Source organism: Hibiscus syriacus, unplaced genomic scaffold, assembly GCF_006381635.1.
Source record: "Hibiscus syriacus cultivar Baekdansim isolate YM2019G1 unplaced genomic scaffold, ASM638163v2 tig00110020_pilon, whole genome shotgun sequence".
NCBI classification, from domain to species: Eukaryota; Viridiplantae; Streptophyta; class Magnoliopsida; order Malvales; family Malvaceae; genus Hibiscus; species Hibiscus syriacus.
This window is the reverse complement of record NW_024062568.1, coordinates 963,487-1,035,575: the sequence shown is the minus strand read 5'-3', so window position 1 is coordinate 1,035,575 and position 72,089 is coordinate 963,487. Positions and strand designations below refer to the sequence as shown.

General features: G+C 34.0%; 4 protein-coding genes, 2 long non-coding RNA genes and 1 pseudogene across 7 annotated transcripts; 3 read left to right on the top strand and 4 right to left on the bottom strand.

Moving 5' to 3' along the window:
* Positions 1 to 5,314: 5,314 nt before the first annotated feature.
* Positions 5,315 to 7,991, top strand: LOC120213132 (E3 ubiquitin-protein ligase SINAT2-like). 2 transcript variants are annotated; one of them, XM_039211286.1, is made up of 5 exons: positions 5,315 to 5,529; positions 5,950 to 6,175; positions 6,849 to 7,235; positions 7,425 to 7,768; positions 7,807 to 7,991. In XM_039211286.1, exons 2-4 carry the CDS (start codon positions 5,954 to 5,956, stop codon positions 7,743 to 7,745), a joined length of 930 nt encoding a protein of 309 aa, XP_039067217.1. In that variant the 5' UTR covers positions 5,315 to 5,529; positions 5,950 to 5,953; the 3' UTR covers positions 7,746 to 7,768; positions 7,807 to 7,991. The 2 variants fall into 2 exon arrangements, with proteins under 2 accessions (XP_039067217.1, XP_039067216.1); XM_039211285.1 differs by having other exon boundaries at positions 5,316 to 5,529; positions 5,857 to 6,175.
* Positions 7,992 to 13,879: 5,888 nt separating this feature from the next.
* On the top strand, positions 13,880 to 14,529 carry LOC120213052. The gene is made up of 3 exons (XR_005524755.1): positions 13,880 to 14,023; positions 14,110 to 14,202; positions 14,309 to 14,529. It is a non-coding gene; the product is annotated as an uncharacterized LOC120213052 (long non-coding RNA).
* Positions 14,530 to 16,234: 1,705 nt separating this feature from the next.
* Positions 16,235 to 16,683, bottom strand: LOC120213057. Its single transcript, XR_005524756.1, has 3 exons — positions 16,552 to 16,683; positions 16,379 to 16,471; positions 16,235 to 16,293 (listed from the first exon to the last, which is right to left on the bottom strand). It is a non-coding gene; the product is annotated as an uncharacterized LOC120213057 (long non-coding RNA).
* A 6,060-nt stretch (positions 16,684 to 22,743) lies between these two features.
* LOC120213043 lies at positions 22,744 to 24,325 on the bottom strand (annotated as a pseudogene).
* A 460-nt stretch (positions 24,326 to 24,785) lies between these two features.
* On the bottom strand, positions 24,786 to 26,164 carry LOC120213041 (peroxidase 4-like). Its single transcript, XM_039211188.1, has 4 exons — positions 25,875 to 26,164; positions 25,596 to 25,787; positions 25,349 to 25,514; positions 24,786 to 25,209 (listed from the first exon to the last, which is right to left on the bottom strand). The coding sequence occupies exons 1-4, from the start codon at positions 25,920 to 25,922 to the stop codon at positions 24,824 to 24,826; spliced, it is 792 nt and encodes a 263-aa protein (XP_039067119.1). The 5' UTR covers positions 25,923 to 26,164; the 3' UTR covers positions 24,786 to 24,823.
* A 23,818-nt stretch (positions 26,165 to 49,982) lies between these two features.
* On the top strand, positions 49,983 to 53,419 carry LOC120213129 (protein NRT1/ PTR FAMILY 5.1-like). The gene is made up of 3 exons (XM_039211282.1): positions 49,983 to 50,213; positions 50,362 to 50,579; positions 51,879 to 53,419. The coding sequence occupies exons 1-3, from the start codon at positions 50,111 to 50,113 to the stop codon at positions 53,307 to 53,309; spliced, it is 1,752 nt and encodes a 583-aa protein (XP_039067213.1). The 5' UTR covers positions 49,983 to 50,110; the 3' UTR covers positions 53,310 to 53,419.
* LOC120213130 lies at positions 51,978 to 59,581 on the bottom strand. Its single transcript, XM_039211283.1, has 7 exons — positions 58,012 to 59,581; positions 56,818 to 56,878; positions 56,610 to 56,725; positions 55,592 to 55,682; positions 54,952 to 54,999; positions 53,787 to 53,836; positions 51,978 to 53,218 (listed from the first exon to the last, which is right to left on the bottom strand). The coding sequence occupies exons 1-7, from the start codon at positions 59,073 to 59,075 to the stop codon at positions 53,179 to 53,181; spliced, it is 1,470 nt and encodes a 489-aa protein (XP_039067214.1). The 5' UTR covers positions 59,076 to 59,581; the 3' UTR covers positions 51,978 to 53,178.
* Between the last annotated feature and the right edge of the window lie 12,508 nt (positions 59,582 to 72,089).

The following is a 72,089-nucleotide window of genomic DNA, read 5'->3' as shown; positions in this document are numbered from 1 at the left end:
GATGATTGCCTTTTGCTTGACACCATATGAGCTTTGGATTTTGATGAGGATCCATATTTTGGTAGAGGAAAAGATGATTTTGATGGCACTGGTGATCCACATGTCAACCTTGTATGACCACTTTCCTTGCACCGACTACATGTCGATCTCTTCTTCTCTTCACCCTTAGACGGTATACGATCGTGACTTTTTGGTCGGCCAGGTAGCCTTCTGTCCATGGCTGGTGGCAAAACTGTTTGTAAGTCATCTGGTATGTCCCACTCAGAAGGATGTGGAATAGGGTAGACAATCTCGGCATAAGTCTGTCGATAAACTTCTGTAGTGTAGCAATCCATAGCGTATGCGCTTGAATCATCTTGGTTTAAATGAAGAGCAACTTTTATAACATGGCCACACGGATAACCAGATGTTTTCCATTTCATACAACTACACGTCTTTGCATTTAGATCGACTAGCCCATTTAAGTTATTATCCAGTACTTGAAACAAAGTGTTTGAACATGGTTCAACTCTCCATGACGTTGACTTCACAACACGTTTCGTTATCTTTTTTCAGTCCATGGTGTAACACGATGTTCCAATGTTCCTGTAAATTTAAATAAACAATACTTAGTAAATATATAAATATGATAAGTTACGAATTCAAAGAAATAATACCTGCATGGTTTCTTTTCTTGTAGTACCACTGTTGAATAGAGGCTCGAAAAACTCCATTAACATAGTAATGGGTAATTTCCGGGAATGACGACTTAGAGCGTTGATTGATTCTGCACTATTAGACGTCGTGAAACCATATCTTGCTCCAAGTTGATGTACTCTTGACCATCTTTCAAACCCGACATCTTCTACTGTTTGAGCACACTGAGGCAAAACACGTCTTAAACAATTTATATGCTTATTGAAATCCACTTCCCGATAAGCTTTTACAGCCTTCCAGTATGTCCATTTGTGCTTTTTTATACCAGCAGACCTTGATTTTAGATTTCTATACAAATGAACACCACAAAGTCCATGAAAAGCATCTGGGAAACACCCTCAACAATTCCAAGGCATAACATTTGGCTCTCCAAGCTTGAGAATATGATATACTAATCTTGAACCGAGCATTCATGTCAGTCATAATTTCATGTCCCCGATATACCCTGCCATTCAAAAACATTAACTCAGCCAGAAACCACCCAACACCTTTTGTTTGCCTGTCTATGGTGAGGAAAACTTGGGTTCTTGAACATGTATGTTTATCAATAAAAGTCCTAACTTGAAACATTTTGCAATCTTTTATTCTCTTTGCAATCATACGCCACGTACAGTTTTTGTCAATCATACACCTTGTTTCAAAACGATCTTTGCTTGATTTGTTAACTTTTAGTTGATAGCCATCTTCCACACATTTCGTATACAAAGCTATCTTCAAGTCTTCCTTTGTATCAAAACAATCATCTTTCTTGATACGAATAACTTTTGTGTAACAATCAACTGCTTTCTTTATCAACTCTTCTTCCGGTATCTGAAGTAATTCTGGCATATTCCAGTTATACGCCCGTGGCATTTTCTTTTCTTCGGGGACTTTTTCTTCTTCTTTTTCTTCTTCAGGATTATATGAATTACAGAATGGATGTTCAACATGTTCATTCACAGTCGTAACTTCCTCCTCATTATCATCAACAATACATTCTTCGGCAACGGCTGTTTCATCATCAAAATTCGGGTATTGACCAATATCAAAATCATTACACGCAGGGTCTGTTTCTTCTTCTGAAACATCATCAAAATCCGTGTATTGACCAATATCAAAGTCCGGATATTGACCAAGACCAAATTTCGAATACTGACTAGTACTCACAATTTTTTGTTGGCTCATCATCGTCTAACTGGTCAATACGAAAACCGGAATTTGGTGCTGAAAGTTGATTGGGATTTGGATTAGAGAAAGGTTGTGGGTTTTGAGAAAAACTTAGTTGATTACTACCGCTACTGACCCAACAATACTACTTCTAGGTTCAACAACATACAATGTAACATCATCTTGTGAAACACTAATGTAAGCAATGAATCGTTCAACATCTTCATTGTCGGTTAACAAATAAACTTTACCATTTCTCTGATAAGATAGCCTAAATCCACTTAGGGGCTCTAAATTCAATTTATTTGAAACACGTAGCATTAGAGTTTCATAAGTTAACTTTTGTAAAGACAATTTTAGTTGAAGATTCATGGGTAAAGGCATATATTGTAAAACACCATGAACATTATCCCATGACCCTCCAAAACACAAATCTATCCAAACATGATCAACATTAGATGATTTCATGGTTGTAAATTAATTTACTAAACAGACGAGCTGCGAAACTAAAACCTGTTGCCGGATTGGGAAGGATGTCGTTGGATATAGGAACGGATGTCGCCGGAGAGAGTGATAGATGGAGATGGAATGAGTTGCGATTTAGGGATTTAGTTTATGATTTCAGTGTTATATACCCAAAATTTCAGTGTTGTGATTTACAGATTCTCGTTGCGATTTACGGATTATCGTTGCGATTTACAGATTCTCGTTGTGATTTACGGATTCTCGTTGCGATTTACGGATACGCGTTGCGATATACGGATACGCATTGCGATTTACCCATACGCGTTGCGATTTACGGATACACGTTGCGATTTACGGATACGCGTTGCGATTTATGTGTTCGCGTTGCGATTTTCATATTCGCGTTGCGATTTTGGAAAATCGCAATGCGAATTTGTACTATCGCATTGCGATTTTTAAGAATCGCGTTGCGATTTTGGAAACTGATTTGCGATTCTGGGGATCGCGTTGCGATTTTTATTTCGCGTTGCGATTTTGTTGGTCATTTTGGCAAATCCAAAAAAAGTTGGTTAAAATCGTATATTATAAGGCATTTTTGGTCACTGAGGCGATTTTCTCTTTTCAATATCAAAGAATCAAAATATAGTTTGACATAAACTACAACTAACTGAAATATTTGATCTTATTTCTTACCACAACTCTACAATTCAGTAGGTTCTATATCCTTCAGGCAATTCTTCAATTGTTGATCTTAAGCTCCTCGAAGACGGTGACGGTAGCTTGAAACCTTGGGGCAACTCCGAGATGGAATCCAGAATCCTGAGAAAGCTTAACGAACGAGCAGATTTGAAGCTCGACGAAGATCTCATCTTGTTTTCGGAGAAAACGTGGGATGAGTTAGACAAGATGAGATAAACCAGTGCTTGAACGATGAAGAACATCAACATCTTCATTAAAGAATCTGTTAGGGAAACCTCAGTTATTTGCATGATTATCTGCAAGAAAATTAACTGGATTGTGATTTGAAAGATAGAATTCAGTTGGACAGTTTATTTTTCTCTCTAATCAATTGGTCAGCTATATATCAGAGGTACACAACCTGTTAAATGACTGATAAGAAGTTGTTGCCTACTCATACACTTTATTTAAAAATCTGTTATTCAACTTTAAAATAATTATATATATATATATATATACACACACGTGATAGTATATTCAAAATATTATATATATATATTTCAAAAATCAAAATATCCACCGTTGATAATAATAATTAATTTTTCATCTATGATAATAATAAAATAAAATATTATATTTATGTATATAATGCATCTGATATAAATATTTATAAAATAAAATAAAAACCTGAAAACTATAAAACTTGATAAACATTTAAAGGATTTTCTCTATGATTTAAATACAAAAGAACATACAGGCGTTGGACCAACCTAGAATTAAATGGTCTTGGTCGATGCTTCTTAGGTATAACTACCCTAAAAATTAATATTGCAAAAAGATATACTACTTTCTATCAGTTTATTATTATTATTATTATCTCTTTTATTAAACATAATTTAATCCATTTTTAAGATATATTAATTTGTATATCAGTACAACCTACTATTTCGATTACAATATAAAATTGCATATAATATTTAAATATTGTCGGTAATAATTATTCGTTCAAATATTAAAAAAAATTAGATGACTCTATTCCCATATATAATGGAGTAAGGAAGAGGTAGGGTAGTAGGCTGCCCTCAACGCCAGGTTGAGAGTAGCTTCCGTGAAAAACCTCCTTTATGAATTGCCCTCAATGGAACTCGATGTCACGACCACAAGATTAAGAGCCTTGCGCTCTACCAACTGAGTTAAACGGACAAGTCTCGTTCAAATATTTAAATATTATATAATATATAAGATAAGGCTTGCTTGCCTTTCTAGGCACAGTTAGTTGGCTCCATGCATGACGTCTCAATTTCAAAACTTTAAATAATATTAGAAAATATTCAAATAAAATATTTAATTTTAAAAATATTTGAATATCTCAAGTTCTGGATATAAAAATTTGTTTTGATCAAGTATTACTAATAGATGCACGAATCCAGTGACCGATCCATCATAGCAATGTCAGAGATAATACGTTTAATATCAAATGATTGATAATTATTTTTTAAAAATAATATTTTGTTACTTTAGTTTGACTCGCATTAAATTTTAGGTTTGATTCTAAATAAATCCCTCTCTTCTTCTTATATAACAAATATGATATGTTTTTATTTATCAAAATTCTTTATAGATTTTGAAAATTTTAAAATTCTTAATAAAATTAAAATTATTAGATTCCCTTATTTAAACAGTCTTAAAATTAAAATATTTTTAAAATATGTATCGTTGATCTAATAACGAGTAAGAATTTAAATTATGTTATTTTTAATATTTTGACGTGATTACACAATTGTATCTATTCAAAAAATTTCTTAGTGTCTATTGGTAGTGAACACATATCCTACATATACATACAATTGTTTAAACTTAAGTCTTTTAAGGATAATATTATTATTTTTTATCATCGAGATCACTCAATAAATTTGAATTCACATTATGATTTAATCGAAAGCTTATGGTATAAGAATAATATTTCAAACAAAGATTACTCTTCAAATTAGATTAAAAATATTTTTAAAATTTAAAGTTAATATTTTTTTCCGAAATTTAATATTTTTTATTAAAATGAAAATAAAAAAACAATTAAAAATTTGAAAACTGATTCAATTAAAAATAATAAAAATGTGAGACACTAATTGATCTCAAAATTGCTCAAATCCTCAATTAACACATTTTCTTGTCTTATTACAGAACAAGTGGACAATCTCTTCATCTCATATCTCATCAGAAGAAGAAAAAAAAGGGAGAGGATAATGTCATTATTATCAGCCAACTCATAATTGGGACAACTTATTACAATATTGTCCAATTTCAAGGTGTATATACTTTGATGTAGAATCCAAATCTCTCAAAATTTGACTCTTTTGTTATGAAGCTTTTCAGGCCTTTCTCCTCGCGTTTACCCCATCACTCCCTTTCCCTTTATCCCTTGTCTGCAATCTGATTCAATTATTGCAGTGGGGGACTTCCAAAAAAAGTTGGATTTAATCCAATATTCCAAATTTCATATGTAATTGCAATCTGGGTTTTGGCCTGATAAAATCTTCCATCTTGGTAAGGATTTATTGATGGATTTGTGCTATTGAGCTTCGATTTTCCTTTGGGTGTTGTTCTTCTTGATTGGGTTTTTCTTTAATTATCGATTGATCTTCAGTTTTTGATTTTTGGTTGCATATTTGATCTGCGTTTTGTTTCATTTGGTGGTTTTTCTTGGGGTTTGATTCAATTTTCATTTATTGGTAGCTTAGAATAGGAAATTGCCTGGAAGAAAATGAAAGGGGGAAATTCTTCCATGTATATCGAATGTTTGATCTGCTAGTAAATTTTCCATTTTTGGGTTATTTCAGTTTTTTTTTGTTTCTTTCCATTTTTGGTTGCTAGTTTTAAGTTATTCGTCCCCTGTGCGTGGTTGCTGCTATACGAGATCTAAAAACGAGTGTTTTGCTCTTTGCTGGCATTAACGTTCAATGCTAGAATTATGGCTCCTGGTGGTGGTGGAATCTGCAAAGAGATGATCGAGTCCCGTCTCACGTTTGCCGATTACGATATGGTGACTTCGAGTGCGGATTTAAGAGGTTCCCCTTTAAGAAAAGCTGCAACTGGTTTATGTGGAAAACTGGGATCGTCATCGATCAACGATGTCCATGAACTACTCGAGTGTCCCGTTTGCGTAAATTTTATGTATCCTCCAATTTACCAGGTAGATTCACGTTACATGCCAAGAATAAAGTATTTGGAAATGCAATATTGAAATTTATAATTGTTTCATGGTCAAATTGGTATGCATTCGTATTCGGTATCATGTTTAATGCAAAGTGAAACAATCTATATTTGTGTTGATCAATCAAGATTGAAGAGATTAACATCGCATCTATGCACAAGGCTGGAGACTTTTTCTCCGAAAATCTTTTATGCAGAAGACACTGGGATTTTAATCTCACTTCATGGAAGTATTTGAGAAGGTGCTAATATTTTTACTTCTATTTGGTTGTGGATATGTTGTGATTATGCTACTTCTTAACCGAACTATCTGGATGCCTAAAACTCTGTTCTGAATTTTCATTTTCCTTAAAAGTAACCATGTTTAACACTCGTGTTTGACGAATATTCGGACATGTGTGTGGGGATATAAACCTTCCAAGGACTGTTCAAATATATGGATAAACTTCAATAAAGTTGGATACATAGCTGCATCCGACGTTCACACTCGACTATTAAAGTCCAAGTAGCATGTAAACTGGGCAGCAAGATTAAAAGTGTGTTTAGAAGTTATACATTTGCATCTCCTTGATCACATCAATGCATCACAATCATTACATCAACTTTATACTTAAACAATATTCTATTGACAGTTTTGGTATCTTCTATGTTAGTGTCCCAATGGTCACACCGTTTGCTCGAAATGCAAGACTAGAGTTCACAACTGTTGCCCAACTTGCCGAAATGAGCTGGGAAATATAAGGTGTTTGGCTCTGGAGAAAGTAGCCGAGTCACTGGAACTTCCCTGCGGATACCAGATTCTGGGTTGTCATGATATTTTCCCATACTACAGCAAGCTCAAGCACGAAAAAAACTGCAGGTATCGTCCGTATAATTGCCCGTATGCTGGAGCTGAATGCTCTATCACTGGTGATATTCCTTTCATAGTCATACATCTCAATAATGATCACAAGGTCGACATGCATGACGGATGTACTTTCAACCACCGATACGTCAAATCCAACCCCCACGAAGTAGAAAATGCCACGTGGATGTTAACTGTGAGATCTCTTGTCCTATCTGTGACATTACACAAACTTGCAACATTCCTTATTACATCTTCTGCTGATTAATTGAATGAATTCTTTGATGTAATGTGGCCAGAGTCCATATATGTTTTCAAAGTGAGTGGTATAGTATGTATCAATGCAGTTTATTTGGTTTGATCCTTTTATGTGGATCTGGTGCAGGTTTTCAATTGTTTTGGACGACAATTTTGTTTGCACTTTGAGGCTTTCCACATAGGAATGGCACCGGTTTACATGGCATTCCTGCGGTTCATGGGCGATGAAGACGAGGCAAGACAATTTAGTTATAGTCTGGAAGTTGGCGGGAGTGGCAGAAAGCTTATGTGGCAAGGGGTGCCTAGAAGCATTCGTGATAGTCACCGGAAAGTTCGTGATAGTCAAGACGGACTTATCATTAAACGGAAACTGGCACTCTTCTTCTCAGGTGGTGACAGACAGGAACTGAAGCTGAAAGTGGCTGGCCGTATTTGGAAAGAACAATGAGACAAGTCCAGAATTGAAAGCCGATATATATATATATATATATATATATATATATATATATATATATATATATGTTTGTGGTATATTTTTCTGTAAATTTTGTAGATAAAGATATCACATTGTGAGGGAAACTATGGGGTTTATTTATGATATTTAAGCGGAATACGAATTTGCAGAAACTGAGAGATACAATGGAACATAATTATAGAAGAAAAAATTCTATAAAAATATTGAACTTAAAAATCATCTTTAGAATAATATTTGTTTTTCAAATGATTTTTTCTTGATTGAATTTATACCTGGTTAACTTTAACATCAAGTAATAAGTTCTCATAAGAATTTTATAAACAGTATTTATACAAATAATTTATAGATTTACTTATATTACTGTCAAATTATATTAATTTTACATAATTTTATAATTTTATGTTTATACAAAGTGTTTAAAAATAATCAACCCCCATATATAAGAATATTATTTTCTTGTTGTGCACTTGTAATTTTGAATCAATATGATATTTTTGTGTCCATTGGAAATTGGTTTAATCTTTTGGTATAATTATCAATATTCAATCTATTGACCGGTTAATTTTAATTGGGTATTGTAAATTGTGGAATGATCCCCAATCAATTTTCTCCATTCACAATATTAAGATTCAAATCTTTTATTTTATTTAAACAATTTAATGTTGTTGATGAGAAAAAAGGTTTTGTGATAATTGTAGACTATTTACTCCTTTTAATTTAGGTAAGGAATCGTAATCAGTAGTTAGATGACGATTGGCCAATGTTATGATCCTCAGTCTCCATGTGGGAGAGGAGGATGAAGTGATTAGTGTGGTTCCAAATCTCACTTTTAGTTTTAACTAAAAGTATTTATAGTGATCTTAGGGGCATTTGGTTCAGGGTATCTAACATTACCGGGAGAATGAAATATCATTCTCTCGTTTGGTTAGCAAACATTCTCAGCCCCCCGGTAATAAGTTATTCCCAACAGTGATATTTTGGGGGTATATTATCGGAAATGTGATTATCCCCTTCCTAAGGTATTATTACATTCCCGACGTTTTAGACTAAAATGCCCTTAATTTTTTTCTTCAAAAATATCATTCTTCTGTCGTTGAATAAAAAAAATTCTACGAAGGTTAAATTACAAATTTATCTTTAAACTATTTTAGATTTTTAAAAAAATTCATAATTAAAATTTTATATGAAGTTCATGGGTTAAAATAAAATTTTACCATTTCATTAAACCTATTTATCTTTTCAATTTTGTAAAAAAATTATATAAAATTTATGAATTTAAATTTTTAAAGAAAATATATAAATTAATTATAGTAGAATTCAATTTGTTAAAAAAACAAATATATAATAAGGACAATTTGGTAAAAATATACATTCCAATAATCTTCTATTCATTTAACCAAACAATGTAATCTTACATTCATGCTAAACGAACTAAACACAAAATACAACATTCCCAGTAATCTTATTCCCGCCGGTATTCCTAATCTCGTCGATAATCTTACATTCTGTAAACCAAAACCCTTAGTGTTAATGTTAGATGAAAGATCATAATAATTATTCATAAATTGATAGAACTAATAAATATGATTAATTATCAATTAATTCGGTTCTAACCGATCATATGAACATGTGAGAGAACTTATTAAGAAGTCGTGGTTTTGTAAGAGGTAAAAGGCGTTTGAGATTCTATTCTTGGAGGTGTTCTCCCGGGATTCCCAGTTATGTTAACTGCTTAGCAATTAAATCTGTTCGACTAATTGTTAGACTGTCCGGTTAGTTGTGGGCTATTCTACCATTAGTCCATCAATGGCCTACATTGCTTGCTTTATTTCAGCTCAAACCCCTCTTTGTGGGCTCCAGGCTGGTTTTCATTTTTAAGGAATAATATCAAAAAGCCCCTACATTTAATTAAATAATTACTTTGGTCTCTATTCTTTTCTTTGAACAATTTAACTCTAACTTTTCATGCTGGGGAAAAAAGGTTCCTGTAATGGAAAATTTCAGTTAACAAACGAGTAATACTCTAACATAGGATTTTTTATCTTAAAATGAAATGTTGATGGTCAAAATATTAAAAAAAAAATATAAAAGTCAAAGTGACTTCGATCAAAGATAGAGGCCTTTTACCCATAAATAAAATATTAGGGGCCATAATTTCTAAAAAAATAATGGTCAAAATGATCATTTTAATAAACGTTGGGGTTAATTTTGATATTATGCCTTGTATTTTACGTCTACTTATTTTTTTGTGTTTCTGTGGGCAATCAGCTACAAGCTGTGTCAATTCTAGAATCGGGATTCGATTAAGAGCTCTCCAACGAATAACTCGACCTTTGGAGGGGCAAGGTTGACCAGACCAAATTCCAAAATTTGTCCTTGGCAGCCTCTTCACCCACAACCAGAGAACGGAACTCTCTAAGATCCCAGCCAACACAAGCTATCCGCATCAAGACTAACTGCACAGCTTTATTTAGAAATTGATATGAAATCCTCCCACATGCTAAGTTCTCAATCAAAAAACTCTCCTGGCTTCTATGTTCCAAGACCAACCCCGTTTAACTTAAAAGCGAAATCCAAGACTTTCCCGCCTTTTTAATTGCCATCCCAAAAATCCTGGAGAAAGCCACTCTCAAACAAGGAAAGTCGGTCCGGTAATCTTCCCAAAGTCGATAGACTTGCCATCCCCAACAGCAATTGTAATGTTATTCTTAAACGGATCATCATCACGAGACAAAGGCTTCAAGATACTCTTCCACGCCCAAGACCTTTTGTGGGAGTTGTGGTTTAAACATCAAAGAGTGATTGTCTAAACCGTACTTAGCAACAATAATTTTCTTTCCACAACTGTCACGTTCCCGACCAAACGCCGTAACCACTTACTTAGGAGAGCTCGATTACGCACTCGAAGATCAACTATCCCTAGGCTTCTTGAATTTTGGTTTACACTCTCTCCTAGCTCAACCAATGGATGCCTGCCACTACGAGAACTCCACAGAAAGTTAGCAATGATGCTATTAAGTTTAGCAGTTGCTCCAATCGGCATTTGAAAAAGCGAAAGAAAGTACACAGCCAAATGAAGAGAACAGATTTCACAAGCGTAACCCGACCTCCAAGCGATAAGAGTTTTCCATTCCAACCATCAAGGCGAGACTTGAATTCTCAACGACAGACTTCCACAGATCGACTGAATTCCTCGGATGGCCAAGCAGGAGCCCGAGATACTTCGAAGGGAGTTTATCCAACCACACTTGATCACTGAAGCCCAAGACGTTATACGACTGTCATCCACATTAACCCCTAACAATTGAGTCTACTAAGGTTCAGACTAGACCTGAAGCAACCTCGAACACTCTAAGGAACTTTTAATGTTTTTTAACGACTCCAAGTCAACCTTGGAAAAGACGATCAAATCATCCGCGAATTGGATGTGAGACAAAGTGAGATCAATCGCACCAACTTGAACTCCTTTTTACCAAGCCAATCTCCACTGCTTTCCTTATCAGCCCACTTAACGCTTCGCTACTATGTTAAAGAGAAAGGAAGATAGCGGACAACCTGCCGAAGACCCTTACTATCATGAACTTATTCGTAGGGGAACCATTCACTATGACAGAAATAGAGGCAGTCGAAATACACAAATTCATCCACTTCCTCCATCTTTTGCCAAATCCCATGTATTTTAGAATCAAGTCCAAAAAACCCAATCGACGGAATCATATGCTTTGCGAAAATCTGCTTTAAGGATCACCGCTTCCCTATTCGAACGACGCAAATCATCAATAAGCTCATTCGCAATAAGCGCACAGTCCATGATCTGCCTTCCGGCAATGAAAGCAAATTGGGTATCGCCCACTACTTCATGAATACACCCAGCTAATCTATTCGAGAGGATTCTTGCCAACACTTTATAGGCTGCCACCAGCGATATAGGCCTGAAATCTTCCACCGAATCTGGAGAACTCTTTTTGGGAATCAACGCAATGAATGAATAGTTGAATGAGAGATCCGATATCTTCCCGTGAAAGAAAGCACCAAGAAGTCCATCACTTCCTCCTTAATGTCCACCCAAAACTTCTTGAAGAAATCTAAATTGAATCCATCGGACCTGGCTCTCTAGTTCCGCCAGCCGTTATAACTTATAATATTGCCAAACTTCCTCTTCCGAAAAATACATAGAATATTATTCTAGTTTATAATTAAAATAGAAGGGAAGATTATAAAAGTGCCCCCTTAATGGGTCATTAATTTTAGTTGATAATTAAAGGAAGATTATAAAATATGAGTATATTTTGTTGTGTTTATTAATACATTAGTTTATATAAAAATATTGTGATTAATTCGATTGATTCATAGATTATTGTTATTATAACATTTAAGAGAACACAATTCGAGTATATTTATATATGTTTGTCTACTATTAAATATACCGACATTATACTTAACCACTTGATATTTCATATGTCAAACACCATATGCACTTAAGTGTTCATCCCCTAAATAATGTCTACGGATATGGATTTGATCTGTTATGACTCAATCTAAATTTACTCTAAATATACATACGATATTTAACTTGATTCGACCAACTGTAAATTTAAATTAATTCCATTAAAATTGAATTTTATTTAAACTTAAATTGATCTAACCTAAACGATCCGATTATCACATCTACGACTGTTAAAGTGATTATATCTTTATTAAAAACATATTAAGTTTTGTAAATAGTATTTGTCCTAGGTTAATAGTTTCGCAAGTATGGTAATCTATAGAAGTTCATATTATTATTCTTCAACATTAAGACATGGACTCTGTGGCCCAATGGATAAGGTGCTGGTCTACGGAACTAGAGATTCTGGATTCGTTCCCAGTAGAGTCTACTGTTGTATTAGCTTATTAAATTATATGATTAAAATAAAGGCCCAACTTAAAAGTATACAAAGTTATATTAGATGACTGGGTATCTGTCATTAAATTTAACTATTAAGTAATATGTATCAGACTTATTTATTTTAAAATGAAAATTTAAAATTATAATTTACTTTTTTTTAAATCCAACTTTTTTTAAAAAATAAAAAAATCAAAAACTTCTAAAATCCTTAATTTCAAATCTATTTTAAGCTATCGTCAATCACCTATGATCACCATTTTTGTGACATTTATTAAAAAAATAAATAATAAAATATTTATATGAACTAAACACAACGTTTAAAAAAATCTCAAAATTTTTAACTTAATTCTTTATTCTCATTAAAATAATAATAAAATTTTGGAATTTTTTATTGTTGTGGTTAGTAAATTTTAACATAATCATTTAATCAAAAAATAAGACTAACAGTTTTATTAGTCAGAACGATCAATGAACTTCGAGGATTAGGATGATGTTCCTAAATGATTTTAAAAGCTAAATTGATACATAAAAAATAAATGAAATTATTTATTTACTATAATATATTTTTTTTTTAAATTGAATCAAATTTAAACGCACTAAAAAAAAACTAAGCTCATTGGACCGATCAAAAATGGGCACAAAAGCAAAGAAAATAGTAATCCCCAAATGCCAACACCATGATTGCTGATCAAAGTTGGACGCTTTAGCTGCTAGTTTTGAGTGCAGGTTGAAATGCAGAGAGCCCACAAGATCTTTTAGCAACATGTGGAGATTTGGAAATTCTCCGACATTTTTAATATACAATTAAAAATAATATTATCGATTTTATTATTATTTAAATAATAAAATTAATAAAAAATTATTTCTATCTAAAATATTAATTTTTTAATTTTCTGATAAGTATCCAACAATAATAAAATTAATAAAAAAATAATAAAAACGATAGCATTTTATCGATTTTATTAACAAAACATGTAAAATATCTAATAATAACAAACTGATAAAAATAATAATATTTCTAATAAATTTTTTATCAATTTTATTATTTAAATAATAATAAAATCAATAATATCTTTTAATCGTATATTAAAATTGCAGCATACTATCATTTCCCGGAATCCCAACACAACCAGCAACAGGTTTAACCTTATCCAATGTTTCATTATAAAGTGAAAACTCTCAAAATCCAGGGGCTACATGCACACATTTCAACCTCATTTCATTTTTCCTATAAATTGTCTGTCCTCCCTTTCCTCTCAATCTCATTCTATTCACTTCACCAACCACATAGCAAAAGAGACAGTAAGGAGAAAGATGGAGGCATTTCAGTCTTGGGTTTCAGAACACAAGCTCACTGCCATTGGTAAATTTACATAAAATTCCCTTTGTTTAACAATTTTTGGCTTTTCTTCAGTTCTCTTGACATGCTGCAAAATTTGGGTCTTGCAGCAGCCGTTTGGGCATCAGCAATTGGGGCTTCACTAGCTTATAATAGTCGTGGAGGAAGCTCTCTTAAGCCAAGTCTGAGGCTTATCATGCAAGGTTCTCACCATTCTCTTTCTGAAAACCACGGTCAAATTGCTTTGTTTTTAATCAGTATTTATGTGTTGGAGATTGATGATTAGAAGGTGTTTGATTTGAGATGTAGGATGCACTCGCAAGCCTTAACTCTAGCGGTGCTGTCTGCAGCAGCTTACCATTACTATGAAAAGAATGCCAGCAGTCAAGACAAGGTCAGCACCAATGCCTAGAACAGATTCATAGTTCATAATATGTAACATTGGAATCTTTCTTTTATTAATGGTTGATGACGATGAAAATGTTGGAATTAATGATATATCAGTTATAATCCCTGTTTAGTTTCTTTCATGTTCACCTGGTCCCGTTTTAACAAAGGATGGATGCAAGCTGAGAAAAATAATGCAAATGATTGCAGTTTGATCCCAGTAAATTGTAAAAGTGGGAGAAAGTGAGTGCTTTGAAATTGACAGAAACTCTCTTTAAACCAGTTATGGTTTATGACTTAATTGCAAAGTAATGGATGAAAAAAAAGTAGTAAAGAGGATCTTAACTCCTAAAAGAGGGGTAAAAGGTTTTTGCTCAAAATGTCAAACTGCCAAAACAGTTCCTTGAACAAGTGTTAAGCTGCTGCCATCTAAAAATCATCAAATATAAACCCAAAATGCTCCAGTGCAACAAGCTTTAACGTCGTATAACTATTCTGCTTTCAGTGACGTCTTTTCATGTCAATCATGTTTCACAGCTTACACTCGGGTATAAATTCAATTACTCTTCCATGAGATTTTTAGTTTCCTTACCTACAGATCACCAAGCTGAATGGAGGTATGAGCTAACTTGAACCACTCCTTTTGTTCCCTCTTTTGAACCTTCGGATTCAGTAAAGAACAGCCCATGATATGAAATAATACGGAAAGAAGGTAATCCATCTTCTGGCAACGAACGCAGCTCGTTGCAATCAGAAGGCTGCCGATGCGTAAACATTTAAGTCTGTAGGCAGCATGCCATCCTCCGGGAATGACGACAGTTCTTGGCATTCACCTTCGATCTCGAAATGGTCAAGAAAAGGAAGTTTACATAATTCCCATGACGTCTGAGGAGTGATTTGTCACAAAGTGAGATACAAAGTATATTTAAGCTGGAAGGAAGCTGCAGCCATAGTGGAAGTGACTCCACTATGCTACAGTTGATTATAAGCAGTGATTGAAGAGATGTGAGGTCTTGCATCCATGGGCAGTGACTTGAGACTGTTGCAGTTGGACAAAACAAGTGATGTCAGTTACGAGTTACGACGCTTGCAGTGCCTCTGTAGGGAAAGTTTGTAAAACTGACAGTCCCTAATTTCCAAAACCTCAAGTGACTTCACATCCTTTGCATTCACAAACATTAGAGGTTTTGCAGTCCCAAAGGGGGGGGAGTCTTAAGGCCGGGAAAGACATGAGAGAACCACAACAGCTTCCATGCATAAATGTTTCAGTGAATAAAGCATTGGTTTCTCATTTCATTATGTAGGGAGAGCTCAAAGTTTCTGCAACAGCTTCAAAGTTTTTTTTTCTTTCTTTCAATGAACTGGGTTGATCAGGTTGAGGAAAGGACTGAGTGAATCACAGTGGACATATAAATGCTGAATGAAGAAGGGATCTTTTCAGTAGGTAGGGACTCCAAGTCCAAGGTGTTGCATTTCTGGGTTCTGCTTTGGCTTATATTATGATCATAATAATCTTTTACGAGTTAAGTTCCTCTTCCATATTTTTTCACCATAAATGTTTATAGAGATAGAGAGTTTCTGTCAAAGTGTCAATCTCAAAGCACTCATTTTCTCCCACTTCTACTGGAATTAAACTGCATTTACATTATTTTTCTCACCTTGCATCCATTGTTAAAGATTGGGACCAGGGGAACATGAAAGCAACTAAACAGGGATTATAACTGATATATCATTAATTCCAACATTTCATCATCAAACCATTAAAAAAATTTTAAAAAAAAAAGATTTCAATTACGAGCTATGAATTCTAGGCATTGGTGATCTTGTCTTGACTGCTGGCATTATTTCAGTAATGGTACGCAGCTGCACCAGACAGCACCGCCAGAGTTAAGGCCTGCGAGTGCATCCTACATCAAATCACACAATTGCTGATTAAAAACAAAGCAATTTGAGCTGAATTAATTTTGTTTGAGAAAGAGATGGTGAGAGAACCTTGCAGAATAAGCCTCAGACTTGGCTTAAGAGAGCTTCTTCCACCACTATTATAAGCCAGTGATGCCCCAATTGCTGATGCCCAAACTGCTCCTGCAACACCCAAATTTTGCAGCATGTCAAGAGAATGAAGAAAAAAACATTAAACAAAAAGGAATTAGATGTGAAGTTACCAATGGCAGTGAGCTTGTGTTCTGAAACCCAAGACTGAAATGACTCCATCTTTCTTCTTACTATCACTTTTTGCTATGTAGTAGGTGTGAATAGACTGAGATTGAGAGGAATGGAGGGAAGGTAATTTATAGGGAAAATGAAATGAGGTTGAAATGTGTGCATGTGTTTGCGATGCATGTGGTGGCCCCTGGATTTTAGAGTTTTCACTTTAATCTCCGAAGGTTGGATAAGGTTAAACCTGTTGGCTGGTTTGTGTTGGGATCTGCACATGTTGCCAGAAGATCCATGATCATTTGCATTTGAACCAACACTCAAAACTAGGAGCTAAAGTGTCCTACTTTTGATCAGCATCACCAGGTGGCATTGGGAATTACTATTTTTCTTTGGCTTTTGGTGCCTTTCTTGATTGGTCCAATGGGGTTAGCTTAGCCAGCCACCACAAAGGAATTCAGGTGCTATTGTATTTGGAAGAATAAATTAATTGATCTAAAATCAGATCATTTATCTTTAACCTTATTTAGATATGAGCTAAGAAAACTGTAAGCCCAACAAATATTACAATACAAACTGAAGCATATTTGGCCTCTTCCATGGCGAAAGAATGATAATAGATGAGCATTGCTCCACACGTTTTCATTCTCTCTCTCTTGATTTTTCCTCTTCCACGTGAAGATGATTGTTCTTTTGAATTGAGAAAAAAAATTCGAGTTTACGAGTATTTTATTATTCAAATTTTATTAAAATTATTTGAGTTAAATTTATGAAATTTCAATTAAATTAAGTCTAATATATCTTTAAGTTACTTTTAAAATCTAAATGTAATTTTATAACATGATGCTAATTGGTTTCAATTTCTACGACTCTCTAAACCATATATATATATATATATATATATATTTCACATTTTCACGTGTGACTAGAATTCAACTGTTATAAAACAAATGAAATATCATATAAAATCATATATATTATTTACAATTCTTTAATAGTGATTTTGAGATAAAATGTTGATAAGGATATAAAGGAATCAAAGAATTGAAAGAAGAAAGAATTGTAAAGAGTTGCAGTCAGAGGATCAAATCGATAAAACTAAAAATTGATAGACTAAATTTAAAAAAAAGAAATTTGTTGTAAAAAATTGAAGTTACACGTGTATTTTGAATCGGTTGAGGAAGTTTCATTAAAATTAGATTAATTGGACTTAAAATGAAGGAGAAATTAAAAAGTAAGGAATATAGAAACAAGATTTTAAAACAATCAAATTACTTAGTTAAATCAAAGTGGCCTCATTCTATTGTTTTTTATTAAACGAATCTTATACATTTAAACTCGATTTGAATTTTAAATCTAAATCGACAATTGACTCGAATAACTAGAAATATGTTAGATGGTCACTCTATTCGCATCTAAAAAGACTATAAAAACATTCACCAAAGAAGGTTGGACAAAAGAATATGTTATATTTTTCATGAAAGAAAACAGTGTGCGTAGCACTTGGCTTAGTATCAAACGAGTGTTAGCAATTTTAGAGGAACCTCCAGCTTGACTTCTCTTATACTGAACTTGGATATTAAAGGTGTAGGCTATTGAGGTTATAGTTCTTTTTAGCTCCTTTCCGTTATTATAATACAATAACTTAAAAAAAAGCAACTCTTGGAATAGAATCAAATCATGATCACCTTTACTTCCATGCCAAAATAATAAATTATAGTTTTTGATTTATTTAAATAATTTTTTTTAATTTTTAATATATGATCATACCAATAAAATAGTTAAATGTTGAGTATTCTCAATTCAGATAAAACTTATTTTGTTTAATTAATTTAATTTAAATATAATATTAAATATTAATATATAACAAGTCATCTAATTACTTTATTAGATATATAAATATTTAATTTATTTTTATAGATATAATGTGTTTTCAGGCGCACATTGGGCCTTCCCCATGCCAACAACATTCGATTCAAATATCGGCTTGGGCTGCTTCAGAGTATTTTAATGGTTCTTCCACAATCCCATCTTTCTCAGAATCCCCATTTTCATGGCAGTACAAAAGAGTATCATTTTCCCGCCAACTCAAAATCAGCTGCATCAATGCATTCTACAAGAACCCAAGCTCAGATTCTCTGAGATAAGGTAAAGACGAACTGAATCCCCATCAACAAAAACAAGAAGTAAAACCAGCAAAATGAAACCTTTCATTATCTCACTGCTACAAACAATCCTCCACTTCTTTAATCAAAATCCCAACCCGATCTTTAATACTCTTTCCTTGTTCAATACACTCTCAATTACCCCATTAATCGTCTTACTTCTAATCCCAAGTTCACTGAAAAAAGTCAGAGTAGGAGTAAAAAGACAATTCTGGGTTGTTTAAGTCTCAATTTGGGTTTTAGGAGATAACGTTAATTCTGTTGCTTTAATGGTGATGAATCGATTAAAATTTTGCAACATTTTAGCTTTGCGGATTTTAAACTTATGGTGGATTTAGTTATTTAATTTTGTCACTTCAATGATTCTTTTTCTTCAATTTCAATGCAAGCTACATCGATTGTTTGACTTTAGTTATTTGGATTCTAGACGGTAATTGTGCGAATTGATTAATGATTCTGATATATAGAACTACTCATTCTCTAGAAATTGTAGTTGAAATACACTCTATGGTGTGGAAATCATGTGAAGTTGGATGTCTATGCCTTTTCTGAGCCAGGTTTTCCTCTATTTTATGGGTTTTGCATGTAAATTGTACTGCTGAAAGGAGGAAGAGTAAGAAGGCAATTGCCGAGCCTTTGAGTTGCTCATCCTAAAAAAGATTTTCTTTTGACCTGTTTGTGCAGTTCTTGTTGGTTTGATGCTTTGTAGTCTTTGATCACTCTTGAAGGCAAAGGATACTTAAAAATTGTTAGGAAAATTGAAAGTGTAATCGAATAATTATCAATTCATGGTATGTTAGTCATGATGCAATTAAATGGTACTTCAATGTTGTTTGCAAGTAGCCATTTACAATTAAATAGAAGATGGATTTTCAGCATTCATCTCCATGTGATTAGGTTGTCGGCAATGAAAATTGAGAACTTCCAAAGTGAGATCAATTAAAAGTCCGAAATGTTGATCTTTTGATGCTTTGTGCTTGACCAAATGATTGTTAAACTGCTTATGATGGTCCTTTTGTATCAAATTTCAAATACAGATACTAAAACTACTTATGACTTCCTCCATGTGAAAAATGCTATATCTTTATGCTCAAAATTGTCTGGTATAGACTTATATTACCTAATTGATTGTCTGCTAAGGTTTCATATTTTCTGTTTCCTATTATAATGAGTCTTGAAGGAAATGGCAGGTGATGAGAGTGAAATAGTATTGTTCCCTTTTAAACGGTTTTTCTTTAGAAGCCCAAGTATTCCGTGTGTTATATTTCTAAGCCAAGTTTCTTTCAGTTTAGCATTCAGAAATAGCTTGAAAGCAATGTTTGCAACATAAAAGTTTAAGGTCTTTGTGCCATTGTATCTTGTGATAGTATTGTTATATCAAAGCATTGAAAATTATGGTCTTGTGTATTCTGATATTTGATATTTGATCTTTGCTCTTATTCATATTCTTGTTCTTGATTCATTAATTTGGAAAGATCTCCATTGCTTAATGATTGCTTAGATGTATCTTTTGAATATTTTCCCTTGTTTACATTAGTGTTGTTTTGCCTTCCCTTTAATATAGTAAAAAGATGGATGGAGATATATCATATCTCCAAATCATGCACAACCCTACTTTGAAAGGTTTGCTTAAGATTCTCCTACTTTCTTAATTTGTATTGAATATATTATGCTATTGATCTTCACGAGTTTTTGGCCTTCGTTAAGACAGTTTATTTAAAAGCTCTTTATCAGTTGTATTGGCACATATATGGACACAAGTGTGGTGGTATGGCCCTTCAAGGATTCTCCAAATATATGAAAAAAACGTAGAAAAATTCATCATACTATGTCGGATACATATATATATTGATGCTCACATCCGAGTTGAGTAAATGATGCGTATATGTACAATGTTTTCCCTTGTCATAATTGCTTCCCTTGGTGTGCAACTAAGAATTTTCAGATACGATTCATGGCAGGTGACAGTAAATTATTGTTCTTTTCGTTATAAGTTTCTAGCATTTTACTCCACTAGGGGTGGAAAAGAAGAAAGAATAGGGATAAAATGCTGCATCGATGGAGTATTCCCCTTTTCACTTCATGGAATCATTTTAACCCCAAAGTTATACATTCCTGTAGTTGGATCATTAACATTTTTTTGCATTTGTTACATTTTTAGTATTTTTTTATAGTACATTGATATTTGCTTAAAGTATTCAACATAAAAACCGGATGAATATATGTGGGAAGCAAAAGAGCAGTAACATGCCACTTTGTTATCTGCAATTGCTTTTTTGCTTTCTTTACGTTATTAGTATTAGTTTGCTACCTGCTACATGTTGATGTTTGCTTTTGCATCAAGTCATATTGTGCTTTTGTCTCTTTGAAGCTTGTTTTCTTCCAAACATGAACCCTGGAAGATATCTGGTTAAATATCTTTAAGCCGGGATTTAATACTTTGGTTATGTCACCCACAGAAACAATGCCAAAAGAAGATTGAGGTATATGCTTCCAAGCATGACTTGCCCAAGATTTCATTGACAAGCAAAGCTACGTAACTCGAACTCGATTCCGAGTTTCGGAAATGTGTGTTGGGCACGGATATGTTCAATTTTTTAACAAAGATTTTCATGCATTTGGAGTCCTTATAGGATCATATTTCTATACCCATGTTCAATATTTAGAGACGGAGTAAAATAAAAGCAAAGAGCTTATTTTGCAAAGGTTGGTCCATTTGAAGTATAAGAGGTGGCATCAGCTGATGAGTTGGATTGATTGAAGATTATGTTGCTTACTGCATGATTTAGGATAATGCAATTAAGATTCTCTGACCCTGCAATATTATCTAATATACTTATTTAACTTAGAGTGTGAGTATCAAATACGAATATGTATCTAACATGAGTATGTTTAATATTTTCTAAATGTTTCCAACCGAGGTTGCTTTTATATTCTGTAATTGTAATCTAATTGTGATTATTATTGCGAATAAAAAGAAAACAATCGCTCATCGCTCCCGAGGACGTGGACATGTTGCCGAACCTCGTTAAATTTTGTGTTCTTTATTTGTTTTTACTGCATGTTTATTTCCGGTATTACTTAGCTGATTTCTCAACAATACCCCACCATACACATGTTCAGATATTTATCAGATACGAATGTCTTCCCCATTGTAAATATATAATCACCGACAGATTTCGGTGCAGTATCAGATGCTTGAAAGTCTTCCCCATCGTAGTCAGCACTGTGTCCATCCAGTTATAGCTAGTGACAATAATAGTTTAGTTTACACTTTGTGGATGTTGTTAATCGTAGTTGACTGATAGGTTTTCTTTGTTTAGCAACATTGAAGTTCCTGCAAATCATACTCTGCCGACACTGGCATCAACACGTGCTTTGGTTCCTATGCAATTGTGAATTATTGCTTTCATGTAATGGAGGAACCTTTTTGTCATGTCTGTGTGTCCATCCAAGTTTTTTCTGTGTATACCAATAATGCAGGCTAGGCTTACGTTACTTGGATCAAGTCCGAAGCAACAAGGGGTATGCAGCAGTCCGTTTGTGTGAATCATCCACGTTTGAATCGTCGTCGTCGTTGTGTTGTCGTAGTCACGTGATTTACTTTGAATATGACTGGTGGATGGAGGCTAGTGAAAGAAACTATTTACCCTGTAAGGCTAAATGAGCCTCTAGATGATTAATTTCCCTTTTCCAATATAATAATAAAGTAGCAGGCATGTGATTGGAGCTCATATTAAGCAATCATTAATTTTTGTCTGCTTTATCTGCTAAATGAGCTCATGTGATTTATCTGCTTTCTTTTCAACTTCCAATAAAAAAAAATTAGTGTCTTTTGCTAATCTAATCTTCTTTTTCAACAGTCTATGGTTAAAGTTGATAATTTTTTTGGGACAGAAATTCTAGCAGTCAGGTATGTTAATGAAAAATATACTTTTACAATATCCAGGTTTGATACTTGTATTTGATAACTTTGTATTAGAATACTCGAATTTGTTGAGTTTGATAGCTTGAGATGTTATAGCTCGAACTCGACGATGACTAAGATGGATTCTCTAACTTTGATTGGAGTCGATTTTGAGAAACTTGAAGAGCACAGACGTCTCATTTACTAAACATACAAACATTCACACAATTGTAAAACATGGACAGTTTAAATCGTACAAACAGTTCAGTCATCTCAAACTGGTGTTCATACTTTCTTGCAGGAATGAAAACATGTTCTTCAATTTGCTTTCCGACAATTGATTCTGATTTCCCCAGCATTTCCTGTAAGAGGTTTAATGTTTCCCATCTTGATCATAGACTTGGCAATTTCTTGAAAAATAATTTAGTGTTGGCAGCGTATCTTTTAACCAAATCACCAGTTGATGAATTCCCATTGAAGAGTTCTTGATCTGAATGGAGCAAGCCTTTGTTGTCCAACAAATTTCCGTAATACAGACTATCGAAACGAGTCGGTGTTTGACGATCGAGAGGGGCGAGCACGTTGTCGTTTCCGCTTCTCGGGCAAATCTGTCGCAACGAGTTGGCGAAGGAGGGATCTATGTCTGAGTCATTGTAAATGTGTGACCGGAATGATGTACATCGAGCAAGGCCGATGGTGTGAGAACCTGTGAATCCAAAATCGAACCATGGTAAGTCGATGTTAAAGCGTACTTGTTTGGAGGATAATCAGGGATTTAAATAGTGACCGCAATGAAATATCGGATTTCTTCGAAATGTTCGGATTACCGGAAAGTATTACAAGGTCTTTTATGAGAGACCCTTAGCTGAGAAGCTTGAAAAAAGAGCACTTAGATTGAAGGTTGGTTGTGGAATTCTGGCGTTTGCCGCACTTCGGCTGGCGGTGGTCGAATCTCTTCTTCCCAATCTTACCTTCCATGACGGACCCCCTAACTGCAAACTCGACAAAAATTATCAGTCAACAACATTGTTAATGCAAAGATCGTCGTCCAGAATTTGTGACGAGATATCGTCTTGTTTCGGAATTAAAAACCTCATGCGAGATCGATTTCACCAGAGCATCAACAGAACTTAGTTTATTAACCTGAACAACCGAATCACGAGCTGCAATGGCTAGAATATCAGCGCAGGATACAACTCTAGGACATGCTTTCTCCAGTCGAGCTTTGATTTTGTCGATGACATTGAACCCTCTCGCCGAGTTATTGTTCGGAACCGCAGTTTTCTCACCTATGAACGTCGAGTTATCGTCCAAAAGCACCGATCCATCACATCCCTATTCACCACGAGGATTCACATAAATGAACGAAAACATTGAACACTATGTTACTCAGACTTGTGTCTGAGAACGCATTCGACACGGCCGTTCAAGACAGTATTTCAAGAAAAACGAAGAGCACTCACATTAACGAAACAGTCGTGAAAATGTAATCTCAGCAACGAAGCTCCGACGCGCGTTTCGTTCTTTATAGCAGCTGCGACTTCTGCCTCAACAATAATAGCTTGCGGGCAGGTGGATGAGTAATAACAAGGGAGAGTTGGCCTTTGGCTTGAAATGAACAAACAACAGCAACCAAGATAAGAAACAGTGAAAGAAAACAAGCCATGAAAACACTTTGTCGAACCGAATGATTCGAATAAAGAATGTAATTTGTTGCCTATCATATTGGAAACAAAGTGATACCCCTTTTATATTGTGTAAAAGCGTTAATTTGATTGATTACCACAAAGGAAATGGTAAACGTGTAAGGTTTAAACAAAGATAATGTGGGTTGCCAAGTAACTTTTATCGGTTGCCTTTAGTTTGTTGCCATGTTTATTGCAGGATCTTCTTATGAACGCTTGAGATTCCTTCAGCCTTCAATGCTACCTTTGAGTAAACAAAATCTAATTCAGACCTGAGATTTCGTTTAACGAATGCTATCGTAATCGATTACTGCGATGTATATTCGGCAGAAATTTATCGAAATTTAGTGTTAATCATAATCATAGTCATATAATTGCAGGCATATCTTTAATCAATCAAGCTGTTTCTGATAAGAGTTGCATTCTCTATTAGTTTACCGATGTCCTACACCCTATAATCCTCTTACAAGAACCATAATTTGCAGTTTTTTTTATTACATTTTGTTGTCTCAGTAGGTATTTTTCAATTGACTTTCCTGCAATTGATCCTAATTTCCCCAGAATTTCCAGTGAGAGGCTTGATGCTCCCCATCTTGATCATGGATTTGGAGAACTGTTTGAAAAACCTTGAAGAATCTGCAGCATAGTTTTTGACCAAGGAATTGGTTGAAGCGTCATTGACAAGCTCTTGATCAGAATGGAGGAGACCTTTGTTCTTCAACAAGTTCTGGAAGTAGTAATTGTCGAATGAAGTTGGTGTCTGTAAGTCGAGGGATCGATGAACGTTATCTTTCCCGGTTCTCAGGCATCTACGTTGCAGGGACTTGGCAAACAAGGGATCGATGTTGGAGTCATTGTAGATGCGTGCCCGAAACGATGTGCACCTTGCCAGGCCAATAGTATGTGCACCTGCATACAAAATTCTTAAAAGTACTATTGTATTTGACATGGGTACTGAGACATATGACCCTAAACGTACATGAAAAAGAAGTACCGGAGTCCGAGTACCATAGCTCGAAATGATCGAATTTGACGAGTTCAAGTTTACCTGAAAGTGCCACCAAGTCTTTCAGTGAGAGTCCTTGAGCACGGAAGCTGAATATGAGAGCACTTAAGTTGAGATTGGGTGCAGGAATGAGCTTTCTTGCAGCATTTTTGCTAGCAGTGGTAGAGTCCCTTCTCCCTAGCTTAACTTTCCATGATGGACCACCCAACTTCAAATTGTGGTCATAGACATTTTTTCAGTCACATTGCGCTCAATTACGGCTATAACATCTACTCAAATGTGGACTTACCACGACAGTCGAGTCACGAGCAGCAATGGCAAGAATATCGGAACAGGAAACGACTCCGGGGCAAGCTTTCTCGAGTTTAGCTTTAATGTCATCGACCACATCGAATCCTCTAGCCGAGTTATTGTTTGGAGCTGCAGTTTTCTCGCCAGTGAACGTCGAATTATCGTCCAACAATATCGATCCATCGCACCCCTGCAAGATTTTCCAAAGATCAAACAGCTTGAAGACTGAATCCAATACATTAAAAAGAACACAACATTATGAAACAATGATGCTCACATTAACAAAGCAGTCATGGAAATGCAAGCGGAGCAAAGATGCCCCCATGCGTGGTTCCTGCTTTACAGCGGCTTCGACTCGAGCTCCGACGATGGAAAGTACTTTGGGACAAGTTGATTTGTAGTGATTCGGAGAGAGTTTGCTTCCATGGCCGCCAACAACAGATGCACCTGAGACAAGAAAGACAAGTAAAGTAACACGGAACAAGCTTTAGCCATGGGAGTTCTTACGAAATCTTGAAGAAAAAACCAATGATTTTGGGGTTCCGAAAACTGCGCAAAGTGGAATATAGTACCCTTCTGAGCCTAATATTAGCTCAATTTGTTCATGTATTTAGAAATTCTGCCATTGATGTTTAACGAAAAGGTGAGAAATTATACGTTGTTTCATACACAAATAGACTTAGAGTTAACCCTTACAGTAATGACAATTTGTTTCTTATAATCTATGTTTAGCAAGCTCATCAAAATGACAAATTTTCTTTTTATATTGTTCTTAAACATCATTTCCATCTTATAAACTGATTATATGATAATCTTTGATACATAAGGGAAAGCGTTACCCAATGATTTTTTGACACGTAACTTACTTTAATAAAAACAATTAAAGATCTAAATAAAAAAAGAGATATAGTTTAAACATTTATTTATTAATCGAGTTACTTCGATCTGAGTCATTCAGTATAAAACATAAATAAATTATAATATAATAATATATATATATATATATATATATGAATAAAAGTAAGGGTAAATTATATGTTTAGTATCTTAACTATTACTTTTGTTCCATTTTGGTCACCAAACTATTTTTTCAAAATCATACCTAACGTTTGGTTTTGGTTTCATTTTGTCACCCGACATTAAAAAATTAATGGTGACGCTAACGTGTTACCATAAGGTAATGTCACATCATCATCGAAAAATAAAAATGCCACATAAGCATTTTTGTTAATTTTCTAATGGTGGGTGACGAAAATAAACCAAAACGTAACGTTAGGTATAATTTTTAAAAGATATAATCGGATGACTGAACGGAACAAAAATGGCAATTGAGGTATTAAACGTGTAGTTTACCCTAACATTAACTATTAATAGGCAAGTGATAACTCGCTATTCTCTTGATGGGCTATGTTAATGTGATTGAGCACTTATGCTTGTTTTTCCTCCCAAAATGATGGGTTTCTCATTACCCATCTTTGACAATCAAGCCTCATTGTGTTTTGCTAATTAAACGTCCTGAAAACCATGCACTTCGGGCAACCTTAACAAACGGGCAACCTTAACAAAGGGAATGATTGTTAAATATTCGTTTGAAATTGTGGAGTACGTGGCAAAGCCTTTCACATCAGTGTCCTAATAAATTAGGGCATTTGGCACTGCGTTTCAACCTCTAAAACTCCCAAAACCATCAACCTACCCTACTGTGGAAAATGAGCCATCCCACCCCACCCATTCTTCAACATATTATAATTAATTTTTGTCACCGAGGAAAAACAGGGTTGGATCTGTTCTCTTCTGTTTTGGATAAACTGAAATATTGATTTATTTCCACCCCAAAAGTGGTTTGCAGGAATATGGATGCATGTAGCCTGCTATTATTACTGTTTCTGTTTCAAGAAATTAGTTGTAAACTAGGGTAAACGATATTAATAACTATGATAACACAAAGCTTGTAAATACAATCTGACACTCATTCAATAATTTTCGCTTTGGAATTATCTACTGGCCTCAGAGTAATTGAAAGTATTGTTTTTTTTATCTCGAATCGAATAGTTATATTTATAGGGCGTATGTGCATCGTCAATAAATTTAAAAAAAATATTAACATATACTACTTATAATTACATTAAATTATTCAATATATATTCACTTTTTTAACTTTATTTTCCTTAAATAAGTAGAATTAAATAATTAAGCATAATCAATCGATCATAGTGGTTAAAGAATGATTGTTATCCTTTAAGACCTTGGGTTCAAACATGACTTCGGTAAAAATATTTAGTATCAAATGGTTGAGAGTTTATTAATTGTACCCCAATTAATTAAAAAAAAGGTTTATCAAAGGTGAAATTTAACAAATTCAACTCCAAATAGTCTTCCTTGTATGGAATTTAAAATGGTGACATTGAATGGAACTATTCAAACCTCATGTTATTCGTAAAGTTTAAAATTTGTCCAAATTAACAGAGTTCTCATAAAAGTATTAGGCTTGAAATTTTGTAGACTTATATATGGATCAAGTGGCCCACTCAGGAATTAAATCACGATAAATTCGATATCTCAGTCAAAGTTCATCAACACTTGAATCAAATTGAATCGGCGAATTCTTAACGTCAAAGCGAACTACTTATACTCGACTCGAAAAGCTCGCGAGCAACTCGAAAAATAATATATTTAAAAATGTAATTAGATTATTATTAATATTAACATTTATATGTTATTTTTTCAAAAAAAATATAATCTTTCATGTGTTTAAGGTTTGGGGTCGAGATTGAGTCGAGCTTAATTTTTTTATTTCGAGTGGAGTTTGAAAATTTTAAGCTTATGAGCTTTCAAGTCGAGTCGACTTTAATTTTTTTTTTCGAGATCAATAGAGCTTGATATTTTAAGCTTGCATGTTTTCAAGTTAATCAAGTTTTAATTTTAATGTTTTTGATTTGGGTCGAGCTCAACACAACTCGTTTACGGCTCTAGGCCCACACTAATATGAATAAAGTTTTTTAACCCCATGGGCTAATTTATTAATGTATTGACAATAAAAAAAGAGATGGATAATTTGAATAGGCCTGGGCCTGAATTTTCTAGCACTAGATTTAGTCCATTGGCATTCTTTATTTAATGTTTGTGTTCGAGATTGAGTCGAACTTAATTTTTTTTTTTATTTCGAGTGGAGCTTCAAAATTTTAAGCTTATAAGCTTTCAAGTCGATTCGAGCTTTAATTTTTTATTTCGAGATCGAGTAGAGCTTGACAATTTTAAACTTGCAGTTTTCGAGTTAATCAATTAATTTTAATGTTTTTGATTTAAGTCAAGCTCAACACGACTCGTTTACGGCTCTAGGCCCACACTAAATATGAATAAAGTTTTTTAACCCATGGGCTATTTATTAATGTATTGACGATAAAAAAAAGAGATGGATAATTTGAATAGGCCTGGCCTGAATTTTCTAAAAAATTTGAGCACTAGATTGACCTAGTCCATGGCATTCTTTTTTGAAATATATATAATATGTCTTTACGTATTTAATGTTTGTGTTCGAGATTGAGTCGAACTTAATTTTTTTTTATTTCGAGTGGAGCTTCAAAATTTTAAGCTTATAAGCTTTCAAGTCGATTCGAGCTTTAATTTTTTATTTCGAGATCGAGTAGAGCTTGACAATTTTAAACTTGCAAGTTTTCGAGTTGAATCAAAATTAATTTTAAAGTTTTTGATTTAAGTCAAGCTCGACACGACTCATTTACGGCTCTAGGCCCACTCTAAATATGAATAAAGTTTTTTAACCCATGGGCTAATTTATTCATGTATTGACGATAAAAAAAAGAGCTGGATAATTTGAATAGGCCTGGGCCTGGAATTTTTTAAAAATTTGAGCACTAGATTGACCTAGTCCGTGGGCATTCTTTTTAAGAGACATGATTATATATATATAGGGATAAAATCATGTTACACAATGTAAAATTCTTTTAATTTTACATATATTTAGGATCGTTGAATGAGTGAAAATAGATGGTTGAGATTAACAACATGAAATGAGAAGATATTTACTAGAAAAAAACAAAGAGTTAGTCTCAGCCATATATTTTCATTCATCCGACAGTCATAAATTTATATAAAACTAAAAGAGTTTCACATCGTGTAACAAAATCTTATCCCATATAAAAGAGTTTTACATTGTATAACATGATCCTAATATATATATGCACACACATAGGGAGAGAGAGGCTCATTTAGAACACAATTTATGACCAAACTTGAATTTCAATATGTACAGTGTAAACATAAACTTTATAATAATAAATAATAATATTATATAAAAATTTAATATATGTACGTTTAAAAGAGTAAAAAATTAAAAAATTAATATATAAAAATATTAAATATTAACTTAAGTAAATGAATTGGAATGTGGCATTAGATTTTAGGCGTTGTAAATAGAAAAAATTAGATTGGAGAATTGTCCCCATAACGGGACTATACAATTCCCGATCTAAATTAATCAATTAATATAATAGAAATAAATGATTAAATAAAAATGAATATAGCTAATTTTAGAACTCAGATTTCAAAACGGTTAGGTGAAAAACAGAGCGATAGAAAAATGAAATGAAAAAAATAAAAATAAAACAAATTTTGAGTGTGTTTGGTACGAAAGAAAAATATGAGAACTATACTTTTGTGTATAAATAATATATTGATTTAATAGTTTAGGGCTATAAGGTAATATATGTTTAGAATTTTAAGAGAATAATATTCCCTTTTATTATTGAGGTTAATTGATGAGTTTTATTAAATATATACCTTAAATATAGTTATTATATTGTTTGATTGATAATATATGAACTTTTTTTTATTCATTGGACGACGTGTGAATTTATTTACTAATATGTTTAATAATAATCTTGAATTCCATGGCTCCTACCAGAGCATGCCAAACAGTCAAAATAGACGTCAGAATTTTCACTTTCTTGATGTAATAAAGACATGATGATCTGAATTTTTCAATTTATATTGGTCCTTAAGATTTCATCCAGATGCTACGTCTTTCTCATGAACAATGATATATTGGCATGTTTGTTGCCACTTGCAATGTCTACAAGTGTAGAGACAGTTCAGAATGTGATAGTTCAATAGTATCTAGGCCAAAGGTAGTGAAGCATTATTTCTTTCGACTCCCAAAGGAATCTTTTTCCTCTAATTTTTTAAAGTTATATATATATTTGAAACTATAATATATTAAAAAATCAGGTAAATTATAATGTAAGTTTGTTTTGGATATATATATCATTGATGATGTGATATAATAATGTAAAAAATGATGATGTGATATATATCATGTGTTAAGAGTGATGATTTGATAGTCTTACATCAACAATTAACATTAATAATTAATCAAATAATGATTTCTATTCAACCAAGAGATATTTTATCCAAAAATAAAATGTTGGAGGTTAGAATGCTAAAAAATTAAGAGTTAAAATAAATATTTAGTCAAACGCTAATGGTGAATTTTGACATGGCATAATGAAAAAAGTAGTACCTGAAGGTTGGTAAAATAGTCATTTTGACTCATGTTATTTTTTTTTGAAGCAATTTGGCCCCCCAACGTTTCATTTTGGGGTCAGCTTGTTTAGAAAAAAGAATATGCGTTAAAATGACTATCATGTTAAACATTAAGTACTAATTTTGTCATTATGCCTTTTGACATTATACATATGTCTTTTGACCACTAAATAAATCTTTTCCCTGCATGTCTTCATTATTCGGATTCAGGTGTGATAAATGAATATGTTAAATATGAATATAATTTATTTCCTTAAGTTATATATATAATGTTATGACTCGTACATTTGGGTCCGAGACGATGACACAAGTGTCCGTTAAAGAGGTTCTATGTGAAGTATCAAGTTTGTCAAGATCATCAGACTTGGCCCATCACTTGGAGAATATTGTGGAGCTTATTCACATTGACCTTGCAGATAAGGAAAGTGACATCATATCAGATAATATCTTGGAGGATTGTTTCCATATCCAGTATGAACATTTATCCAAGAAAAGATTCATACCAATTGATGTGATTAGATAAGACTAGGTTTGATTGAGTGGAAGCTCAACTATAAACAGAGAATCTTCTCATCTTATTTGGGTGGATCTCATCTAATCTCATTCCATTCATTCTCACTTTGAGAGAGTAATAATAATATGAGGCATTGTTTCCATATCTAGTGTGAACACGTATCCAAGAAAAGATTCCCACTAATTGATGTGATTAGACATGACTAGGTTTGATTTCCTTAGATTAAGGGATCTTGTAAGAATTGGGCAGATCTTAGTCGTTAATGTAAATCGATCTAGGCCATTGATTGAGTGGAAGCTCAACTATTTTCATCTTATTTGGGTGGATCTCATCTCATTCCATTCATTCTCACTTTGAGAGTATAATAATACTATGAGACATTTACTCTATTTCTCTTTGTCCCTTCGTTCCTGTTCGCGTGTTGTGAGTACTATAAAATATACGCAAATAATGTGCAAGTATACACAATCGCTCAAGTAATATAATGATGAGTGAGTATCGTCTCCACAGGGATTGGGTGAAATTACGAAATTCTAACCAAAGCAACGCACTAAATTATCTAAGTATAGTTAGTCTTGATATATACAAATGTCACGGCAATGGATATGTGTATGCTGGTGGATGCGGATTGATGGTGTGATGGTGTAGCAAATGGAAATGCAGTGGCAATGATGGATGTTTAATATTGAGTATGGTGAAATGTCAAGGCAATGAAAAATGGTAAAGACAGTAAATAAAAAGATAAATAAAATAAGAAGAAAATAATCCTCACGTGACAAGCTTCCAAAGAAATGAATGGTAATGATTGGTCTAAGGTTGCTAAACTTATTTCTCAAGTATATTTAAGCTTTCTTGTCTTTGCTTACTCGACAGGGCTTTCCTAAGGTGTTCAAAAGAACCTAACAGAATAGGATGCCAAGGCATCTGCTCTCACTCAACGATGTTGGACAGCCTACCCTATTGATAAAGACACCCTTTTTAGTCGTTGAAATCCTAACCTAGTCTCTTCCGAGATCTAAGGGATTAAGTTATAATATTCCTAGGCCGGTTCAAAGCCCCTTGAAAATACCATAACCCATTGCTTATGAGGATCTTATCTTGCGTTTCTTCCGAATACTTACAAGTATTTTTAGTTTAGGATTCTTCCGAATACCTAACCTTCATCTAAGAGATTGACATTTCCATGCCTCTTACAAGCCTAGATGGTGAAGCATTCATAAGCAAAACAAATAAAGAACCAAAATAAACTTAAATATACCATTAAAAATAAAGTTTAAACAACCATTAAATCAACCACCACCAAATAAGTTAGTTCATGGTGGGGTTCGAAATATCCAAACACAAAGTCATGAAAATATTCGTTCCAACAACCCACAAAATAATATAAAAATAGCAGCAAAAAGGAAAGTGAGAAGAAGCCTTCGACGCGCCAACGGAGGTCTCCTCTCGGCCACCACAAACCACCTAGCTCGCTAGCTCCTTTCGGCGCCTAGCTTGCCACTCCTTGGAGCTTTATCAATGGAGGAATATCCCAAGGAAGAAGAAAGGAAAAGAGAAAATAAAAATGTGATTTTTCTGCTCTATGCGTGTGCTCTCTGCCCGTGTCTATCTCTCTCCCATGAGGTGTCATATATAAAAAAAATATAGGGGTAATGATGAGTTTGTTGGGTGCAAAATACCCCTCATACCCCTAGAATCACATGTTGTGCATGAACCTTATCCTTCAAGTGGAAGTGGTCCTTTGGCAGCTCTGGCAGGTGGTTACAGCAGTCCTTCACGTGCAGAGACAGCTGTCCAGTGCCAGCTGTCCTTATGCAGAAATATCTTTTTGTCTTTTTCTGCGCCAGAAATGCCGAGGCATTTCAATCTGCTTTAGCAACGTGTGATGCCGCGGCATTACTTCCCAAAGAATCCTTTTTCTTGCTATTCCCTGCACACCATAGACAAACTGCACATTTCCCTCAAACAGCACCATTAAGAAATAAAATAGCACAACCACCACAAATGCAACTATATGCAACTACATGATCCTAAAATGACTAAAATGAGCTTTTAAACAAACAATAACTTAAGTGAAAAAGGCTTTAAAAGTAGCCTTTTTAGGAATAATAACACACCCCCAAACTTAAGCTATTGATTGTCCTCAAGCAATGGATAGCAGTTACATAAGCATAATGTCATGGCAAAGTTCGATAGTAAGACAGTAGGACAAAATTGAATTTCAACCCTCAGAACGATAGGCTTCAACATGCTAGACTTTATCAAGAATTCAAGTACTTTTCCCTAGGTCAAAATCCTTTGTGGTAGTGTGTGTGCATGATTGTATCCAATCTATACTTAGCGAATTTAGACAATTTCTAATCAAGTCCCCTAGTTTTTGTCAAGGCATTTACTTATCATTAAGCACATTTTTTTTAAACTGTTACGGAGTGAGTCAGCTCATCACACCTACTCTCCCACACTCTAGATGAAAGGGAGCATACCTTCCATCCCTGAGCTAGTTAAGTAGAGTCATCCCGTGACTTCTTTCATTCACTCATATGCACAAGGCTTCCATTTATTAAAGAAAGTTCCAGGAAATGCCACGCCCAAAGAGGAGTGTCCCTCTACAGCTATGCTTAAGCATTTATTCACAGTTTCATTTCTAAGGGAGTTTGTTTTTTATTTTTCTTTTAAACACCATACTATATTTCAATGCCAAGACTAACTAAAGTTCCTTCATAAAAATTTCCTAAATTTTCTAAGTATAGAAAACATACAAATCGTGTAAATATTTTTCACAAAGCATCAAGCCCTAGAGTGAGTTCTATCATTCTCAACAGTCATTTACATTCAGATTCTAGCCTAACAAAATTATCATCATCGGGTATCCTCAAAACATTTCATCTAACTGTCATACCATTTACTGATGCCATGGCATAATACTATGCTAATGCTATCATGCGTATGACCTACCAAGAACAATACCTCCCCCAAACTTAAGGGAAGCATTGTCCTCAATGCTTTAAAGAGAACTAAACTAACTATAAATTATATGTTATGCAATGAAATGCAACTAAATGAAAATGGATGCAAGAGAGGTACCTCAATGTTTACGTGGTGGTGGTTCTTTGGAGGTGCTAGTAGCTCCTCATCGGGTGCGCTTTTGGATAGGTGCTGGGTTGGACTCGGAAGAATTGGAGTAATAGTGCGCAATGCGTCCAGCCGTGGTCTTGGTGCGGCGACCACTACGTTGTGCATGAGAAGGATTGGGTGCTGGGAGGGGGCTGGGTGTTTCTTCGACAGGGACAGTGGATGGATATTCAGGAGTTTCGGAACGGTGTGTATCAGGAGTAGGGTCATCAGCAGGAGGATCATGTGCATCGTGCTCAGGCTCTGGAGATGCCTCGGCATTGAATGCCGGCAGAATTTCATCTGGGAATCCAGGAAAATTCCGTTGTCCGTGGGGAATGATTTCTTGAAAGAATGATTCCACCACAGCATCTCTATGCTTCACATATCCAAAGAAGTTACGGATGTCACTGTGTAAAGCATGCATTTGAGCTTGAGCCTGCGTCACAGCTTCCTCGAGAGCAAGTAACCTTGCCTCGGCATTCGATTCTGTAGCACCTGCAGATTTCTCATGAACAAGGTCGTTAAACTTGGGATTTTCAATTCCCAACAACAGTGGAAGTCTAGCCCTAGTGATGCCGATAATCCAGGTAAAATTTCATCAAAAGCATTTTCCTCAACCTTTTTCTTACGACATAAAGCGGTAATTAAATTAGGAAACACCAAAGCACTTGTCTTTTTACCCAAACAATCGTGAACTTGCTGAACAATGATACGACCCACATCAATCGGACGGGATACCATTATAGAATGTAAAAGCAATAAGCGTGAAAGTGATACCGTAGTGTTGTGGGAGGTGGGCATGAGTTTATTCTTGAGGAAGTGATTCCATAATTTGGCACGCGACTGAAGACATTCCCGGTTGACCGAGTATCGGCTCGTCTGGCGACCATTCCACTCAGTGTTTTCGAAACAAAGGTCCTCCAAGACCCATCGTATGTGTTGCTATCGGCTTCCTCTTCGAACGTGGCATGGTTATCCACAACATCCTGCAAATGAAAATAACGATTAATAGCAGTGGATGTAAAACGGATTTGCTTACCTCGAACGAAGATGGAGTGTTGATTGGGCTTGGAAATGTTCGCATAGAACTCCTTAACTAATGAGGCATTCACCGAACCAGGATGACGGGCAAACTTCTGCCACTTAAGCGGCGTCACGATGTCCATAACATCGGGTCCAAAACCACCATCGGTTTCCTCGGTAAAAATAAATCCTAACTCAAAAAAGAGTTTTCGGTTCTTGAAGTTTTGGAACCGAGCCTTGGCCTCATCGTTCTCAAACTGTTGCCAAGCGGTCGTGTCGGTTGGAGCCGGTCTTGAGCGCACCATTTTCAGTGTTTTTGAAGTAAGAAAAATGAAAAAGGAAGAAGCTTTTGAAATCTTTAAAAACTTGGATGTATTTCGGCTATGGAGAAATAACAAAGAAAGAAGATGAATGAAAGAAAGAGAAAATGTAAAAGTTAAAATGAAAGAGAAAAATGAATAATGAAAGATAAAAGAAAAAGTTAAAAAAAATTAAGAAGGAAAAAGGGGTGATAGGACGGTTAAGAGAGAAGTTAGTGGGTGGGTGTTGTGCGTGTATGGGGAAGGAAAAACTGCCAAAAAGCAATGATGATGATGGGACAAAAACTGTGGAAAGAGAAAAGTAAATGTCATAAATTAAATTAAATAAAAAGAAACAAATCAAAAGAATATCTCTCCAATTAATGCTTTGTCCTTTCCTCCTTTTGGTAACCGCTCCTTGTACGGTTTGCAGCAATGTGGTCCCTATAAATCAGATCAAAAATTAATTACAAAATAAAATAAAATAAAACTAAAGAAAAAAACTTGAATGTTAAATTTTATTTATGCACAGACACAAATTCAATGCCGAGGCATCGAATTTTGGTTCTCCTCTGGGCACGCTTCAGTATCGTGCAGCCATAACACATCCTTGTTGTACGGTGGTGGAATTCTATTGTAGGCTTTCAGACGCTGGCCATTGACCTTGAAGATCTTCCCATTGTCTATTCTCTTGATGTCAACAGCTCCATGGGGATAGACATAATGCACCTCAAATGGCCCTGACCATCGAGATTTTAGCTTCCCAGGAAAGAGTTTAAGTCTGGAGTTGTAAAGCAAGACTTGTTGCCCCACATGAAAATGCCGTGGCATCAGTTTTTGGTCATGCCACTTCTTGGTTTTCTCCTTGTATATCCGAGCATTCTCATATGCTTGTGCTCTAAACTCTTCCATTTCATTAAGTTCTAATAATCTCTGCTCCCCAGCTAGTTGAGCATCGAAATTCAATCGCTTGATAGCCCAATAAGCTTTATGTTCAAGCTCAACCGGGAGATGACAAGCTTTACCATACACTAACTTGAAGGGTGACATCCCCAAAGGAGTTTTGAATACTGTTCTGTACGCCCAAAGTGCTTCATCCAACTTTGACGACCAATCCTTTCGCTTTGTGTTCACCACTTTCTCTAAAATCTGCTTGATCTCTCGATTAGATATCTCAGCTTGGCCATTTGTCTGTGGATGATATGCCGTGGTAATCTTGTGTCGAACTCCATATCTCAGCAATGCCTTGGCAATCAACTTGTTATCAAAATGGGGTCCTTCATCACTGATGATAGCACGAGGTACTCCAAACCGAGTGAAAATATACTTGTGCAAAAACTTGAGTACGGTCTTGGAGTCATTCCTTGATGTTGATATTGCTTCCACCCACTTTGACACATAATCCACAGCAAGTAATATATATAATTTTCCTTTAGAAGATGGGAATGGTCCCATGAAGTCGATGCCCCACACATCAAACAGCTCTATCTCCAAAATATTTTGCAGTGGCATCTCATGTCGTCTGGAGATGTTTCCAGTCTGTTGGCATCGATCACATCCTTTGTAAAATGCTTGGGCATCTCTAAACAAAGTTGGCCAGTAAAAGCCTGATTGCAAGATCTTAGCAGCAGTCCTTGCTCCACCAAAATGGCCTCCACTTGGGGCCGAATGACAATGGTACAAAATATCACTTTGCTCCTCTTCAGGTACACATCGTCTAATGAGCTGATCGGCACAATGTTTGAACAGATATGGCTCATCCCAAAAATAGTGCCTTGCATCGTGCTTGAACTTCTTTTTAGCCTGACTATTCAAATCAAAAGGCACAATTCCACTAACAAGAAAATTAACAAGGTCAGCGTACCACGGGATTGCCGCGGCATATAAAATTTTCTCATCAGGAAATTCCTCTTGGATATCTACATTGTCATGGCATTCAGAATTGTTCTCTAGCCTAGATAAGTGATCAGCAACTTGATTTTCAATTCCTTTTCTATCTACCACCTCTAAGTCAAATTCTTGCAAAAGTAAGATCCACATAATAAATCTAGGCTTGGCATCCTTTTTGTTCACTAAGTATTTTATAGCCGAATGATCAGTGTGAACAATAACTTTAGTGCCTATTAGGTAAGGTCTAAATTTATCAAAAGCAAATACTACGGCAAGTAATTCTTTTTCAGTGGTGGTGTAGTTCAATTGTGCTTCATTTAAAGTGCGGCTAGAGTAATAAATAACATGAAATATTTTACCTCGCCGTTGCCCTAAAACAGCTCCTACGACATAATCGCTTGCATCACACATCAGCTCAAATGGTGATGTCCAGTCGGGAGGGACTACAATGGGTGCCGAGATCAGTTGTCGTTTCAGCTCAGTAAATGCGCCGAGGCATAATTCGTCAAACACAAAGGGTTGGTTTTGTTGAAGCAATGTGCACAAGGGCTTAGAAATCTTGGAGAAGTCTTTAATAAATCTTCTATAAAATCCAGCATGTCCAAGAAAACTTCTTATTCCCTTGACCGAAGTTGGTGGTGTCAATTTTTCAATCACTTCAATTTTCGCCTTGTCTACCTCAATACCCTTGTGTGAAATTTTGTGGCCTAATACAATGCCTTCAGTCACCATGAAGTGACAATTTTCCCAATTTAAGACCAACTCAGCCTCTTCTCATCTCTTGAGAACTTTTGCTAAATTGCCGAGGCATCGTTCAAAATCGTCCCCACAAACAGAAAAGTCGTCCATGAAGATATCCAGAAAATCGTCAACCATATCTAAAAATATAGCTTGCATACATCGCTGAAACGTTGTCGGGGCATTACAGAGTCCAAAAGGCATCATCCTAAAGGCAAAAGTGCCATAGGGACAAGTAAATATAATCTTCTCCTGGTACTCTGGTGCGATGACAATTTGATTGTACCTCGAGTACCCATCCAAAAAGCAATAGAATGCTTTGTCGGCCAATCGATCCAACATTTGGTCGATGAAAGGTAGAGGAAAGTGGTCATTCTTCGTAGCTTTGTTGAGTTTTCTATAGTCCATACATATCCTCCATCCGGTCACAGTGCGAGTGGGTAATAGCTCATTATCCTCATTTGTAACCACCGTCGTGCCTCCTTTCTTCGGAACACATTGGACAGGGCTCACCCATGAGCTATTGGAGATAGGGTAGATCACTCCAGCATCAATCCATTTCAGAATTTCTTTCATCACCACTTGCTTCATAATAGGGTTTAGTCTTCTTTGTGGTTCAATTGAATTGTCGTGGCAATCTTCTAGCAGAATCTTGTGCATGTAGATCGTGAGACTAATGCCTTTCAAATCAGCCATAGTCCAACCAATTGCTTTCTTATGCTGCATCAAAACACTTAACAAACTTTGCTCTTGGTTAGCAGTAAGATTAGCAGAAATAATCACCGGTAAAGTCTCATCGCTACCTAAGTAAACATATTTAAGATGCCCTGGCAAAGTCTTAAGCTCTAGATTGGGTGCATGCAATAATGAAGGCTTAGGAGAAATGAATTCATCAAAATTCAGAGGTTCAAAATTCATACTTGATCTAACTTGTACTAAGCTAGATTGCTCCTCCAAAATTGGCAAGTCGTCGGACTCCACTAAGCTTTCATCATCCACCCAATATTCATTTTCTGCTAGCTGAATGAAGTTGTTCTGGCAAAGATGTTCAGTCTCTTCTTCAATCACTGAGTTCAATTCAGAAATGCCTTGGCATTCTTCAGTGTCATCAACATATTTAAGCGTTCTAAAAACATTGGCAGTCACACACTGATCAGCCACTCTCATGGTGAGTTCACCTTTTTCACAGTCTATCAAGATACGTCCAGTGGCTAGGAAAGGTCTTCCCAGAATGATTGGTGCCTTGGCATCAACTTCACAGTCCAGAATTAAGAAGTCGATTGGAAACACAAACTTGTCCACCCTTACTATGACATCTTCGACTCTCCCTTTAGGTTTAACATGGGATTTGTCGGCAAGTTGTAAAATAACTGAGGTGGGTCTTACATCTCCTATGCCAAGCTTCAAGAATATCGATTTCGGCATTAAGTTGACACTTGAACAAAGATCACATAAAACCTTTCCAACGAAATTAGCTCCAATTAAACAAGGAATAATGAAGCTGCCCGGATCATTTCTCTTTGGCGGTAACTTACTCAATGAAGAAAAAAATTCTGTTGCCGTGGCAACAGTCTCTACTTTCCTCTTTTTGGTACAGATGTCCTTCAGAAATTTGGCATACATCGGCATCTGTTCAACAGCTTCCAAGAGAGGTATATTGATATGGAGCTGATCAAGAATGTCTATGAACTTCTTGAACTGAACTTCATCATTGTGCTTCTTCAATCTTTGCGGGAAGGGTGGGGGAGGTCTAGCTTCCTTAGCTGTAGGAATAGAATTTTCTTTTGCCTTGGCATCAGAATCTGGTACCTTGGCAGAATCCTCCTCCTTGTCCTTCTCAGAAACTCTATCATCTTGTAATTCAGCTTCAGTAGTGGGATTAGAATCATCATGCTGTGGCCCACTATCCTTGACTTGTCGATTGATTTGTGTTCCACTCCTAAGAGTTAACACATTGCAGTGCTCTTTTCCAGGCCCTTTAGTGACTTCAGTATCACTTGGAAAACGTCCTTGCTGACGCTCTTGCAATGCCGTAGCAATCTGACCAACTTGACTTTCCAAAGCTCTCATAGACGAGCTATGGCTTTGAAGTAAGGCGCCTTGACTATGAAGTAAAGCTCATTGATTCTTAATTGAAGTAGAATGGTCTTGCAGCATTGTCTTCGTAGTAGATATGAATTCTTGAATTGTAGCTTCTAAGGAACTTATGCTCGCTGAAGATGAAGCTCCTTTGTTAGCATTATGCCATGGCATAACATTTTGGTAACTTTGAGGCTCATTGTGATTCTGCTGCCTAATAGGTTGATTAGCATTGTGGGCTCCTTGATTTCCCCATGAGAAATTGGGATGCTGACGCCATCCAGCATTATAAGTGTTTGAGTAAGGATTGTTGCTGCCTCGATTGTAATTACCAACAAAGTTGATGGACTCATGGTTGGTTGGGCATTCGCTCTCGTGATGATTGCCTTGGCATAACATACATGCCAGATTAATTGTTTTCACTTCCTTCACATCAGTGGAACATTGTAAGTTCTTCAACATATTAGTAATAGCGGAGAGTTGAGCGGACACCGAATCTTTGACTTCTAACTCGAATGCTCCAGGTGCTCTCCTCCCACTCCCAAGTCTTGAGGAAGGAAATTGATAACAATGATTATAGAACTCGAATACTGGATGCCTCCGTAGGTGATTCGTCCAGCAATGTCCCATTTGCTGAGGCATCCAGTAACATCCTCGTGGGTGCATTGACTCCATTATAGAACATGACTACTTGAGTCCAATCATGAAAACCATGATTTGAACACTTTCAAAGCAAACTCTTGTAACGATCCCAACACTCATACATGGATTCGTCGTTGCCCTGGAGAAAAGATGTTATTTCATTTCTTAGCTGCGTATTCATATTCGGTGGGTTGTACCTCAATAAGAAGCTCTTGCAAAGATCGGCCCATGATTCCATCGAACCGGCTGGTACACCACTCAACCAAGCCCTTGCTCGGTCATGCAATGAATACGGAAAAAGCTTTAATTTCAGAAAATCCTCATGCACTCTTTCTTGGCGGAAAGAATCACAAACTTCCAGAAAATTACGAATGTGCTGCCTGGCATCTTCAGTTGGCATACCCCCAAACTGCCCAATGGAATTCAACATGTTGAACATGACTGGTTTCAGCTCGAAATGTGCAGCTTGAATTTTGGGTGCCACAATCCCAGGATTCAGATCATCCAGCATCGGATTTAAATGATCTCGAATAACACGAGGCCTGATAGCAGGTTCAGCATTATTTAATACCGCGGCATTCTGATTTCCGTCATCTTGACCAATGCCTTGGTTTCCAATCTGATACATATTTCCTTGAGCAATTCTTCTTCTTCTAAAGAGTCTTTCACTCTCATGTTCTATCGGTTCCAAAGGCTCTTCAGAATTTCTTCTAGGCATACACTAAATAAACCTGAAAAATAAAACAAAAATATCAAGTAAACTATACAAAAAAATAAAAATGCAAAACAAAATAAAATGCTCTGCCAAAACCAAATAACTTCAGGCTGCCAATCCCTGGCAACGGCGCCAAAAACTTGTTCGCGTGTTGTGAGTACTATAAAATATACGCAAATAATGTCCAAGTATACACAATCTCTCAAGTAATATAATGATGAGTGAGTATCGTCTCCACAGGGATTGGGTGAAATTACGAAAGTCTAACCAAAGCAACGCACTAAATTATCTAAGTATAGTTAGTCTTGATATATACAAATGTCACGGCAATGGATATGTGTATGCTGGTGGATGCGGATTGATGGTGTGATGGTGTAGCAAATGAAAATGCAGTGGCAATGATGGATGTTTAATATTGAGTATGGTGAAATGTCAAGGCAATGAAAAATGGTAAAGACAGTAAATAAAAAGATAAATAAAATAAGAAGAAAATAATCCTCACGTGACAGGCTTCCAAAGAAATGAATGGTAAGGATTGGTCTAAGGTTGCTAAACTTATTTCTCAAGTATATTTAAGCTTTCTTGTCTTTACTTACTCGACAGGGCTTTCCTAAGGTGTTCAAAAGAACCTAACAGAATAGGATGCCAAGACATCTGCTCTCACTCAACGATGTTGGACAGCCTACCCTATTGATAAAGACACCCTTTTTAGTCGTTGAAATCCTAACCTAGTCTCTTCCGAGATCTAAGGGATTAAGTTATAATATTCCTAGGCCGGTTCAAAGCCCCTTGAAAATACCATAACCCATTGCTTATGATGATCTTATCTTGCGTTTCTTCCGAATACTTACAAGTATTTTTAGTTTAGGATTCTTCCGAATACCTAACCTTCATCTAAGAGATGGACATTTCCATGCCTCTTACAAGCCTAGATGGTGAAGCATTCATAAGCAAAGCAAATAAAGAACCAAAATAAACTTAAATATACCATTAAAAATAAAGTTTAAACAACCATTAAATCAACCACCACCAAATAAGTTAGTTCATGGTGGGGTTCGAAATATCCAAACACAAAGTCATGAAAATATTCGTTCCAACAACCCACAAAATAATATAAAAATAGCAGCAAAAAGGGAAGTGATAAGAAGCCTTCGACGCGCCAACGGAGGTCTCCTCTCGGCCACCACGAACCACCTAGCTCGCTAGCTCCTTTCGGTGCCTAGCTTGCCACTCCTTGGAGATTTATCAATGGAGGAATATCCCAATGAAGAAGAAAGGAAAAGAGAAAATAAAAATGTGATTTTTCTGCTCTATGCGTGTGCTCTCTGCCCGTGTCTATCTCTCTCCCATGAGGTGTCATATATAAAAAAAATATCTAGGGGTAATGATGAGTTTGTTGGGTGCAAAATACCCCTCATACCCCTAGAATCACATGTTGTGCATGAACATTATCCTCCAAGTGGCAGTGGTCCTTTGGCAGCTCTGGCAGGCGGTTACAACAGTCCTTCACGTGCAGAGACAGCTGTCCAGTGCCAGCTGTCCTTATGCAGAAATATCTTTTTGTCTTTTTCTGCGCCAGAAATGCCAAGGCATTTCAATCTGCTTTAGCAACGTGTGATGCTGCGGCATTACTTCCCAAAGAATCCTTTTTCTTTCTATTCCCTGCACACCATAGACAAATTGCACCTTTCCCTCAAACAGCACCATTAAGAAATAAAATAACACAACCACCACAAATGCAACTATATGCAACTACATGATCCTAAAATGACTAAAATGAGCTTTTAAACAAACAATAACTTAAGAGAAAAAGGCTTTAAAAGTAGCCTTTTTAAGAAGTTAACAGTTCCTCTTAGTTTTTTTTTGCTTGTTGCCTCTCTTGGTGGCTAGAGTTGCCTTTCTTGGTGGCTAGAGTAGCCAAGATAGTGTTTACAGTAGCCACGATAGTGTTTACAGTTCCACACTACTGTCCAGCCTTTGGTCAGTTTGAGTTCTCATAAGACGTGGTTTAAGGCTTACTTAGGCGCACAATCGACCAAGAAGCGTCCCGAAGCGTCTGAGGTCACACGTCCTCTAAACCGAAACACTAAGAACGTGACAATATATATATTTAATAGATATATCTTAATATTAATAAAAAGTACATATTAGAAATATTGAAAAACAATACAATAAAAACATTTTAGATCACATATTTAGTCATTTAACTATTAATCTAGTTTTGTTTTGATCATCGGTTTATGAAAACTTATAATGTCATCACTAACATATTTAATTTTTTTTAGTTAATGAGGGTGACATGATATTTTAAATTAGTATAATAATATATATAATTTTTAACACTTGTATATCCTATTAATTTGATTTAATTTTAAATAATTTAACAAAATTAACTCTTCAAATTTACAAATTCTATCATCATCTTCATCAAACTTCCAACTTTGGATAATTATGTGAAAATTAGTCAAACTCGACACCCACAAACACAAAAGGAAATGGTTTGATTCGAAAGCCTCCTTAGGTGTATCAACCCCAAGTTGGTTATTTTATTTTCCAAGTTGGTTATTATTGTTATCGTTAATAATTTAATAATAGATGACACAAAATTGATTAAAAAGTGAGTATCGTTTTCCTTGATCCTAATTTGATAGTCATTATCAATAATTAAGAAAGATTCTGAAAAACATATTATTTTGTAATCAACCCAAACTATTGATTTTTTAAAATAATTTAAAATTTTCAAAGGAACGATATATTATTAGTTCGGCACAGTCCAACTAAGAAGCTTGTGTTATGATTTTCCTCTTGCATTTTCACCATAGAAATTTCAGTAATGTGTGATAGGGGCGTTTCTCTCCACTATCGCTGAACACAATTTGAGCAGGTTCAGAGAGCCTTATCATAATCTCAAATAATGGACGTCAATATCCATACCTTATTTCTCCATACAAATAGCAAAAAGTGAAAAATATATGGATTATGATAGTACAATATACATTTCACAACACATTTAGGACGGACATATAATTTTTTTAGAGATTCAAAATTTTAAAATATTATGTTAAAAATTTAGAAATATAAACTTATAAAATTTGAATAGTGTGAAATTAGATGATTGTATATTTAAATTATATGAGAAATCAAAATTTTCAAAGATATGTCCCAAAACCTGGTTTAATCCATCATGTGTGAGTGAAATAATTATACAAAATAAATTTTAATTAAAAAAAAGCTAAATAAAACATGTTCTTTTCAATCATTATATTTGTGAGAATAGTGGAGAGGGCATCCAACATTACATGGACCTTCATTTTGTTGCTTTTGATATCATTTGCCCCTCAATTGTAAGCAAGAAATTAGTTATTATTCCACACATACAAAAAAGCAACAAAAAAAAAACTACGTCGTTGAATAATGTTTTCTTTGTTGAACTCATCAAGTGGTTCTAGTGGTTATTAAGAACGAATACTCCCTCGAAATTTTTAAATTCGAATAGTTACATTTACAAAATGTGTGTGCGTTGTTAATGATTGAAAGACGAGTATTTATTCTTTTGAATAAACGAGAAATTTTATTTTTGGTCCCTCTTAAAATTAATTACCTCTCGTTAGAAATACACTACTAGGTAGAAGCTTGATCCCTCTCTTTAATTTTTTCCCAACGAAACTTTCTAGTAATGATTGGGAAAAAATCTTTTTAAAAATCTTTTTAAATAATAAAGAATTTAATGAGGAATTTTGGAGTTTATCGACGTTATTTTTTGTCTCAAGAAATCTACTTTCTTAGTGTTGAAGTAAAATAATCATTTCTCCGAAGGAAAGTATAACTGTTAACATGAATTGTTGTTATAGCTAATGGGGTATATACTAAATTAAATTTTTACAATTCAAATATTGAAAAATCATTAATAAATTATTTAATTATCAATATTTGATTTGTTAATACTATCAATCAATTGGTCTAATGGGTTGAGATACTAGATTCTTTAAACAAAGTCAGGGGTTCGAATCTTGACATTTACGAATACTTTAAAGAGAACAATACTTTTTAACCGTTGAAGTCTCTACAGACGTAGATCTTTAAACTCGAGATCTTTAAAGATAACAATACTTTTTAGCCGTTGAAGTCTATGGATTAGTTCAAAGAAATTGCTTTTGATTTCATGGTCTTTTGGAAGGCATAATGTAATATAATATACAGAAGAAGTTGAAAGTGGTTAGTACCAATGCCTTGCCTTTAATGCCTTAACCATGATTTTTAATCAAAGGCTTTGAAGCAAGTTGGGTAATTGACCACTTTTCTTTTCCAATGGTGCGTTCACTTTGATTAGTTCATTTTCCAATGACAACTTTTATTTACCACTACATTTTAGTGGTGCTCTAAAAGGGTTTTTATCAGTAATTATTCATGTGAACAATAAAAAATGGGAAAAAAATACAGATAAATCGAATCAGATGTGATCACGATTTGATAATGATCAAAATAGCTTTTAGGTCTAAGAATATTGTATTCAAAAGAGAGCTCAAGTATAAGACAATACAAAAGGAAATCATTGGGCAAAATGGAATCTAAGTACATCCAAGTTGCAATAAATAAGGATGACTTTAAATCTCAAGATCATAGCATGATTTTGGTAATGATACGTAGAAGTGTACAAATTAAATCGTAACTGTTAATCGATATAATCATTATAGTTTACATGTTAATTAATCTAATCGTTGAGGTTAACAATTTTAGTTAACCAAATTGCTAAATATAACGGTAACGACTACAATTACGATTAGAGATTTTGACAAACGGTTAATCATCGTTTAACCGTTATTAAATTATAGATATCATTTTTAAGGAAAATAAAAGTATATCGATTGTTTTACATTTAAAGATTTGTCTTTAAAACTTTGACGATGTATTGGATTATTTCTATGTGTTGAACTTTATGTATGATTAATGATGTTTATTTTGTGTTATGTTAGAACTTTAGACAAGTATAATATCATGTAGATGTACATATTACTATGTAGTATCAATTTATACTTTTCTTTTCTTTTTTCAATTAAGTATGTAGTATACTTATTAAGAGAAAAAAATATAAGTATTATCATATTTCTTATATATTTTTATCAAGAGGAGGTTTGGATCCAGATTTATTATAATTATTGTGTATGTTGATGATTTAAATGTCATTGGGAGTTTGAGACTCATGGAGAAATTTTGTGACAATAGAGTACTTAAAGAAAGAACTTGAAATGAAAAACTTTCAAAAAGACAAGATTTTTTTAGATTACATATTAAGCACCTAAAAAATGAAGTTCTTGTGTACTAAATGAGATACATAGAAAATGTTATAAGATGATTTTACATGTATAATATACATATATGGAGCACCCCAATAGTTGGTAGGTCACTTGATGAAAATAAAGTTCATGTTTTATCCTCGTGAAAATAATGATTATCTTCTTGATCTTAAAGTATCATACTTAAGTGTCATTGGTGCATTAATGTATCTTATTAGTTATACACGATTTGATATACCATTTGTTGTCAATTTAATAGTAAAATTTAGTTCATATCCAATACAAGGATATTGGAATAGAGTTAAGCATATATTTCATTATCTTTAATATACGAAATACATGAGATTATCTTTTCTTAATTTATTTAAAAATAGATTTGGTTGATTTTGCGAAATTCGGGTACTTATTTGATCCTCATAATGTTTAATCACAAACCGTTCATGTTCTTATTATGGTGATACTGGTATTTCTTGACATTTTATGAAACCAACGATTGATGTCACTTCCTCTATTCATATTGAAATTTTGACTATTCATGACGTTGATCATGAATGTGTGTAGCTATGATCTGTAATACATCACATACGAAAAGATTGTGATTTATGCCCCGGAAAAGAAGCTCCAATAGTCTTATATGAAGATAATATTAGTTGCGACACGCTCAAGTGAAAAATTTGCAGATCTATTTACTACGATACTTTATATCTCTACATTTGAGAAATTAATCTTCAATATTGGGTTGCACCATTTTAAAGATATAGAGTGATGCATCCATGAGTAAAATAAAATATTTGGTGTTCTTTTCCTCATATTCATGGTTTTATCCGATCGAGTTTCTCTCAAAACAATTTTAATGAAGCAATATATTATACATATTAAAATATGATGTACCCCACAAGATTTTTCCTAATAATGTTTTAATTGGAAATATATTTCACTAATAGACATCTAAAGGAGAGCATCATAAATTCATTTATGTAATGAATGTTCATCCAACTCCCAGATTCATGTATCTTATGATGTTTGAAGTCTTGTAAATAATGATCGTGTACATGCTTATAAATTATAAGCAACAGAAAGCTATCTATAATTACTAAATAATTAATTATTTGGTTATCAATAACAATTCCCTTTTGCTACTTTTCTTCATGTGCAAGGAAAATAAATGTATCCTCTAACATGAATTTTACAAAATAATAAATTTACGAAAAGTCATAACTTACAATGATAACAGTTGTTTCGATATCATGTCAAATTACACTTTTACTCCTTCCACCTTTATCTTTTTAGAATTGTGCTTTTCATTCTCTCTTTACTCGTATCGTTTTTTTATACCTACAAGTCTTCGATCTATTGATAGACTAATCCGGATCGAGTACTGCAGAGGCGAGGACGACCCTCTAACCCAAGTTGCTCCATTCACATTGTAAATATATTATACAACACACTTTTATTGACAAACTATGAGGTATCATGGTTGTTTATCTCATTTCTTAATTATGTGAACCGAGTTCGATCTCTTATAAATAAGATGTTATACTAAAATTAATCTTCACCGTTTATTAAAATGGTAATTTTAGCCCATATTCTTCTCTCTTTTTTTGGGAGTATTTTGACTCTCAACATTTCATTTTGAGGCAAAATGACCACTCCATGTATGAAAACTATTAGATAACAAATGGTTATCTCTCTAAAATAAGTATTTTTTATCCTAAAATGAAACATTATGGGGCCAAAATACTTTAAAAAAAATAAAAGAATAAGAGTCAAAGTGACTTTTTATCAAACGTTATGGGTCTTTTTGTCCTAAAATGAAACGTTATGGACCAAAATGCTCCAAAAATTTAAAATTAAAATGATCATTTTAATAAACATTAAAAGTTAATTTTGATATTATATTTTATAAGATTAGGGGCTAAAATGATACTTTGCTTATAAACATGTAGAGCCAAAATGAGCATACATTTATTTCTTTGCAGAACACTCACAAAGAGGGGATTAATCATTGCTACTGGTAGTGAATACTCTACTTTCGGGAGGGATTTGAAAATTGTGTTAAAACAGCTTAAATTAAATTATTTAATTAGAGGTTAAAAAGGACTAAATTGAATTATTGGCATTTAAGGCGTACTAAATGTGCCATTCTACCATTAAACAAAAAGGTTTAACTATTAATATAGACAAATTTACATCAAGAGATAAACCGAGAGGCAGACGGGTGGTCATCTCTTTTAAAAAATTCAAATTATCATATAATTTAAATATTTATTATTATAATATGTTTTCGCCTCCCAAAATCTTATTAATTCATTGTCTAAAATTTTATGAACTTATTCTATTTAATATAAAATTATGTGTCAATCGCTGAATAGTACATTTAGATAGGAAGAAGAAAAAAGTGCCAAAGAGCATTGATACCACATCTTTGTGCAGTCAGTCAGTGCTTCAAATGAATTGATTGTATTGTCTATATAAAGCGCTGGCTTTTGTATTCTTTGTTTAGAAATTAAAAATGAATGCAAGCTCTTTCACTAACACCATTTGCTTATAAGCTTCACCAAGTCTTCTTCTTCTTCTTCTTCTTCTTACTATTATCTTCTTGTTTCAGTACTGCTTGGATCATTCTTTCCCAGTTTCTCTAATCTAATGGAAACCAAAGGTTATACCCAAGACGGAACTGTAGATCTTCGTGGCCGCCCGGTGCTCGCCTCTAAAACTGGGAAATGGAAAGCCTGTGCTTTCCTCCTTGGTAAGAAACTATCACCTATTCCTTTAAGCTTCCTTTATGTTCTTAATTAAAGACAGTTCTTTTATCCCTTGAGTCCTCCATATATATATATATATATGTATGTATATATTGTACTTCAAGTTTAATACATAATCTCAAGTATGAACAGGATATGAAGCATTTGAAAGGATGGCTTTCTATGGAATAGCTTCAAACTTAGTGAACTACTTGACCACCCAACTCCATGAAGACACAGTTTCATCTATTAGAAATGTGAATATCTGGTCAGGATCGGTTTGGATTACACCAATTCTCGGAGCATTCATCGCAGATACATACATGGGTCGATTCTGGACTTTCACTGTTTCATCTCTCATCTATGTCATGGTAAAGTGACCTACATGTTTCTCTCTAAACCAACCTTTTATTTACTTTGCCTGTATATCTAAAGACAAACATGTAAGGTTTTATGTTAGGAGGTGAACTTATAAAATTTTAGGAGACAACATATTAACAATATAAATTACTTAAATTATATGAGTATTTGAAATTTTCAAGAAATGATATGTCCGTTAGTCCCTTCAGTCCGTCCCTATGTAGGGGTAAGCGTTTGATCGAGTCGAGTCGAGTAAAAAAATTTCGAGTTATTCGAGTTGACGAGTCCTATTTTATAACTCGGAGTTGACTTGAAATTTTTTCGAGCCGAGTAAAGTCGAGTCAAATTTTCGAGTTTTTATTTAAATTTAATTGTAAATATTTACAATATTATACCATCGTTTAATTCTTATTTAAATGATGTTTTATAATCATATATATATATATATTTGTATTTTTTTCATATGTGATTTACATATACCATATAAAGTCGAGAGACTTGACTCAAGTTTCGACTCAAACTTGAAAATCAATCTACTAATTAGTAAAAATTTCGAGTTATTTGAGTTTATTTTACAACTCGATTTAAACTTGAAATTTTTCAAATTAAGTCGAGTTTATGAAATTACAACTTGAAGTCAATTCGAGTATAATTTTTTCAAGTCGAGTCGAGTTTTGGTCGCCCTATCTCTATGTACATCATGATGCTATTCATTATATTGCAAATGTAATCTGAATAACTGGTGATGATTAAAACCTGTGTTGAAAGGCAATCTAAAAAGTAACATAAATCCAAAATGTATATTCCAAATGATGGGTGTTTATATTTTCAATATCTTCAACCACCAAGGAGGTAGTACCAATTGTTTGGACCATATTTGTAGATACCTACCATCAAAAGGCAAATAGGGTTTCTATCATTTTTTTTTTTTGGCTATGGTGGGTCCAATGAATGATGCTAAGATTTGATTTAGTGGACTTAATTAACATGGTCATTACTTTACATTTTGTTCTCACACAAAGCATATCTTATTTTCATTAGACCCACAAAGAAGATGCCATCTATATTGGGAAACTGTTATGTTCTAGTGTTTTGAATTCATTAAATACCAGTTCATTAGAATGTAAGGAACTTGTTTTCTCCAAAGAGCTTGATTTGATTTGCATGTGCTAATTGAACAAATGAATGGTACATAATTTTCTATCTTAAAACTTGTGTACATGTAATATGTTATGTTGACATCAAAGAGTTTTGATTCGATTGGTTAATGCATGATCGTATTCGAATAACCGGGGTGACGTGTGAAACAGGGAATGATAATGCTGACAACATCAGTTTCATTGAAGTCTTTGAAGCCAACTTGCAGACAAGGTGTTTGTAACAAGGCCTCAACTCTACAAGTTGTCTTCTTCTACACATCACTTTACACCATAGCCATAGGAGCTGGGGGAACAAAGCCCAACATATCAACCTTTGGGGCAGACCAATTTGATGATTTCAATCCCCATGAAAAGAAGCTCAAGGCCTCATTCTTCAATTGGTGGATGTTCAGCTCTTTCTTGGGTGCCTTGGTTGCCACTCTTGGCCTTGTTTACATTCAAGAAAACTTGGGTTGGGGACTTGGCTATGGGATCCCAGCAGTTGGCCTTTTGTTCTCCCTCTTTGTGTTCTATTTTGGGACCCCAATGTACAGGCACAAAGTAAAGAAGACTAAAAGCCCTGCCTGGGACCTTATTCAAGTCCCCGTTGCCGCCTTTCAGAATCGGAAACTTCAGCTCCCTATCAACCCATCTCAGCTTCATGAACATGAGCCTCAAGATTACATCAGCAGTGGAAAAAGACAAGTGTATTACACTCCAATTTTCAGGTTCTTGGACAAGGCTGCAGTGAAAGATGGCAGCTCAAGTAGCGCACCTTGCACAATAACTCAAGTGGAAGGAACCAAGCTTGTCCTCGGGATGCTATTAATATGGCTAGTGACCTTAATACCTAGCACTATATGGGCTCAAATAAACACACTGTTTGTAAAACAAGGCACCACCATGGATAGAAGCATAGGTTCAAGCTTTCAAATCCCAGCAGCTTCACTGGGGAGCTTCGTCACCCTCTCCATGCTCATCTCCGTGCCGTTGTACGACCGCCATTTCGTACCATTCATGCGTCAAAGAACCGGAAATCCTAGAGGGATAACCCTCCTCCAAAGGCTTGGCATCGGATTTGTCATCCAGATCATTGCCATTGCTATCGCATATGCCGTCGAGGTTCGGAGGCTGCATGTCATAAGAGTGCACCAAATCACAGGGCCTAAAGAAATTGTTCCCATGAACATATTCTTCCTGTTGCCTCAGTATGTCCTGTTGGGGATAGCTGATGTGTTCAATGCCATTGGACTGCTGGAATTCTTCTACGACCAATCACCGGAAGACATGCAAAGCCTGGGGACTACCTTTTTCACCAGTGGTATCGGAATTGGGAACTTTTTGAACAGCTTTTTAGTAACAATGGTGGATAAAATCACAAGCAGAGGTAATAACATAAGCTGGATTGGAGACAACTTGAATGACTCTCATCTAGATTACTACTATGGGTTCCTTTTGGTCATATCAACCCTTAACTTAGGGGCCTTTCTTTGGGCATCAAGCAAATATGTCTACAAAAGGGAAACCAAAGAAGTCAATGAGGGTTGTATTGAAATGGATAGTAAAGCCTTAGAGAAATATCCAATAGGATTACAAGTATAAACAGACAAATAAACATATACATACATATATTAAAAAATGGTGGCATATGATCATGTTATACCCTTTGTATGATATGTGCAGCAATTAATGTTTTCGGATTCTAGTTTAAAGAGGAAAGAGTGTATGTGTATGTGTATGTGTATGTGTATGTGTATGTGTATGTGCATGTGCATGTGCATGTATCATAGCAAATGCAAACTATATATATATATATAACAATAATGAGAACTGAATTTGAAGCATGAAGACAATCCAAAACACTACTCTTGATTGATGATTCTCTCCACAATACAATACAATACAATAGGAAGTGAGTTTAACTGCTAAAGGAAGATTTATCTAATTGCAAAATTGAGATCATTGGTTTTGTCATGACTATTAATGTACAAGATCTTGGGAAGGATAGCTGTACAGAATCCGTATGAATGTAACTCTGCCAAGCAACATAACGTTGTGCATTTCTCATTTCATCCTCGCCGTTTCATAGAAGTGCAGTTCCTTCGTTTAGCTGATAGTTGAGGCCTCAACTGCATAGGATGTGAAATGTAACACTACAAGGTTCAGGAACTATCCTGAATTCATGTAAAATTCTATGCAAGAATATAGAGTGCTTTGATTCTAAGGATTAAGGCAAGTCCAAAACGATGAAAATAATGAATTAATAACCACAGAATCATATAACAATTGTCCAAGAAATTTGATTCAATAAAAACACATTTAGTCCTCCCCGAGTTTTTGTTTCACCCCTCCAACCACTAGAAGCATTTTATCCAAAAATACCATAAATAATTAATAAAATACAGATCCTTTGGGTATCTCTGAATCTGATGTCAAGGACACAATCTAAACAGCTTATAATATTCGTAGTTCTATGGAGTTTTATGATGCATATTATGTAGTTTTAGTTCTTATTTCTTTAGGCACTTTCAACCTAAAATCAATTAGTAATAAGTCAAAAAACTAAACTCGGATTTCAGCTACAGCAAGCTTCAAATCTGACTAGTGTGGGATTACAACAATTGAGACGTCTAAAGACACAACAATAACAAATCAGCTAGATGAGCCTCCCACATAGATAACAAATACAAGGAAACAAAAAGTTAAAGAACTAGTAACAAACGTTGCAACAAACAACCCAAGCTCTATTAATATTGTAAAAATCCAACTTAAAACCAATTACTAATAAATTTAGCGGTCCAACTTGAATATAATAGTTAAGAAAAGCTAACTCAAAACTTAGCCGCTGATGGCATCAATTCTACTTGATGAATCTTTCAACTTCCAATTTCCTTTTGGCAGAAAGAAAATTATGAGCCTAAAACAGAAAAGAATTTTATCCCATTCAACCAGAAGTCCGGTTTTGGAGGTTATGTATTCCCCACATCTAATAGTATAGGGTATATAAATTCCATGTTGTATACTAAATAGCTCTTCTTGGTTTCAACAAATTTTCTTATGCAAGAATATATAACTTTAAATTTGGGATCATGTTAATTTATAGTAGCCGAAGTTGCAAACACAGTTCAAGGATTCTTTAACCCTCCTTCCAAGCATTATTTGATATTCAGATATCGAGAACAACAAAAAACAAACTGCACACAGTAATTACTGAAGATAACAAAAAGAGTGCATTGGTACATACCATCTCAATATACTTGAGCTGCTTCAAAATCTGATCAGTTTCAAGCTCCTGCTAAAACAAATGCAGCAATAGTTTGATTAGAGTAAAATTTATGTCATACTTTAGACAGATTAAAATTGAATTTTACCTATCAAAAGAAATTCAATTTTATTCTCGAGTTGTATTTTATGATAAAAGAGCCAGAGAATAGGAAGCATATACTATAGATGTAGAACCTTGACCAGGGAATCAGCATGATAAAAAGAGGAGAGGAAAACTGTGGTTGTGGTCAATATGCCATAAAACCTTGCATTGGCAGCTTGTTCTTCCAATAAAACTGCCACTTATATGACACCGCTGGTTCTGTTTTGGACAGGTTGATGAACTATAACCAAGAATTTTTCTACTCTAAAGATTGCATTGCTTTGTTAAGCAGCTTGAGTCTTAAATTGAAATCCATGTTTTAAAAAAAGTATATGCTTCCATTATAAAAGTATCAGCATCCAATGAAATATATGATTAATCCCAAACCTAGACTAGCCTTCCAGATTAGAAAGAACAAAATAAAATTCTAAACTGATTATTGCTCCATGAAGATGTTCCATGTTAATTACAAATTCCAAAACCTAGGAGAAAATAAACATGCTAAAAGGCTTATCACCTGAGGTACAGAACAATCTGCATGGGATGGATCCCATTGCACAGAGCAGAAGCACTCCCAATCATCGGTTTGGACTACAAAAAGCGGAGCCCTAGAAAAGCAAGAACTTAGAAGTTAAGAATCTAGCATGAGTGATGCAAGAACCAAAAGAACACCAAGAAAGAGACTTTAAACTTACAGGTATGTTAAGTTACTAGCAATGGAGTCTTAAATAACAATAGCTCATCTAGGGAATGTTTTGTACCTAGTTTGAACTGAATTTCTCCAGCTCTTAAGAACAATCTAATCATCTTTATCCACAATTATCATTATCAATAATAATATCTTAGGTGCATAGTGTTGACCAATCATCTGATAAAAAATTGAGCTATGCTGAACCTCCATCTCGATTTTCAAATTTTTGTATGAAAAACAATATCATCTACAAACCATTAAGCATATGATAATGAAAAAGGATGGTGAAATATGACATATTCCCTCAGTTGTATTCTCTTTGAGTTCATTCTTTGTAAATTGACAATTTTGAACTGAACTCTTCAAGCTTTTCAGAACAATTTAATCATCTTTATCCACAATTATCATTATCAACAATATCATAGGCATGTAGCATTGACCAGTTAATCTGTTAAGAAATGTGATACACTGAACTTCCATCTCAGTTTTCAAATTTACTACGAGAAACAATTTCATCTACTAAATGTTAAGCACACAGTAAGGGAAAGGAGGGTGATATATGACAGATATCCTTGTTATTGTTTGTCGTTTGCTACTAGAAGATCAACAATATCGTAATGTAACATGTTTAGTTCAAGATATGGGTCCTTTTGTTCAGAATCCAAATTTTTAGACATAAAGAACTGATATCATTTTAAGTTTAAAAAATAAACATCTACAAGTTAATCATAAATAAACTGATTAGGATACCCTAGAAATAAATGACATGAGTTTTAGAAAATATCGACTTTGTACTAGCATAAATGGAAGAAAGAAGAAAAATATCAAAGAGAGTAAACTATACCTGCGCCACTTTCCGCAGATGGTTCCTTTACTGCCTCCTACACCTTCTATGAAGTCTCTGCATTGAAGCCAGTTCCCTATCGAGCTTACTTTAGATGACTTGTTGCAATTCATTTCCTATGAAGAAAGATGTGTCAATTCTCCTCAAACCAAATTGCCACTTGTCTGCAAAATGGCAACACTAACCATGACAAAAATCAAAGCCTTACATGGAAATCAGTAAATTCTGAAATATCCAAGTTTAGTGGTTCACCAATGGTATCAACATCACTGCATCATATAACAAGAAGCTATTTATGAAAGACAACACTAGTGAAATAAGAAAGCACACAATAGCAGCTAATTTCTTTTTCCAAAAAGACTTTCCCTAAGCTGAACTATTTATGAAGGACAGCACTTGTGGATTAAGAAAGCACACTTTTTTGCAAAAAGATTAACTTTCCCTAAGCTGAACTATTTATGAAGGACAATACTGGTGGATCAAGAAAGCACACGATGGCTCCTAATTTTTTCCAAAAAGACCAACTTTCCCTAAGCTGAAAATTATCAGTTCTATTTCACCCAAGAATTATGAAACATGGGATTCCAAAACAAAGTGGTAGCTAAAGCAGACCACTTCCGATCAGAATAGACTGTTAACTCATTAAAAAACCATAGGCACTTACAGAACATCTCAGCCATGGAAGGTAAATGAGAAGACTAGACTACATATCTATATATTAAAAGGGACACCATAACAGTTTCTGGCTAAATATCATAAATTGAAAATCTAAATTCTGACTTCTTAGAAAAGAAGGGCACTTAGGCAAGATCACATCAACATGGTGATAATCTGTTCTGAAATAAAAGCAGAATTTCTTTTTCCATTGTTGCATGCAACCATGAACAATTAGACTGCCACATGACAAGCCATCAAAGAAATCCTATCAGTTTAATAGAAAAAAGATGTTTGGCATCATCGCTTTCTTCAAGGTCGATGCAATTAGCCTGCTTATAAAGTCAAATTTTTTTATCTCTTTCCCGTGTAACTTATCTAGCCTCTCAAATTTTATGTCTTCTCTCTAGCTCAAGACGGAATCTGCACCTAGGACCTTTCTTACAAAAAAGGATAAAATTGTTCATAATCATTAAGCAATATAACCTCTTAGCAATCTCTCCTTAAGCTCCTCATATCTCAAAGCATCAAACAGTACCTTCAACTGCATTGTTTCAGACAGATTTTCATCTGTCACAAAGGGAAGCCTAGGTAGAATTATTTGGGAACATAACAACATAAATACAACTTCAAATAGAGAACTGCATCACTCATATCTATGTTCTAGTATGCACAAAATTAGAGAGATCTAAATGCATGCAATCCATATAGACAATTAACTTAAAAATAAATAGTTCATGGAACATACTTATCAATTGGACCAGAACAGTCAGGAACTTCTGCTTGAAAACCTTTTCCAATTCGAACACTAGTTCTATAAGGCTCAGCATCTCTCAACATTAATTCTATTGGACTGACTTTCCATTTAGATGATACATCTCTGTCTCTGCCCATTCCACCGGTGATACTAGAAGGCCTTCTTGCAATTATCTCCTTGTGCATTATCCGCTTCTTTTTCAAACACAAAATACAATTCCACTCATCAACAGGTATTTTCTTTACCTTGAGATTGCAGCAACGCATGTGAAATGCCTCTTCACAACTGTCACATATTAGCATCTTTTGTGTTGTTCCTGAACGGCCACAAATATTGCATAACCTAGAACACCTACTACCACTACTAGTCCCAATCTCCTCATTAGCACAAACCCTAGATATCCCAACTTCTTCAACATTCTTCTGCTTCTGAAGTACAGGGACACACTTAACTTTTTCAAATAGATCTCCTCTCACAACTTCGGCAGCTATTACACTAGAAGAGGTGGACTCAGCATTCTCATCCACCTCAACTTTCTTAGAAGCTGATAAAATATCTGTAGTTGACTTTGACGATGAACATCTATCATTTATACTGTCAACGTCTATAGTTTTCTGCATAACAGTTTTATGTACATCATCAAAACTATGGTCGTTCACACCAGAGCATCCATTAGCAAATTCATACTTTAAACTGCGAGGTTCTCTACTGCGTGCAAGAGGCATCACAGTATCTCCAACTGCTACATTTCTGTGTTCAACATGAGAAACTCTATTTTGCTCCAGTGTTGCCACTAAAAGAGCATCCGAACTGACAACAGAAGGACAACCCCCACTTCTGCCTTGCCGTTTCTTCCTACTGAAAACAAAAGCAGGGACAGGGCTTTCAGACAGAAAACTCACAGATGACCGTTGAGGACCAGATCTTGGTAAAGGAGGGCATGAACACTCGGCCACTTTGCATCCACTCAGAGAGATATTATCACATCTAGGAGACATCTGCCAATTTTGGTTACCAGGCACATAAAGAATCTTGTTTCCCAAGGTTATATACATAAACTAGGCTGGCTTCAATTGAACTAAAATCTAAGTATTCATCAACAATTCACCTGATATATTAAACAACAAGAAGAACAATCTGGGTCTTTTCCCTAGCACTCCCAAATTACTTCCACTAATCAAGAAACCCCCACTCTTTATTCCGTTTCAACCTTCCTAGTCAATTCCAACGATATTTTTTCAGCAAACTACTAAACAAACGAGATATACCCAATTGAGAGAAAGTAAAGGTGAGAATTTGGCATACCCTTTTCGCAAATAAACCATAAAAGAACTTCGTTTTTGCATTATCAAGCCTTGACCATCTCTTTTCATCCAAAGAAATACAAAAAGGAATGTTGGGGGGTTTGCACTTTTTAGCAAGAAACAGAAGAATGAAGGGAATTCAAGGGATCAAACCTGGCATAATAACTGTTGTAAACCGAATCGTTGAGGCAGAATCTGAAGAGGACAATGGGTTTTGGTGTTTGTGATCCGGTGAGATGGTGGACGGTGGCTTTTGAACGCGGTGTAATGTGTTTTGGGTCTTGCTGGTTTTGAATTTCACACGTTTGAAATTCAAACTTTTGAATTTTACACTTGTTTAAAAGGCCCCCTTGAAAAAATGAAAACATAAACCTAAAAAGGGAGATAAGTACTTTATTAAGTAAAATCAAGTAAAAAAAATTGAATTGGTTAAGCTGAGGAATATGATTTTATAATTTTAATTTAATTTAAAAAAATTCGTGTCAAGTTGAGTTTATGAAATTCGACGAATTATTCGAGTTTCTGTTTAAATTTAATTATAAATATTTATAATGTTATGGTATTAATTAATTCTAATTTTAATGACATTCTATAATCATTCATAACATATATATATATATATATATATATATATATATATCATACATAATTGAGGAATTCAACTCAAATTTAAAAATTACTCCAATTACTAAATATTTCGAGTTATAGAATAATATTTTATAACTCAAACTTTACTTAAAAAAATTTGAATCAAATCAAGTTTATAAAATTACTAGTCAATTCATATTTATGAAATTACGAATTGATTCAAATTTTTTTAACATCAAATTGAGTAAAAAAAAACTATGTTTTAAATGGAGTTTTACTTACCCTTGAGCTTGACAAACCGAAAAAAATTAACATGTACAAATTATGAAATATAACTATCAAATTATTAAAATCTTAATCATTATAAAATTGTAAAAATAGGTAAAATCTACTTTAAATTTAAGGTTGAGGATTCAAACTACCCTCCAGTTATTTCAAAAAATTTAATTTTTTATTAAATCGAAACTTTTAACTGAAAATTTATATCATTTTTGTTTCAAAATCGATCATTTGCTGTAATATTTTTGAGTTATTTGTGTCACATGATATGCCCATGGTTCGCAACTTGGAAGATCCATATTTTTAATTTTTTTTAGAAACTTATAAATTAAAATTTATTTTAAAATTATGATAATTATAAAAATCTAAAGTATTTTGAATATTGAAATTGTTGAAATATTATTAAAATTATAAAATCTATAAAGAATTCTAGAAATCAATTAAAAATATAAAAATATTCAAAAGTTATTGGAATGTTATAAAGCTTTCGATTAAGTTTTTAAAAAAGTCAAAAATTATAAAAATGATAATAACAATTAAAAATAAAATATTCAAAACAACATGATACCGTTGCATATAAAATCTAGGCTGAAAGCCATGTAAAAATAATTTAATTTTCTTACTAATTTCTCTTAACTAAATTAACATAAAAATATTTGAAAACAAATAAAAACAATATTTTATATCAACAATCAGTTGATTTAATAGGACGAAGTACTAAATTCTTTAAGCAAAAGTCAGGGATTTGAATTATAGTGTTTGCAAATGGAGCAAACTGGATTGAATGGTCACCCTCGCTTCTACATTATCCAATCTGAATTAGTCGATAAATAAATCAAAACCAGTTGATTATACTCAAAAAAAAAAAAAAACCCTTGACGCAATATTACCTTGACCTAATCAGTCATCGCTAACAAATGGTAGCAATGCTTTCTTCATCTTTGCCATTGGCTGACTTCCTCTAAACTCAGTCCGATTCCTTGGTTTAGCTTTAACCCCGAAACACAATGTCGAAGCCCGTGATCCGAGTCTAATATCATCGTCATCGCCGTCATCCATGCAATTGTGAACATGTGATCTTGAACACAAACACGAAAAATGGCCCCTTCGTCTGTGAATTGTCTTTCGGTTCATGAACGATGAAAAAGAACCGGAACCATGAAATGGCGACCATGACGATGATGGAAGAGATGCATGGTTTTTCCTCGGAAAAATCAGCTTTCGAAAGATTGAGCCTAAAACGGTTGACGGTTTCAAGCTCTTCTTCGTCATCGGTTTCGGTTTTGACTTCATCGAAGAATGATACAAAGGAGGCGGAGCTAGAGGAGGAAGCGTTGTGTCAGATGAAGGGTGTTTAGGGGTTCCGGGGTGTGATTCCCAATCGAACGGAATCGCAACCGAAGCTCCTCCATAATAGACCGTTGAAGAAGAATTCGCCATGGATGTTTCCCTGGACGTTAGCCTGGTGAAGAACTTGTTGTCTTGCTTGATTTGGAGACCTTTCTGATCGGGCTGAATCTCATGTAAATTGCCACTGTCACTCAACATATTGGTGATAATGGATTGATAGTAATTTGTCTTGAGAGAGTGAGTGTGTTAGCTAACACTTTGTAGATCTCCACTTTCTCAAGATCCGAAGTTGAAGCCTCGTGAAGATCGGAATGGAATATTTCAAGGCCAAATAACATGTTTACTTGTCTAAGTTTGGTGGGTATATGACTAAGGCTCATGCAAATTTCTTACATTTTATATTGTTCCTTTATTCTCGATGTTCAAAACAAACCTCATTCTGAACTATGGGTAGAGTGGTATTTCAACTAAAAAGTTTATTTTTTATTTATTAAATCTTAGTTCAATCAATACTGTTGTTAAAATATCTTGCAAGTTGTAACTTTAAAAAATCAGATAATAAAGTCCTTATATGTATCTAAATACAAATAATGATGTGGGCAGGTGACAGTAGAACGAGTCCAAAGTCATACTCGTGTTTATCTCATCACTCACAATATGAGTATAATTTTTATTTTCGTCTCCACTCCATCATTCATGAAAATATATTCTTCTCGCCTAATTAGATGCGAAATAGAACGAATCTTCGCAAAATCTGTCCTTCTAGATCCCTATCTGCATCATACTTATAATTCTTTTGGAAGGATCCAAATTATTAATTAGAAAGATCTAGCATAATGGAAGAATTCCAACATATTTATTCAGAGTACCTTACTAATTTCTTTGTATAGGGTATATGTATCCATGTGAAGTTTATTTTGTATGTCAGTCTCAAGCCTAAATTTGTAATAATGACTAGTTTTATTTTATCTGAACTTAATTGTGTCGGAACTCCGCACATGTATCAAATGTTTTAAACAAGCATACGTTATGGATGATGTTTTATTTTGAAATGTGAATTGTACTCCTTAAATAAAAGAATTTATAGTTTGTTGGTTTTGTCATTATATGGGCCCAAATGTAACATTGTAAGTCCATCATACTAACAAAATTGATTTAGAGTGTTACAAGGGTTAATTTTATTTAGGTAAAAACTAATTTGATATTTTTGTTAAGTCCTATTACTAAGTGATAACTCTTCAAAAGAGTTATCATTTTAGCACTTTATACCTACATTTAGCTTGAATTGAGTATGTTTACAAGCATTTTAGGATTAGTTTAGTCTTATTTTTATATATTTTTGCATTGTTAAATGTTAGGTTAACTTGGGCTAATTTTTAGATTTTTTTGTTGAAAAAGGTGTTGATGCTACAGCGTTGAAGTAAATGCTACAGCAACTGATGGCTCACTAGGCTAGGCAGAACCTTCTGGAATGGGACAGCTGGATGGGACAGTTGTATCATTTCCAATCAGTTGCTGCTACGTGGAAATTCCTCATTGGAGAAGATTTGGCCTCCTCCACCTATAAATAGGACCATCCTCAGCTCATTTCATCGTCAACTTTTCATCCTCTCCTTTTCTACACAAATCTCTCGTCCTTTTCCCATGGTTGCCTAAGCCGCTAAGCCGGGGAGTGCTACAGCATCTGGGGATCAGCCTTCACCGAGTAACATCGGCAGTCAGCAAGATCGCTTCAGCTATTTATACTTTATCTGAGATAGAGAAGTTTTAGTCAATTGAATTAATGTATTTTTGGATGTTAATTGTTTTGAACTTAGCCGTTTTGGTGGAAACTTTGTCTTTGTGAATGCTTTTAATTTGCTACTTTGTGCCTTGCACTTTTTGAATGGTGAAAGAGATTTCATTATTTAAATATGTTGTTTATTTTATTTAGAGGTAAACTGAATGACATGCATGCTAGCTTTGTGACCTTGGTATTGTGAGAATCAAATGCATGTTGAGATATATGCTGCCAAGTGTTTAGCATCATTACTATGTGATTGTTTGTTTTAGTTAGTGCTAATTCATATTAATCCGTTAATAGTAATCAATGTTGAATACATTGTAGTTAAACTAATTGTATGAATTAGACAAGGAATCCCTTTTATCATCTCACTCCACTTAATAGTTGACTCTGTGCTGAACCTAGTGTTGTAGCGTAACCCTGCCTCTATTATCTTTTTTTCTTTTAATACTTGTTTCATTTTTATGTCAATTTAACCAACATTTATTTCAATAACTCAATTGTAAACTTTCTGATCTATGTGGGTTTGACATCCGAAATCCTAAGAGGATTTCCACTTTATTACTTGGTGACAATACGTATACTTGCATGATTGCTATAACATTTTAAAGAGCAACACTAAGTGAAGGCTCTCTGACCCTTGGGCAGTTTTTATAATTCATAAGCTTGGGATGAAGGTTTCTCTATTCTTGACGTAGACATCTCAACGGTGTTTGGAGTAGAGGCATCTCCCTATTAATGGGTAACAGAGGCATCTTAACTTTTGATTAGTTAATACGAAAGCAACTTAACACATTCGATTAAAGAGAAGACATCCCCACTATATTAATATAATGGGAGTGTCTCAATGCCATGACATTATGACACAGAATATATGACACTTAATCCTAGTATTAGTGGAGTCTATAGAGTTTTAATACTAAAATAGAAGAAAAAGAACTATGATATTTTCATTTACTAAAGATGCTCCAATATTATATAGTACGCTAAAAGGAAGTTTTTTCCTAGCTTTATTTGAGAAGTAATTAAGTTTTAGTCTATGTCTTGTCTAAGTCTAAGGCTGAGATCAATATCTAACTAGTAAGTTTCATTTAAACAAGTTCTTTGTTCATAAGACTAATGGGGAGGAAACTCTTATTTTTACTACTGCACAAAAATCATTAATGGTACATGTGTGGCTTACCAAGTTTCTTCACCAAATAAGCGATTGATGAGCTTTTTACGTTGTTTTCCAACATGGGACCCTCTTCCTATTAAATCTACCTCTGGGGCTTTTAAGGAGGCAACTCCTGCAATGGTTAGTTGAACGATGCTTGCTTAAATTTACATTAGTAGCTTCCTATTTTTTATGTTATCTCAAGTGAGGTGATGCCATTGTAGTGACGAACATATGTGGTAGTAACTTCTATTGCTTTTTCACGGTAGGGTCTTTGATACGTGGTGACAGTGATGTTTGATGGAGGTCTTGTACAGTTTTTTTGTCCATATGTTCGGGCCACCGTTTTGGTTATAGTTGCATTAGGCCCGAACTGAGGGCAGGTGAAGAGGGAATGCTTTGTGAAAAGCAATGCTCCGATCAGTGTCACCTGCCCATCCCACACTCGTATGAGGTGTAATTCAGGTAAGCAGAGCGTGTCACATTATCTATGTTATCTGACAAGGGATCTTCGACTGGCATGCAAGCTATGTTGCCCTTTCACGTAAATCAATCATAAAAAAAAGTACGTCGAAGAAGATTTTGAGAAGAGAATGGGGGTGATATTGGCTATTTTGTTGTTTAAGGTGTATTTTGGCTGATTATTTTTTATGAGACATGTTATATGCTCATCGCACTATTTGTTGATGAGAATAAATGGATTGTGACAACTATAGGCGGTTCACCCATTATGGTTTAGACGGAGAGCCACAACTGGTGATAAATCGATCGTTGGCCGGTGTCTAGGTATTATGTCTTAATAAGGAAGTAGAGGAGAGACGAATGGGGGTGAGGTGATTCCATCCCTTCTCTTGGTCTCGGTCGAAAGGTTTATATTGACTTTTGGAGCTAATGTCAAGCGTTGGGTGATTATGACTATCCATAAGTTAGCAGGCTAGATGAATATGGTTAGCTGACGATAGATTTAGTTTTGGTATGTCACATGTTAAAGGTCAAGTAAACAGATTACAACTTCTCAAGATTAGATATTTGATATCCTTCTTTTGGAGACATTCTCATCAAGTCTACCAGAGTTTTCGAAAGATGTTAAGTGTTCGAGGTTATTTCTCTAAGGATGCTCTTTTGGGATCCTAACTATGGAGAGATTTCTAAAAAACTGAGATATAAGTGTGAAAATGACATGTGAAATACATTTAACAGAGGTAACCAGGGATGGACCTCTATTATGACCGGGAGGAGTCGTAGCCCCCAACCCCGTTAAGAAAAAATTACAATTAATATATATATATATATATATATATATATATAATTTAAATATTTATGGTATAGTCATAAGTTATCTCATTTTAATATATATATATATATATATATATATATTGCTTTCCTAAACTGAAATCCTATCTCGTTCTTGGGTACGAAAAAATTTAATTATTATTGTTTAAAAATATAACATAAATTAATGCTAAAAAAGATCACATATATTAAAAACAAAAAACAGGACAATAAATACATCTTTTATGTGGCCCACATCATGCAATTGAGAGATATCTAGGTAATGTATCGTCATTTTGAACATCAAATATATTAGAATTAGGACCACTATGAATAAGTAATGGACTAGTACAATTTGATCACAATGTACCATCATACTTTAAATATGATATATTTAAATAAATTCAATTAAGTTTAAAAACATTGTATTTTTATATAACAAAAAAATAGTGAAAATTTTAATTTTTTTTAAAAAAAGAGAGCTTAAATATTCTTCAAAATATTATTTTTCAAAGCTTTTTGTTATATCAAAAGGGGAGAAATTGTTGAAGTTTGATTTCAAATAATTTGATATAACAAATAAATGGAAAAATATTTTTGGAATTAATTAATTTGTTCAAATATTTTAAAAATAATTCAATGTCCATAAAACTTGAGTTTGAATAAAAATACTTTTTTTGATCGAAGTATTGATACTGTATGGACAATATCGATATTTTGCATGTGGTACCAATACTACATATAAGTGAATTATTGATACTCTTATGGTAGTATCGATACTACCTAATGGTCTCATACTTCAAATTTTTCTAGTATGCAAAAACGGTACTGATACTCCCTAAAGTATCAGTACTACTCAATATAGTACTGATACTATCCTTGACCAACAGTTATATTTTTGTATTTAATGCATGTAGAATACTCAAACATATAGTATAGATACTTCAAACGTCTAGGCTGCATTTATTGCAGAAATGTTTTTCCCCAACGACTATAACTCGTCCCTAATAATCATAAACAACTAGAAATTGATTCCACACTACAAAAACAAACCAAAAAGACTTGAAGAATGTTACGACACCTACTCAAACTTAAAGATCAATAAACAAGATTCTTTATTCTTATTTCTTTAATTTTCTATTGTACATAATGTTTTGAGCCTTATTGAATATCTATGTATTCATTATTTGTGAGCCTAAATCTTTGTAAACACCTATCTAAAGAGGTGTTCTTGTTTACACAAATCAACATTGTAAAAATGAGAACGGTTATATTTCAACCTTAGAAAAACTAGAATGATTCTATCTTAGTCACTGAAAAGATAAAGTTGTAAAGATTAAACCATGTCTTTTTGAAAGGTTCAATTCAAGTTAGTGATTTAGAAATCTTTAGTGGTGAAAAACTAAGGTAATGGATATAGACTTTGGTTGATAAAGTCAAATCACGCTAAATTGATTGTGCCAAAAGTCTTTATTCTTTATCAAGCTTCCATCGATTTTTCTAAAAACTAATTCACTCTCTCTTGATAATTTTTGGTTGATCGATCGAGCTAATATAACGTGAACAAAAGTTTTCTTTGTTTAAATAGGAGAAATCACACCTACAGTAAGAATGATTTCCCCACTGTATATGAGACTTTGATGACCCTAGATCTAGTGTCATTCCAACTACTATCAGTACATGTCTAGTTCCCTCGAAAGCTCATGGTGTTTTGACTATCATAAGTAAGTTACGTTGGATCAACACCGGGATGAAAATCAACTCCTTGGCGTAGGGGATTCGTGGAGATTTTGTGGAGAGGAAGATCTTTGGCGTAGGGGTATCGTGTGGGAGTATTTACTGTATATGATCGATGATGGTGGCAGCAATTGGTGATCGACGTTGATGACGACGACGACAACTGGGGATGGTAGGAGGATTTAGGGTGTTTTTAGAATTTTAGAAAGATTTGGTTTTTTTAAAATTAATAATAATTTTAAGTTTTTTCAAAATATTTAAAAAAAATTATAAATGGTGTCATATGTCGCATTTTGAGTGGTTGATGAAATTTTTAACGGCCGTAAAGCGTAGGCACTTAAATTGATAACGTTCGTAACGTTAGACACCTACATTGACTGAAAAATTTAGACACCTACATTGACTGAAAAATTTAGACACCTAAATAGAAAATAATGTATAATTTATACATTTATTTTGTAATTAAGCCTTTTTTTTAATATGCTACAAACATCGTTAAATAATCGTTTAATGATTTTTTTTTCTTTCGAAATGTCACTTTTCTTCTAGTTTTTTATTATCAATTTGAGTGATTATAATATAATATATGTTCATACTCTTTTTTAGACAATGATAGATGTATGAATTTATGTTATAGGTGAACTTATACAAATTTAGAGGAACAAAAATAAATTATAAATACAAATACACAAAAAAATCTAAAATATAAGAAAATTGCAAAATCTTAGGAGAGACGACCGCATTTATCCACCTCCTAGTGCTTCATAGATGTTGACATAATATACACATCTTTAAAAAAATATAAAATAATACTTTCTTTCAAGATTGAAATTATTTAATAAGTTTTTAAAAGATATTTTAAATAACATGAAAAGAAAAGAAAACTCAAATTAACTCACTAAAATAAATGTAGGTTTAACCGACACATTGATATTCGAAATTAAATTCCCAAAATTTCAAGACATCTTCTTTACTACCAAATCAATGTCTCACCGACACATACTGATTTTAGGTAAAACGTCATCAATTGAAAGCTACTGAAACTTTTTTCCTTTGCACGAAAAGAAGTCGCCCAAAAGAAAATAAAATGTTCTTCTAAATCTTTCCACCTCCTAGTGCTTCATATATATTAGATATAAAAATTAGTATAAATTATAGAAAACAATGACAAATAAATGAACGTAAATTTAAAAATAAATATATTTTATCAAAATTTTACTTGAAAAAATTGATGAGAGAAAAAAAATCACGAATCATTTATCTAAACTCAAAATCTATAATAATCCTCATAAATTAGATTAGGGATGAATTAAAAAATACGTCCCCGTATTTTAAATTTTTTCAAAATTTCATATAATTTATATATATTTTTAATATTTTTTCATTAAAATTCTAGTTTTTTATTTTAAAAATGTATAGTTTCATCTTCCACAAATTCTTAATATAATTTTATGTTAGTGGACAAATTTATAAAATTTTAAGGGGTAACAAACTTTTAAAATTTTACATATATATTATATAAGGACGTACACATGATTTTATGTTAGTGAACGAATTTATAAAACTTTAAGGAATAGCAAACTTATAAAATTTTAGGAGGTTGCAAACAAATTTCCAATAAAAAATACAAGTAAAATATCTAAAATATATAGAAACTTGACATATTTAGGGGGACAATCACCCCCACCCGTTCCCCTTCACTCAATCCATATAAATATTAATTGATTGTTTTAGGGGTGCTTATCGAACGAGATGATCATGAGGTGAGTAGTGCTCGACTTGTGCTTGTTAAAGAATTTGTTGCTCGACTCGATGCTCGTTGAACTTGATAACATTTTTCTTTAACTCGTGCTTGTTGCTCGACTCGACTAGTTGATGTTTAAGCTGACTATAAATTCTATTTTATTTTTAAAAAATATATATAGGATCTAGTAAATTAATAACAAATAATTATCAATTAATAATTTATTATATTTCTTATTTTTATTAGATAACTAATAAATTAATAGCAATTAGTAATTAGTAATTAACATATTTTTTATTATCTATTAATAAATTAATGAATATAAATTAATTTTTAATGAAATTATTTTTAAGGTAACTATTAAAAGGTTGTAAAAAATTAATAAATTGTTCGTGAATTTATCGAGTTGAGTTAAATCTTATTCAACTCAACTCATTCAAATCTTAAATAGAATTTAAATTTAAATCAAATTAAATATTTACCAAATTTTAATTAAATTAAATTCAAAATAATTATGCTTAAGTCATATAAACACCCCTAAATTGATCATGAGAATTTGAAAGAAAAGATTGGGAGTTAATGGAAGGGATATGATGAGAAATGAATGGTGGGTTGGAAAGTGACCCACACAGGGTAATAATTATGGGGATGCATGCCCTTTTTCACTTTAGTCCTCCAAAGCATATAAAACACTTTATAGAAAAGAGGATTCCTTCATAATTTAATTTGCATATTTATCTACCTATAACGTATTTGTATTATTATACTTATGTTTTCTATCACTTCCTATTTTCGTTTTAATTTGATTATAATTACATTCTATGCTTGTTTTCTGCCATATGACTTGCTGGTCAACGACAACATTGAAAGAATAAAAACCCTTTTTATTTATATTTTTCAGATAATGCCCAAAGTCACCATTATTTAGGCCTTCTATTTAGAGATAGTGACGGATATAGAAATTTAAGAATGATAGTATGAAATTTTAATATTTTATTAAAATATTAAATTAAATTTAAATATTTTTCTAAAATAATATGGATGAACTTGGCCTTCAAGGGGAATTAGTGCATCCACCCTTACTTATAGATGATAATTTAACTCATTCGAAATGTTTTGATTCTATCCAACTCAATAAGATTAATGTCTTTAAAATAAAATAAAATTTCATATTCAGATCGAGTTTTACAAAGAATGACGTCAAATTTGATTTTATGATAAAATATCTCAACTCAACTTGATACTAATTAGAATAATAATATAATTTTCTTATATATATATATATATATATATATATATATAAGAATGATTATTATAATAACCTTTTCTATTTTTTCAATTAGATATTTATTTTATCAAATAATTTTTTTATATCTTCGTTTAATTAAATATGTATTTTTATCTTAAACTTGAGGTTGGATTTCGAGTCGAAATTGACCTTCTTAAACTTAGATCATATCATATATTTTTTTTGTTAAAAAAGGTACAAAGGGTTGCTTAGCTGTTCGTTTTATCAACATTTAGAAACTTCTCAGCTTCCTTGGGGGAATTCTGCAACAAAATTGTGTCTCCCTGATATCTCCATATATGCTTGGTGATTATATCCGCTGTTCGATTGGCCTCTCTAGGTATGTGCTTTAATTCAACCATCCAATTTTTCTTTAATAATTTCTCTATGTGCTGCAAAATAGTAAGTTTCATGTGTTCATTCGATTTCTTCTTGATGAGGTTGATGGCTTCTCTGTTGTCAGATTCTAAAATTACTTTTCTTTCACCCTTCATCCATGCAACATTTAATCCCTCATGGATGCCCCAAAGTTCTGCTTCCAAGATGGAACAAGTCCCGATTTTCCTACCAAAACCCCAACGCCAATTTCCGTTGTGATCTCTTGCAATTCCCCCGCACAAAGCTTCTCCTGTGTTCTGCCGTTTGGTCCCGTCAGTATTAACCTTGCAGTATCCTATATCTGGTTTCTGCCATTTGTATTGGTTGCTATTTCTGGTTTGGGTATTTTCGGTTTTAGTAATTTCTGTATTTTGAAGATCTTGGATATGTCTTATGGCTTGTTGAATTATAGAGTCCCTTTCGATCATTTATGGGTCGAAAATCACCTGATTTCTTCTTTTCCAAATGTACCTGATAACAGAGCTGAAGAAGATAGGCCAATTCTCAATTCTTGGTGAAGGGGATTGGCTTGTTTCGATATTCTCAATGATCCACTCCTTGATGTTGTTACTCAGAAACTTATCCATTTTCTGGGTACCCAGCAGTTCAGTCATATCAGTAGGCTTTTCGGGCAGAATCTTAGTATGTGGTTGATATCTTCTGTCTCATAATTGCACATAGGGCATATTTCATCTGCTGTCATATGCCTACGAGCACTTTCCGAGTTGGTCAGTAATCTGTCGTTCCCTATAAGCCATAGAAAAGTTTTAATTCCTGGGTTATTATTATGTTTGGCAATGGTGCACCAGATTTTTTCCTCCATGGAATTGATATTTGCTATTTTCTTGTAGGCAGATTTGACTGTGAAGATTCTTTTCTCCGAGAGAATCCAGCCTGGGGAGTCTGCAATGCTTTCTTCTACTGGAGGAGGTATAGCTTTCAATTTAGTAATAGATTTGATCATTTCCTTAACTTTGGATCTGTCATTCTCCACTTCAATTGGTTGGTTGCATAGTCTGGATAAAGGGTCATTGTTATCTAGCCATATATCTTGCCAGAATTCTACTTGAGATCAGATCATATTTTAATGAAAGGAATATGCTTCTCAGATCTGACCGAATTGGTCAAAAACTCGATCAAGACAAACCTATTACCATCCCTAATTGTACTATATATAAGTTGTGTATTTA

Bases quoted from the DNA above. Each gene is read 5' to 3' on its own strand.
- LOC120213132 (XM_039211286.1), top strand. From the start codon at position 5,954: ATGGCTCCTGGTGGTGGTGGAATCTGCAAAGAGATGATCGAGTCCCGT. The intron at 6,176-6,848 runs GTAGATTCACGT...CTTCTATGTTAG, and splicing joins TGTATCCTCCAATTTACCAG to TGTCCCAATGGTCACACCGT. The intron at 7,236-7,424 runs GTGAGATCTCTT...GATCTGGTGCAG, and splicing joins ATGCCACGTGGATGTTAACT to GTTTTCAATTGTTTTGGACG.
- LOC120213129 (XM_039211282.1), top strand. From the start codon at position 50,111: ATGGAAACCAAAGGTTATACCCAAGACGGAACTGTAGATCTTCGTGGC. The intron at 50,214-50,361 runs GTAAGAAACTAT...AAGTATGAACAG, and splicing joins AGCCTGTGCTTTCCTCCTTG to GATATGAAGCATTTGAAAGG. The intron at 50,580-51,878 runs GTAAAGTGACCT...CGTGTGAAACAG, and splicing joins CATCTCTCATCTATGTCATG to GGAATGATAATGCTGACAAC.
- LOC120213130 (XM_039211283.1), bottom strand. From the start codon at position 59,075: ATGTATATAACCTTGGGAAACAAGATTCTTTATGTGCCTGGTAACCAA. The intron at 56,726-56,817 runs GTAAGGCTTTGA...CTTTCTTCATAG, and splicing joins CAGAATTTACTGATTTCCAT to GAAATGAATTGCAACAAGTC. The intron at 53,837-54,951 runs GTATGTACCAAT...CATCCTATGCAG, and splicing joins AGCTCAAGTATATTGAGATG to TTGAGGCCTCAACTATCAGC.
- LOC120213041 (XM_039211188.1), bottom strand. From the start codon at position 25,922: ATGGGGGCATCTTTGCTCCGCTTGCATTTCCATGACTGCTTTGTTAAT. The intron at 25,788-25,874 runs GTGAGCATCATT...AAAATCTTGCAG, and splicing joins TCCATGACTGCTTTGTTAAT to GGGTGCGATGGATCGATATT. The intron at 25,515-25,595 runs GTAAGTCCACAT...CACAATTTGAAG, and splicing joins CTCGTGACTCGACTGTCGTG to TTGGGTGGTCCATCATGGAA.